This window comes from Solanum dulcamara, chromosome 4 (genome assembly GCF_947179165.1).
Source record: "Solanum dulcamara chromosome 4, daSolDulc1.2, whole genome shotgun sequence".
Lineage (NCBI taxonomy): Eukaryota > Viridiplantae > Streptophyta > Magnoliopsida > Solanales > Solanaceae > Solanum > Solanum dulcamara.
In genome coordinates this window covers 77,588,211-77,660,299 of record NC_077240.1, presented here as the reverse complement: position 1 = coordinate 77,660,299, position 72,089 = coordinate 77,588,211, and the positions used below count along the sequence as shown (strand labels likewise).

Here is a 72,089-nt window from a genome sequence, read left to right as displayed (position 1 = left end):
ATTGTACTGTGTCAATCTATCATAGGGATACCATGGCTGACTTAGTTGAGTTGGACATGGTTGATTTTGATGTGATTCTTGGTATGGACTGGCTTTATTCTTGTTATGCTTCGGTTGATTGTAGGACCCGAATTGTCAAGTTTCAATTTCCAAACGAGCCTATCTTAGAGTGGAAGGGGAATTCTGTAGTGCCAAGGGGTAAATTTATTTCCTACCTTAAGGCCAGAAAATTAATCTCTAAGGGATGTATATATCATATAGTTCGAGTCAAAAATATTAATGATCAGACTCCATCTCTTGAGTCAGTTCCCATTGTGAATGAGTTTCCTGAAGTCTTTCCTGAGGATCTACCTGGAATCCCTCCTGATAGAGAGATAAACTTTGGTATTGATGTCCTTCCTGATACACAACCTATCTCCATTCCTCCTTATAGGATGGCTCCTGCTGAGTTGAAAGAGTTGAAAGAACAACTGAAAGACCTCTTAGATAAGGGGTTTATTAGGCCAAGTGTCTCACCTTGGGGCGCTCCTGTCCTATTCGTGCGAAAGAAAGATGGGTCCCTTAGAATGTGCATTGATTACCGACAACTAAACAAGGTCACCATTAAAAACAAGTACCCTCTCCCCAGAATAGATGATTTATTTGACCAACTTCAGGGTGCCACATGTTTCTCTAAGATAGACCTCAGATCAGGCTATCACCAGTTGAAAGTGAGAGAATGTGACATCCCGAAGACGGCTTTTCGAACCCGCTATGGTCATTTTGAGTTTCTTGTTATGTCCTTTGGATTGACAAATGCTCCAGCAGCTTTTATGGACCTCATGAACCGAGTATTCAAGCCATACCTAGATACGTTTGTAATTGTCTTCATCGATGATATTTTGGTCTACTCTAGAAGTAAGAGTGAGCATGCTAATCACCTTAGGATTGTCCTTCAAACTCTTAAGGAGAAGGAGTTGTATGCTAAGTTTTCAAAGTGTGAGTTTTGGCTTGAGTCTGTAGCATTCCTAGGTCATATTATATCTGGGGATGGAATCCAAGTTGATACTCAAAAGATTGAGGCAGTTAAGAACTGGCCACGACCCACCTCTCCAACCGACATAAGGAGTTTCTTAGGTTTGGCTGGTTACTACAGGAGGTTTGTTGAGGGATTTTCATCCATATCCTCACCATTGACTAAGCTGACTCAGAAGAAGGCTAAGTTTCAATGGTCTGATGCTTGTGAGAAAAGTTTTCAAGAGTTGAAAGCTAGATTGACTACTGCTCCAGTACTATCCCTACCCGAAGGAATGGATGGTTTTGTAATCTATTGTGATGCTTCAAGAGTTGGGTTGGGATGTGTATTGATGCAGAAAGGTAAGGTCATTGCCTATGCCTCCAGGCAGCTTAAGACTCATGAGAGGAACTACCCCACTCATGACCTTGAGTTGGCAGCTGTGGTATTTGCTCTTAAGATTTGGCGTCATTATCTTTATGGTGTACATGTGGATGTGTTCACAGACCATAAGAGCTTGCAGTATGTATTCAGCCAGAAGGAGCTGAATTTGAGGCAAAGGAGATGGCTAGAGTTGCTCAACGATTATGACATGAGCATTCTCTACCACCCAGGTAAAGCAAATGTAGTTGCTGATGCTCTTAGCAGGTTATCTATGGGAAGTACAACTCATGTGGAAGAGGAAAAGAAGGAGTTGGCAAAGGAAGTGCATAGACTTGCGCGTTTGGGAGTTCAACTTATTGACTCTAGTGAGGGTGGTACAATAGTACGAAATGGAGCCGAATCATCTCTAGTTGCAGAGGTGAAAGAAAAGCAAGATCAGGACCCTATTCTTCTTCAACTGAAGGATGAGGTTCACAAGCAGAAGGTAATGGCTTTTACCAAAGGGGGAGATGGAGTGTTGAGATATCAAGAAAGATTATGTGTTCCAAGTGTTGATGGTATTAGGGAGAGAATCATGAAAGAAGCCCATAATTCTAAGTATTCCATCCATCCAGGTTCAACAAAGATGTATCATGACTTGAGAGAAGTATACTGGTGGAGTGGAATGAAGAGAGATATAGCAGAGTTTGTGTCCAAGTGCCCAAATTGCCAACAAGTTAAAGTTGAGCACCAAAGGCCTTGTGGAGTGGCTCAGAATATAGAGATACCGGAATGGAAGTGGGAAATGATCAATATGGACTTCATTACCGGTTTACCACGAACCCGCAAACAACATGACTCTATTTGGGTGATTGTGGATAGGATGACCAAATCGGCCCATTTCTTGTCGGTTAAGACTACGAACACTGCAGAGGATTATGCCAAACTGTATCTTAGAGAGATTGTTAGACTGCATGGAGTTCCTTTGTCTATCATCTCTGATAGGGGAGCTCAATTTACTGCTCAGTTTTGGAAGTCATTTCAGAAGGGCTTGGGTTCAAGAGTGAACCTTAGTACTGCTTTTCATCCGCAAACAGATGGCCAGGCAGAGCGTACGATACAGACTTTGGAGGATATGTTAAGAGCCTGTGTCATTGACTTCAAAGGTAATTGGGATGATCATTTACCTCTTATTGAGTTTGCATACAATAATAGTTTCCATTCGAGTATTCAAATGGCTCCTTATGAAGCTCTGTATGGGAGGAGATGTAGATCACCAATTGGTTGGTTTGAAGTTGGTGAAGCTGAGTTGATTGGACCAGACTTGGTTCACCAAGCTATGGAGAAGGTGAAAACCATACAAGAGAGGTTGAGGACTGCTCAAAGTCGCCAAAAATCCTACACTGATGTTAGAAGAAGAGATTTAGAGTTCGAAGTGTACGATTGGGTATACTTGAAAGTTTCACCCATGAAGGGTGTGATGAGATTTGGAAAGAAAGGGAAGCTTAGTCCCCGCTACATTGGTCCTTATCAGATTATGAGGAGGGTAGGTAACGTAGCCTATGAATTGGAGTTGCCTCCAGAATTAGCTGCTATTCATCCCGTGTTTCACATCTCTATGCTTAAGAAGTGTTTGGGAGATCCTTCACTTGTTGTCCCAGCTGAGAGCATTGGGGTGAAAGAGAGTTTGAGTTATGAAGAGATTCCAGTTCAAATTCTTGATCGTCAGGTTCGCAAATTAAGAACTAAGGAAGTGGCATCTGTCAAAGTCCTATGGCGAAATCAATTTATTGAAGAGGCTACATGGGAAGCTGAAGAAGATATGAAGGCTAACTATCCTCATCTATTTATGCCTTCTGATGACGATATTCAAGGTAATATTCCTTACTTCTACCTTTGAGTCGATGTTTATTCTTGAGTTTGAGTCATTAACCATTTGAGTATCGGAGTTGATGTATTGATGATATTCATTCTTTATGTCTCCTATTTTCATCTTCATTCGAGGACGAATGATCCCAAGGGGGAGATATTGTAACAACCCCTAAAATGTTGTATGTCGGTATTTCAATTCTCGACAAAAATAATACAGCCTCTGTATTTTGGGCATAACTTTTCATAGGTTGGTCCAAATTAGGTGATTCAAATTTCTGGGTAATCACAACATCCTTACCTACAACTTTCATGAAGAACATAACTTCAAATTCGGAGTATAAGTAGGTCAAATAAATTAATCTTTGCAAGATATAGTGCTGTGACGAAATTGAGTGTTGATAGAAGAAAATTCATATCTCACTGTAGGTTGCTCCAAATTGGTTGACTCTTGAACTATATGAAACTAGACTTCCATATCTACAATTCTTATGAAGAAACCAAATCCTAATAAGGAATTTATCTTATTCAAACGTAGCTTCGAAAATGAGTATTCTGTTAAAAAGAACTCATCTTACCTACCATGGAAACATCTAGATGCATTTGACATCATGCATGACATAAATTGTCCTCCATTTAACATCATCCATGACATCAATATATTCCATTAAATTTTCAGATTTTTCTTTATAATTATTTTATTTATTGTTAGGTCCCTCTTTCCCACCTATAAATACCCACCTTATTTCCTCATTTTATTCATCAAGCTTTCCTAAGCATTTCTTCTCTCTATATACTTCTTCTCAAATATAGTTTTAGTTTTAGTAGTATAAAAATACTACTCCGGTTATTCTTATACTCCGGGTAGTACACAAAACGCTCCGGCGAGAAGAAAAGGCTAGGGATCCAAGAGTATTCCAATTCGGAGTAAACCTTCGGATTTAAGGTATGTAAGGCTTTCATAGCATTGGATTGAGTTCGTCCATGCGTCCAATATTTAAATTTATTATAATTGAGTTATAGTTGAGTTTTATTCAAATCTTGAATTCTAGATGAATTAATTCTTCTTCTATTGAGTTTGATATATTTATGCATTAATATTATTATTATTGTTATCTCTCATATTATTGGAATTATTGTTCATGGCTACTTTCCCATGAATTCTAATTGATTTGATGTTCATGAATATTTTTACATATGTTTTGAGTAAAGATGTTGGCTTTTTATTATTTTTATTGATAAAAAGAGAGTTATATGAATTAATACTATATATGTATTTTATTGAGTTTTGAAAGAGTAAAAGAGTTGAATTTGAATGAATTTGAGAAAATGATATTTTGAGCAAGATGTTTTGATGAGATGTAAATGATATTTTTGGAAGTATAATGATTGATGAACATGAAATGAGATGAGTTTGATGATTTAAATTAAAGTCCAATGAGACTAGATGATGAGTTTAATATGAGCACATATTTTGGGAGTAGTATTGAGCACCGAGTTGGGTAAGAGTTTAATTGACTCAAACCCCAGAACTACGTAGCCAGCGTAGGATGGAGGCTATGCCTCTTAAGTCCCAAAAAGAGGACTTTGATGAATGGATCCAAGATGGTGATGTCCTTTACCCTGGCAAGGTATTGGATGGATGTGGCAACGACATCGCTTCGTTGTATCATCGCTAGCTCATAAGTGATGGTTGTCGGTTAGAGAAACTCCCAACTGAGTAAGCATTGCTTATTACTATTATTTTTATTATTATATTTTAAACTTGCATTACATATTCATGTTGAGATGATGTTGAGTTCTAAGCTGAGTTTTATTGAGAGGAGTATCTTGATATCTATCCTTACCTTCCTGCCATTTTACATACTCGTACATTCCACGTACTGACGTCATTCGACCTGCATCGTTTTATGATGCAGATACAGGTGTTAGAGATCCTCAACAGGCGCATCGTTGAAGATCATTTCTTTTCAGCTATTTGGTGAGTCCTTCTTGTATTCGAAGGAACTCCTTATCCTTTTATTATTGTTGAGTGTGATGTTTCTTTTAAGGTAGCCATGGACATGTCATTGGCACCATCTAAGAGTATTAGAGGCTTCATAGACAGAGTCTGATGATGTAATCGGAGTAGTTCTCCTTAGAAACTACTTCTTCTAATAATTATCTATTTTTCCTTTGATTATGACAAGCCCACATTAGTATTCTTAAGTCTTCCGCTCATGAATAAATAAGAAATGAGACCAAGTGGTTCTCTCAGAAGTCAGAAATGGTTTCTGAGTGCCGGCCACGCCTAGGGTACCCTCTCGGGGCGTGACAGGTAAGTTTATGATTTGCCTCCAGTGGTGTAAGGACTGATTTAGCACTACTAAGTCCTACTTTTGAAATTAGCTCCAAACTATACTTCATTTGGTTTAGAAGTATGCCATTCCTTGACCTCATGACTTCAATGCCAAGGAAGTATCTCAAATCTCCTAAGTTTCTGACTTTGAAGTGATGGTGCAGGGTCTGTTTTGCTTTTTCAATCAATTCAGTTGTACTACTTGTAATCAAGAGGTCATCCATATATACCAAAATAATGGATATATCACGTTCTTCTTCTTCTTCGTGAATAAAGAATGATCCTGCAGTAACAAGTGCATCAATGAGCTTGATATTCCACTGTTTGGAGGTTTATTTCAAGCTATAAAGAGACTTGGCCAATTTACAGACTTTCTTCTCTCCTTTCCCATAGAAACCTCGAGGCAAATGCATGTAGACATATTCATATAGATCCCCTGCAGGAAATCATTGCTTACATCCATTTGTAAGATAGACTAGTTCTTAGATGCAGCTATGCTTATCATAGTCCTTACAGAAACCATCTTATCTACAGGTGAAAAATTGTCATGAAAATCTAAACCTTCCTTTTGACAACACCCATTTGACACAAGTCTAGCTTTGAATCTTTTCACCTCACCATTGGACTTGTATTTAATCTTATATACCCATTTAGACCCTATGGCTTGCTTACCTGTTGGAAGATCAACTATGTCCCAAGTAGGGGTGGGCGTTCGGTATTCGGTTCGGTATTTTCAAAATTCGGGTTCGGTAATTCGGTAATCGGTAATTCAAAGTATATACCAAATACCGAACTTTCAAACTTCGGTTCGGTAATTCGGTAATCGGTAAATCAAACTTCGGTTCGGTACGGTATTCGGTAATACCATATTTTTTTAATAGTTAATATACAATAAAAATTTATCCGCATTTAATATTTACATTAACCTAAAGAATACATATCTTAACTTATATTTTTATTACTACACCATAATTAAGTAATATATGCATTTTAACTTGCCGAATATCGAAATCGAAATTGCTCGTAAGCCACATTCTACGGAGGAGAAATGATACATCGTAAACAAAGAGAAAATAATTTATGAATCGATACAGAATAAAAAAATATTACCATGTAATAAAAATAATAAAAAAGAGTGAAAACAAAAATCTCTAATATATCATACATAATTTTTATACATATGTTTTTCTTTGAATTATCCAAAAATTCTACATCACTGCACTAATTATTAATTAGTTCCTGCAAAGATATGAAAGAGTTGAAATCTTTCGTTTTCAATGTAACTACCAAACAATTTATGTAGATAACTAACGTGGGAATCATGCAAAGTGAAATTAGAATTCTTAATCAATTGCATAAATTTGAAATTAGAATTTATAATTTTTACATGTACATGAATTAAATTTTAGCAGTTATCCATAATGTACGTGTAAGTGTGCATATAATATACGGTAAATGTGGGAAAGTTGAAATGAAAATGGTAAGGGAAATGAAAAAATGAGATAGTTTCCTCTTACTATACTCTTATTTTTTTGGTAATTTTTTTTCCAGTTTTTTTGTAAAAAAAAAAAAATATATATTAAAAAGTTCGGTATTCGGGAAATCCCGAATACCGAAACCGAAATACCGAATACCGAATACCGAAACCGAAATACCGAAATATCAATTTCGATACCGATTCCCGAACCGAAATATCGAATTACCGAATACCGAAATACCGAAATAGCCGGTTCGGTTCGGTAATTCGGTTTTCGGTATTTTATGCCCAGCCCTAGTCCCAAGTATGGTTTTCTTCTAATGCCTGAATATCCTGTTCCATTGCCTCAATCCATCTCTGATCTTGAGATGCCTCTTTGAATGATTGAGGTTCAAGATGAGCTAAAAAAAGAGGTACGTATGTCTGATATATAAAAGATAAGGTAGAATAAGAGAGGTAATCAGAAATGGGAAACAATGAAGTTTGTCCAGCTGTCCTTTTGTTTAACACATAACCTTTCATCCATATAGGAGGTTTAGCTGCTCTACCACTGATTCTTTTTGTAACTAATTACTCAGACTCCACAGGTATAGGTATTGGTTCTTCCTCAGTAGTGTCATCTTGTACTACTTCTGCTGGTGGAAGTGTTACTTCATCTTCTGCTATAGTGTCTACTGCAGCCTCATCTGTTATTGTAGTGTCTACTTCTTCCACTGGTACCTCTAGTGGCAAGGTGGATCTATTGTGGCTGGACTAGGTGTGTCAATAGTGACCACATTTTTCTCAGCAACTGTAACTGGTAAGAGAGGTTCCTGCATACACTCTGAGGATAAATGATAGAAGATGTCATCAAGGTCTCCTTTTGCTCTTTTAAAAGGAAATATGTTTTCTCTAAAACTGACATCTTTACTCACTAGGAAGTTTCCAGCCTCTATATCAAACAATTTGTATCCCTTTTGTGTCTTCTCAAAGCTAAGAAATATTGTTTTTCTAACTCTAGATGCAGACTTATCTCCCTTATGTAACATATTAGCAAAACAAAGACATCCAAATACTCTGAGATGATCAAACACAACAGGTTTACCATGCATGATTTCAAAAAGAGACTTCCCATTTAATACAATAGAAGGAAATTTGTTAATAAGATAGACATATGTTCTTACACAATCACCCCAGAATTTATTTGGAAGATTACTTTGAAACTTCAAAGCTCTTGCCACTTCCAAGATATGTCTATGCTTCCTTTCCACAACTCCATTTTGTTGTGAGGTATAAGGACAACTACTTTGATGGATAATACCAAGAGACGAAAATAATTCATGACAACTTGAATTAAAAAACTCTTTCCCATTATCAGATCTCAGTATTTTAACAGCCATATCAAACTGAGTTTTTACTCTAAACAGGAAATCTTCAACACAACAATAACCTCACACTTAGATTGAATCAAACATACCTAAGTGTATCTGCTGTAATCATCTACAATTGTCACAAAGTACGTCAGACTTTTTATCATAGATAAGAACCTTGAAAGGTCCCAAAACATCAACATGAATTAATTAAAAACAACTAGTGGTGGAAGAAATACTAAGTGGAAACTTGAGTCTGTGTTGCATAGCCATAGGATATACTATACAGTGCTGTTGTGTTACTTTACACATTTTCACAATCAAGTCAATAATACTATCGAGTACTTATATAGAAGGATGACCAAGTCTATTGTGTCATAACACTGAATTTGGCTGATCTTTTATTGCTACTCCTGCTTTTATTGAATCATTTTCTTGTATTCATTATAATCCACCCCATCATCTTGCCATTGTAAAGTTCTTGAAATATGCAAAATTCTGGATAGAAATTGACTGAACAACAAAGTTCTTTGGTTATTTTTAGATACTGGCAATAAACTGAACTTGAAGTCAGGCACATATAATACATTCCTAAGTTTGTGATTCTGCAAAATAATGGTCTCTCCTGTATGAGTTATTTTGCACTTACCACCTGTAGGTACTTGAACACCACTGCTTTGTTGTTTATCAATATCTTTAAGATTATTCAACACTTTTCTAAGCGGTGTTATATAATGAGAGGCTCCTGAGTCTATAATTCAATCGCATTGTTCTACTTTGGAAAATAAAGAAGATATACCTGTAAAATTGCAGTGATAATCACCTGTAGAATCCTAAGCTTGTCCTTTGCCCTTTAAGCTCATATAGTATTGATATTGTTCTTCTGAAAGATAGTGTCCTACTGAACCTGAGCTAGATTCACCACCTTCCACAATAGCATGACATGCATGTGGGAACTTTTACTGTCCTGCTGCACTGTCCAAGCCTCCTTGTGCTAAATGCTTCTTACTCTTAAAATCAGGTGGTTATCCAACTAATCTATAACAATTCTTCTTTAGAGTCCCTTGCAACCACAATGATTATAGATTGTTCCAGGGATAGTTCCTATTGTTCCGCTAGTCATAGGCTTCTTAGGTGGTCTGAAACTGTTATCCCTCCCAACTAGCATTCATAAGGAGTATTGATTGACATCAACTACACCTAACCTCCTCTGACTTTCCTCTTGCACTACTACAGAGTTTTTCAAATGCATGACATATGCACCTGATTCTACACACTCACATGTAGGAAGATGAGGAGCCGATAGATCCAATTCATCCCAGTAATCCTTTAACTTTGAATAGTAAACTATAATTGAATCTGTACCTTGTGTTTGCATAGCAATTTCTCTCCACAATATAATTGATAAATTCTGGTAAGATTTGACTTGTGAAATCTCTCCTCAAACTCATCCCATACTTTCCTTGCAATCGAAGCCAAAACTATACTAGATACTAATTCTGGCGCAACTACTCTGCTGATCCATGACAAACAAGTGCATTGCACCTATCCCACTGCTTTGCCATTTCTCCTTTGTACATATTCCTTGTGTAACTTCCATCTACAAGACCTAACTTGTTATTTCCCAACAGAGCTAGTCCCATTGATCTGCTCCATAGTGTATAATTTACTGGTCCTGTTAACTTTAAACCAATCAACACAGTTCCTGGTGTGTCTGATGGTTGTAAGAATACTGGATGAGTGTAATCTAATTGTGAAATCTATGTAGTCTCTTCTCTTGATGTTTCTGCAATAACCATGGCTTCAATTCTTCTCGAGTTTCAGCAATGGTGATGTATTGTCTCTGCAATTTTACTCACAGCAATCGCTGCACTGATACCATGTCACCTTTTGACTTTCTAATCTACCATTGATGCATAAGAGAAGCAACTGAAAGAGGAGAAACTGAGAGAAGAAAAGATTGATTACTGTGTTGATTAGAATTTATCACACACTGCACATGCTCTTTATATAGGGAGCAATATCGTGTGATCCAAGGCAGCTCACTCATCCATGTGAGCCTATAAACAAAATCTGTTACAACTAACTGCCAACTAACTCTGTGAGCTAACTAACTAATTCTGTTAACTAACCATCTAGATTAACAATGATAACTCCAGATGTTGCATAGATGAAAAGGCAATGATCACACTGAGAATGATGAAAACCAAGAGACAAAAGATATGCTTTCAGTTTATCATACCAGGAGTGTAAAGCCTGCTTCAAGCCATAGATAGCCTTGTGTAATTGACAAATATGATTGAGAAACTTCTCATTAACAGATTCAGGTGGCTGAGACATATACACTTCTTATGAAAATGCCCATATAGAAATGCATTATTGACATCCAATTTCCTAAGCAGCTAATCTTTAGAGACCGCAAGAGAAAGAACAACTCTCACTGTAGTATGCTTAGCAACTGGTGAGTAGGTCTCAAAATAATCCACACCAGGCTGTTGAAGGTAACATTTAGCAACCAACCAATCTTTATAACGTCCAATGCTGCCATCTGAATTATATTTAACATGAAATACCCATTTGGAGCCCACCGATTTGGCATGAGGGACAGAATGCACAAGAGACCAAGTGCCTTGACTTTGCAATGCTGAAATCTCGTCATTCATAGAAGCACACCAATTTAGATCTTTTAAAGCTTGACGAACAGTCTGAGATGAAAAATGTAGTGAGTAATTTATTAAGATTTTTCTAAAACGTATGGACTATGAAAACATTAAAGATTTTAGAGTAAACATGATTGAAGATATGTATAAAACCTAGTTGTAATGTTGGATTACTCTTAAATTAAAATTAGATTGTCATGAATTCAAAGCTATAATCTAAGAAGACGAAAAAAAACATATTTCAGGATGTGGTCTGCAAGTGATGACATACCAATATTGATTTCATTCTATAATCAACCTAATTGGACTTTTGGAATTACTGACAAACCATATTGGATCGTCAGCATCATTTCAAAGTTAGAAATAAGAACTATGTGGCATGCAAGTCATGCTAAATAAAAATGAATTTATGTTATATTCAACTTAATTATCATGTTGGATTACTTATAATCATACTAAATTATCATGATTTCAAAGCTAAAACACCAAAAGGAGAAAAAAAAAGGTATTTCCCATCGCAATTATCAAAATTCCAGTGTAAAATTAGTAGATTTTATGCGTTCAAATTTTTGAGATTAAAAAATAAAATAAATTTACCCCTTATTTTTTTTGAATATAGTTGAAATTTATCCTAAAGCTATAACTCCGTTAGGGTGAAAACAAAATATATTTTCCTAAAGGCTATAGTTATATCAGACCCAAACTTTAATGGAAAGTAAAATTGCTTAATTTGACCATAAAAGATATGGTGTATTGGATGAGACTGCTCCTCTATCACTATTAAAAAATATTATTATTTCATTGAAATTTCTGAAAAATCATTCGATGGCTTTTCCATAAATATTTTGATTGAATCAATGAGAAAAGAAAAAAAACTATTCAGTAGCTATTCCCAATATTTCAATGAGAATCTGCTATCCACCATTCTTTTTCTCATTAAGATAGTTCGATGGCAATGGAGTTGAAAAATGATGTTTAATAACACAAACTTCACATTGATTTGAACAACGGAAAAATTGCTCAATTTGAGTTTTTTTTCTCGTATTGACTCCATCACAGACTCACAGTACAAGATTTGAACTTTCTACATACTTTTAATATTTTCTTCATATGGACAACTATTACATTGTTATATACATAATAAAATATTCCATGACGTTCTTCACAGGGTATGACTTGGTATTCTACTTCACAAAATTATATTGTTAATTAACACTTTCTTCCTTATCCCCTTCTTCCTGTCTACTCTCTCTCCGTGTTAAATTATGTGATGGTGTTTAACAGAATATACAATTTATTTTTTTTAAAATGTGGCCGAAATAAAGATGTAAAGGGGAACCGATTCAGATTTATGTTGAGACATTCAACAACAAAAACCATCCATCTTGTAAGGAGAATGTTGGAGCAATATAGAGACAAAAAGAGGGAGTACTTACACATGATGTTTATTAACCTAAAAAAGACATATGATAAATTCTCTCAGGAGATCCTTTGGAGATGTTTGGAGTCTAGAGGTGTATTTGTAGCTTACATTAGGCTATTAAAGACATGTACGATGGGGATAAAACTTGGGTTAGAAAAGTGGGTGGTGACTCAAAAAAATTCCCGATCGTGATGGGACTGAACCATGGATTAACCCTTAGCATATTCATTTGTGCCTAAGTGATGAATATATATATTGATATGATGTATTAAGGGGCGGTGATGCGATGTATGTTATTTATAGATGACATAGTATTGATTGTTGAATGGTATAGAGAAGTTAATGATAATTAAATAGGAAGTTTGGAGAGAGGCCACAGAATCTAAAGGTTTTAGGTTAAGCAAGGCTAAGACAGAGTACCTAGAGTGAAAATTTAGTGATGTGACACATGAGGTAGAGGGGTGGAATGACCCAAGAGAGAAATCTGCATCTTAAGTCTATAATTTTAAGGATACTGGGCAATTGACGATGATGTTGCACACTGTACGTATTGGAGCGATGTGAGTGAAATAGAAGCTCATCTCTAGGATATTAACGTGTGATAGAAATATGTCGCCAATGATTAAAAGATAAGTTTTACAGAGTGATTGTTAGACCAACATTATTGTATGAGGCTGAGTGCTGGCTAGTCAAGAATGCCCACGTTCAAAAAGATGGCGGTAGTGAATAAGAGGATTTTCAGATTGATGGGTGGACATATTAGGAGAGATATGATTAAGAACAGTTTGATACAAGCCATGACAAGATGAGAGTGAGCTCCGTGGTGGAGAAGATGATAGAAACGAGGTTGAGATGGCACAAATGAGGAGCTGTGAGATCTATAAAGGAGTTAGGAGAGGTAGAGGTAGGCAAAACAAGAGCTGAGGGAGGGGGAAGCGTGTGTGATTTGACATGATATGAGACAACATTAGCTGACTGAGGGCATGCTCCTTGATGGAAAGGCACGGAAGTCAATGATTAGGGTAGAGAGATAGTAGAGTGTTGTCGTACTTCTAGTAGTATGATTTAGGTATCGCATAATTGTTTTCTCTAATGTGCGTTAATATATGTTGCTACACTTGCTTTATATATTGTTATTTTGACGTCTTTTTTTTTTTTTACTTTCCTGCGCCGTTAGTTGCTTTTTCTTTTTGAGCTAGCCGAGAGCCTATCGAAAATAACTTCTCTATCTTTATAGCCTACCTTTCTCATACTCCACTTATGAAATTACACCAAATATGTTATTTTTCAATTTAAAGCTCAGTTAGGAACCAAAGGAAAAAAAAGACTTGTTCCTAACAGGAAGGCAACATTAAGTTACTCAAGTTCACATAGTTGGTCATTTTCCTTATAGTAGTTTTTGGATACGTGCATTACACATATGTCTCATTTAGTTTTTTCAGATTCGTAAAAATTATTAAAATTCTATGAAAACATGTATGTTATGAGAAAATTAATGCAATGATTACAAATAAATCTGGAAAAGTGTGTCAAGAAACACCTAATGAAGGGTGTATTATAATGTTTAAAAGTAATTCTTTTACGCTATCAACTGTAAACTTAAACTTTGGTTAATAGTAGTAAACTTCCAATAAAGTCACAAATGACTAATTTTAGCCTAAATAAAAATACAAACTTACGATAATAAAAAATTCATAGACTATAAAATTTAAAAAGTTAATAAAGAGAAATATATAATAATAAATAGGTAAAAACATGCAACATACACATCCTTCTTAAGACTTTAATCATAACAATATAAATGGAAAAAGAAATACATTCTTGTCTACAACTTCTCCCATAACCGGTCAAAACTTAAGAATTTTTTTCTTCGAGTCAAACTAAAACATAAATCAAATAGTACAATAATGATAAGAGCATTTCACTACTTTAACTATAGAATGAAATGGATAACCTTGTATAGGGGGTTCATGAAACTTAAAATATAATTATATAGATAAAAATGAAGAAATATCAAAAGATATCTTAATGTTTTAAATCAAATGTATAGAGGTTATGAATATCAATGGTAACAATTGAATAGGTAATTATATATGGATTATGAAGATGAGTATTTAAAGCAAATAAAGGAGAAAAATAATAAATACATGAAAAAGAGAAAAAGATTAGTGCATATAATATTTAAGTGAATCGTGTTAATAATGAATAAAAAATAAGTGTGTTGTCACTATAATAAACTTTGCATAAATAAATATGCTAAATAGTGGAAAAGTTTCCCATATCCAGCAAACATGTCTTGTGCTTTCTTTCTCTCACTCTATCTATTCCTCTTTAGAGAAAAGATCTACATAATATGTATGCCAAAATTGAGTTACAATTTTTATATATGGAGTGAAAACCTTGTGATGTCCGCTCTTCATTTGAAAATGAAGACTTACACCAAAAATAAAAAGGTTATGGAGAAACCAAATGATTGCTCTTTACCGTCCAAATCCAAGGCAGGTTTGAAGAACTTTAACAAACGTAGGAAGGTTAAATATTGTATTATATCTTCTTGCATATATACGATTGAATAGCCAAATTATAGATGAGAACTATTTGTATTATACAAAGCATAGGACTCCTATTTCTATATACAAGAGTCAAGAGACTACCATATGGACTCCTACAACTCCTACTCCTTGTGTAGAACTCATTTTCATGGTGCACTTGATATTTAAATGTTTGACTCACATTATTGCATTAGTGAATATATGAATCTTTTGCCATTAGAGACATATATAATTAATATTGAGGAATCGAAGGAGACCACCAGCCTTTTACTTCATTTAATACAGAAATGAATGAAAAGGCAGAAGTTAAGAAAATCGAAGGGGTTTGAAAACTGAAAGACTTCACTTTTTTAAATGCATTTTAATTGAGCAATAAATGTAGATACTTGCAGATTTTTTTATAGCAAAATTAGGAAAAATTAAAAAGAAAAAAAAGAAGAAAAAGATAAAAATTAATGCAAGAGTATTTTCGTAATCCAACTTTGAACTTGGGGGTCTTCCCACTTTTAATAATAAATAAATAAATAATGATAAGATTAAATGGAATCAGTCAAAAAAAAATTCATCACCTACTACTTGATTTGAACTTTCTTTTATCCCACTAGATACGTTTATATGACTTGGTTATTCTACTTGACTAAATTTTATTATCATTGAACTTCTTCACAGGGCAACTTGACTTGGCTTTTTTCCACACTGCATGCCTTTCTTGGTCTTCTCCTTCTTGCTATATAAGAAGCAATTTGATGTTTCCTTAACACACAATTTCACCTCTAGTATTTCTTACTCTTCTCACTTCCAATTTTGTTATGACTTTTCTAAGTTATTTTATAGCTTCCCTTTTACTTGTTGGGCTGTTGATCCAAATGACAGGTCTCTCTCTTTCTCTTTTCCCCACACACATACTTACGTACATGCAGATTTAAGAAAATTCTTCGGATTCAATCTTTAAAATTTTTAGTATTGAACTCGTTATATTTTTAAAATTATGTTTTGACACAGTGGCGGAAAGTTGTGAGATAAGTCCTTCTTTTTCTCTTACTATTTTGATAGAGGAGACTGCCCACACTGAACACCAACCCTATACCGAGGGGGTTCATCCGAACCCCCTTCGACAGAAAATTATATTATTTATATATGGTTAAAATAATTTTTTATGTATATAAAATAGATGTCGAACCCCCTTCGACTAGCTTGTGTGTCTACTTATTCAGATTTTGAACCCACTTATTCAAAATCCTGGCTCCGCCACTGTAATGACATACTATATTTCTTTCAATTTTAGTAACATTTTATACATATATTTATATTCCGTGTTAAAAGTACTAAGTTCACGTGAATTGGAGATGTTTTGTATCATGCATATTTACTTATAAAAGTCCATTAAAAAAACACTACATATTTTGTATCATGCAGTAGGCCCTATTGATATGGACATAAAAAAAAAGAAGAGGTTTAATCATCTCACGCATTTGTGACATTTACAAATAATTTATTTATGGATGTATTAACCAACCATATGACGATATGTCAGTAGAAAATATAGAGAACTTTTAGTGTTTTTTTATAATCAGTACCAACTTGTTTTCATGTTATTATTATTTTGACTTTGTTTTTTGTCATAATGTAGGAGCGCAGCCTATTGGAGTATGCTATGGAAAAATTGCCAATAATTTACCATCAGATCAAGATGCCATAAACCTATACAATGCTAATGGCATTAAAAAAATGAGAATTTACTATCCAGATGCAAATGTCTTCAAAGCTCTCAAAGGAAGTAACATTGAAATAATTCTTGATGTCCCAAATCAAGATCTTGAAGCCCTAACCAATCCTACAAATGCCAATGGTTGGGTTCAAGATAATATAAGAAGTAATTTTCCAGATGTTAAATTCAAATATATAGCCGTTGGAAATGAAGTTGATCCCGGTAGTCAAAATACCCGTCAATATACACAATTTGTTCGTCCAGCAATGGAAAATATTTACAACGCGTTATCATCAGCAGGATTGCAAGATCAAATCAAGGTCTCAACCGCGACATATTCAGGGCTCTTAGCAAACACCTATCCACCAAGTGATAGTATTTTTCCCGAAGATAAAAAAAACTTTATTAATCCCATAATCGGATTTCTAGCGCAACATAACCTTCCACTCTTAGCCAATATTTACCCTTATTTTAGCCATGTTTATGACAATATCCCGCTTCCTTATGCACTTTTCAACGAACAAGGGGCAAATTCAGTAGGATATCAAAATCTTTTTGATGCCCTTGTGGATTCAATGTATTATGCTACGGAGAAACTTGGAGGACAAAATATTGAGATTATTGTATCGGAAAGTGGATGGCCTTCGGAGGGAAACCCTTCAGCAACTTTGGAAAATGCACGAACTTATTATACAAATTTGATTAATCATGTAAAAGGAGGGGCTGGAACACCCAAGAAACCTGGAAGGACCATAGAAACTTATTTGTTTGCCATGTTTGATGAAAATAATAAAAATGGAGAAATAAGTGAGCAACATTTTGGCCTCTTTTATCCTGATCAAAGGCCAAAGTATCAACTCAATTTCAATTAATGATTGCATATCTATTAATACTATATAGTTTTTATATATGAATAATAAGGAGAAATTTGTGTGTGATTCTCCTCAATTAATGATAGCATATCTAATTTCTTTGTAGTAAGAAATTGTAACACCTCTTGTGTTTTAATTTCCTTGATATCAATATGTTATATATATTTAGAATTGTCATTTTTGCTTTATTTATTCGGCTAAGATGAACCAAATCGAGTTGAGTCCAACTAAACTTGTTATAGGCTACAACAACAACAAAGACCCAGTGAAATCCCACAACGTGGGGTCTGGGGAGGGTAAAGTGTACGCAGACCTGACTCTTACCAAGGTAGGACGGCTGTTTTCGAAAGACCCTCGGCTCAGTAAAATCAAAAAAGAGGTCAGATAAGAATAAGAAGTTCAAAGCGATATGGAAAAGCAAGTAACGAAAGCAACCCAAATAAGATAGAGCAATCAAAGTAGAGAAAGTAATGGAAGTAATGAAAGTACTAGATAATGGATAATAACAGACGTCAGACCACAGGTAATTATAGTGCGCTAATACGTCTACTAATAAGGAAGAATGACAAGACTATGAACTAGCCTTCTACCCTAATGTGGGTCCTCCACACCCTTCTATCTAAGGTCATGTCCTTGGTAAGTTGTAATTGTGCCATGTCCTGTCTAATCACCTCTCCCCAATATTTTATCGGCATACCCCTACCTCTTCTAAAACCATTCATGACCAACCTCTCACACCTCCGCACTGGGGTATCTGTGTCTCTCCTCTTCACATGCCCAAACCATCTCAGTCACATTTCTTGCATCTTATCTTCCATCGAGGTCACTCCTACCTTGTCCCAAATAGCCTCATTTCTAATCCTATCACTCCTGGTATGCCCACACATCCATCTCAACATTATCATTTCAGCAACATTCATTTTTGAACGTAAGATACCTTAATTGGCCAATACTCCTCCCCGTATAACATAGCCAGTCTAACCACCACTTTGTAGAACTTGCCCTTAAGTAGTGGAGGCACCTTCTTGTCACATAGCACACCGGAAGCGAGCTTCCATTTCATCCACCCTGCCCCAATATGATGTGTGACATCATCGTCAATCTCCCCGCTGCCTTGCATAATAGACCCAAGGTACTTGAAACTACTTTTCTTTTGGATGGCCTGGTCATCAAGCCTAACTTTCGTGCCAACCTCCCGAGGTGTCTCACTGAACTTGCACTCTAAGTACTCTATCTTGGTCCTACTCAGCTTAAACCCTTTAGACTCCAAAGTCTGTCTCCAATCCTCCAGCTTAGCGTTAACTCCGCTATGAGTTTCATCGATTAAGACTATGTTGTCCGTGAAAAGCATACACCATTCAAAAATTTATGGAAGTAGGATTGCCATCTCCGTTTAATGAGGGTCTCATCTACCAATAATTTTCCATGCTCGTCCTTGATGCACTTCACTTGATCCACATCGTGTGCCCTTCTCTCCCGCGCCCTGGCTAGCATGAACAATTTCCTATCCCTATCTTTCTCTTCTAGTTCAGCGTAAATACGTTCAAAAGCTGTCATTTTTGTCGTCAAAACCGTCGACTTCGCCTCCTTCCTTGTTATCTTATAAAGTTCCCCATTCGTCCACTTATCCACCTCATCCTTTCTTTCCAACAACTTCGCATACATCATCTTCTTTACTTCCACCTTCCCTTACACTTCTCCATTCCACTACCAGTCCCCTCGATGCCGACTACGACTGCCTGTCGATACTCCCAACACTTCCCTTGCTACAACCTTAATACAATTAGCCATCCTATCCCATACACTATTTTCATCTCCGCTACTATCACAGGCCCCCATATCATTCAATTTCTCTCCCATCTCTAAGGCACTAGTCGTGGTCAAACTCCCCCATCTGATCCTAGGTCGGTCATCCCCAGACCCTCCTCTTCTTCGTCATCTTGATCCCTAAATCCATCACCAAGAGCTTATGTCGGGTTATAAGGTTGTCAATCGGGATGACCTTACAGTCTTTGCACAGACCTTTATCATCCTTCCTAAGGATTAAATAATCTATCTGAGTCTTAGTCACCAAACTACGGAAGGTTATCAAGTGGTCCTCCTTCTTCGGGAAACTCGAATTAGCTATCACCAACCCAAAAGCTCTTGCGAAATCCAAAAGTGAAAATCTAATAGCAAAACCTTCCCATTTTAATTTTTAATGACTAGTATAGATTTTATCAATGTATTATAAATAAATTATTTAAATCTCTCTATTTCAATTTATTTGTCTAATTTGGATTCGAAGAAACAGAATTTAACAAAGTAAAAAAAAGAACTTTTGAATCTTGTAGTCTTAAATTAAAGGTATGTAGAATATACCACGTATTATCTAAGGGTGTCAAATGGGCTGGGTGGCTCAATTTTTGGCCCATTAAGACCTGCCCATTAGGGGCCCAACACGGTTGGGATCGGACCGGATATCGGTCCACCCCCAAAAAAATTGGGTCGATCCAGTCTAATTTTTTGCCTGGACTGGTTAGACCGGCCCAATACAGTTAAAATTATTTTTTTAATTTTCTGAAGCCGTTGGGCCACATTTCAGAAAATGGCCGTTGGGCCCAAAGACTATATAGCCGTTGGCCTCTGAATATTGGCCAAAATGGCTTTTTTTAAAAAAAATAAAAAAAATTCTATAAATACCTACAATATTTAATCATTTTTTCCACCAACAATCATCTAATTCTGTCTCAATTTCTCAATTCTTTCTTAAAGTGATATCAATCTCTTATTATTTTTGCAATTAACAACATTAAGTGGAAGTTTTCAACTTTCAAGTGTTCAATATTTCATCAATTTTACGATTCTTTGTTTGATTCCGGCAATTTAATATAATCGTTCCTTCTTTTACTTTTATTTAGTAAATTAATTCTAGTATATTTAAATATTTAATTTTTGTGTTTATAATTTTTATTAGTTTGATTTACATAATGGATAGATTAAAATATATAGGTAAAAGTGTTAAAAATTTGTGTCCCGATGGAGGTAGTGGCAGTAAGAAAAAAGTGCTTCCGGTAGAGGTAGTACAAGTAGAAATTATTCTCGTATGCCTGAAGTACCAACCAGTGAATTTGGAGAAATAGGTGTAGGTGCAAATGATATGAATGAAAATGAATATCAAGAAACTTACGGTATAGAAGAACCAAATGAATTTGAAGTAGAAATAGAACAAGATAATAATGATGATGTGGATGTTACACCAACTAGTCCTGATATAGATATATGTAATGTTCAATCTAGAACTGTTAATCTTCCTCCACGACCTGTAAAAAAAGAAAAAAAGTATTTTAGTATGACATTATTTTGAATGCATAGCCAGAACAACTAGAGTTCAATTTAAAGTATGTCAAAAAAAATTTGAGCATAAGATCGGGGGTAATAGAGGTGAAACGGTTCAATTGACTAGACATCTAGACAATAAGCATCCTGATTGGAAAGAACGAATAGGGGGTGCTATTGGGCCAGTTTAAGGTAGAATAAACCCACAAACCGAAAAATTAATGGGGACGTATAATAAATGTTATGTCAAAATAAGACGATTTAAAATTAATTTTAACTTTATAGAGAAAAAAATTAATTTTAGAAAAAGAAGAGTCGACACTTAAATTTTAAAAAAAAGTTAAGAAAACTTAATTTAAAAGACTAACAGATTTAAGTCTTAAAAATTCATAGAAAAAGGTACGAGGTTCTTATTTCCACTTTGAGAAGGTGTTAAGCATTCAAAGTGGCCGCTAACGCACGATTATCCTACGATTTGAAAAATTATTTGACTAACTTTTAAAAATGTTAATTTAAAAAGAAATAAAGAATTTAATATTATTTTTAAAAAATGATCAAACTTAAACATTGAAAATAATACACATGTATATAAAAAGAAAGTAAAAGTTTTTCAAGTGACTAAGTAAAGGTAGAAAATCATTTAAAGAGTAAATTAACATGAATTGGTTTATCTTTAGAAGGATCTAATTAAGTTAAAACAAATTAAAATTAATATATAAGCAAGCATAAATAACATAAGTAAATAGATTATTACTATCCGAATCAATATAAATAAATAATAAATAACACATGAAATATAATCTAACACTTAGTTTTTGTACGCTTGGACTAAGTTGTTGGGCCATCAGCATTTTGGGCCTTAAGCACAATTCCACTGTATATTGCAGTTGTATATACACTATATATCAGATTGTATATACAGTGTATACAATATTATTTCTGTATATCAAACTGTATACACACTGTATACTACCTATTTGTTTCCTGTATCTGTTGTATATCAATATATATAAGACAGTATATACGTTGTATATCAGTGTACACAATATTATTTTCTTACATATTTGACTGTATATATACTATATATCAGTGTATACAACACTATATTTCACCTCTATTCCGTGTATACAACCCAATATCAATATTCAAATTATGTATATTAGCTTTTTTTCCATGTATCAACTTTTCAGCAATTCGAGCAAGATGATGAGAGACTCAAAACTCAATAATATGCAAGGATAAAGTCCAAAGATGGACTCGAATTGATATCACATGCACCAAAATAAAATTATATAAGCATTTACTCATTTTAAGCTAAACCAAAGAATATATCATGATATTTTAAGTTGTCAAATTGATGGGCATCTTAGAAGTGATTCACAACATGCATATATGTAGACAAATGAAAAGAAAGAACAAATATATTCAATTAACTAAAGAGCACGGATTTAATATATACGCTATACTAGCTCAAATTTTAAAGAAAGAATTAAATTAATTAGGCCATGAAAGTTATAATTAAATAACAACTTTAAACATATTTTTGTTATCTAAATCATGTTAAAATAAGAAATTGAAAACATGAAAATCTATATTGTCAAAGAAAACTATTTGAAAAAATAATGAACAAAACTAAGAGCTTTCATGAAATAATGCTAACACATGATAGTTAATTAATCCTAACACATGCTAACTATAAGAAATTTCTATCATTAATTTAATTATTGTTAATACATGCTAACTAAAAAAGCAAGACAACCAATCACCTAAATATAAAACATGAAATAATTAAATAAAATAAAGCTGAAAATAGATTTTACCTCTTTCCAGGCAGCGAGACTGAAGATGACGAGCGGAAGACAGTTTCACCACCACCCAAGAGCTTGAAGGAACTCCAATCCACAAAAAGAAAAATTGAAAATTTAGACTCGAACATTCGTGGGTTCGATGTTATAAGAACACTGTTCTTAGCCTAAATTTTAACTTAAATCTCCTATTTTCCTTGAAAAAAAATATAGATTGAAAGCCTGAAATTTTCACAATTTTAGGCTGGGGAAAAGAGTCCAAAATCCTAGCCATAAGAAAATTTCTAACTTTGGGGTGGCTAAAAAACCTCAAATTCTTCCCCCTTCTTAATGAGAATACGAGACTTTATATAGGCTTCAAAAACTCCAAATTTTCATACATTTTCGATGTGGGAAAAGGGTTTTTTTCTATTATTATAAATTTTTTTTAGAAAAAACTAAAAATTTCAAAAATACAAACTATAATTAAACTAACCTAACTAACATTGTATTTAGTAAAAAATAAAATCTTTTGAGATGATTTTCGAATAACCACATAACTAGTAATCAAAGATATAATTATATAAAAATATGTATATTATACTAAAATTTATAAAACGATAAAAATAGTTAAGAACAACATGATTTTTTTTTATAAAAGCTAATTATTTCAAAAATGTTCTAAATTTAAAGAAACTTGATAGCTAACTTGCATTGTGGAGGGTCAAAATTGGGTGTCAACAATAAAATGAGGGTCCGTGAAGAGATAACAAAAATGATAGCTGTGGATTATCTACCTTTTTCATTTGCTTATTTTGAGCTTTTATTCATTATATACAATCGATTTATAATCCATGTTTAACGGTATTCCTAGAAGCACTTGTAGATCAGATATTTTTAAACTTCATGGATAATATGCATATTATTTACGTTGGTTATTAACAAATCTTCCATATAGAGTTTCACTTACTTCTGATCTTGGTTGTGCTATAAATAAAAGTGATTATTTAACTGTTACTTGTCATTGGATAAATAGTGATTTTATTATGCAAAAAACGTATTTTAGCATTTAAATATGATGATAACCGAAACATAATGCACAATTTATTTCTGATTCTATATCAATGGTTGCCAAATATTATGGTCTTCAACACAAAGTTTTATGTATTTCTTTTGATAATGCATCTAACTACATTGATGATATTAATTCTTTGAAGACTGAGTTTTACCCCCTTTAGAAGATACTTTTCATTAGATGTGCTTGTCATATATATATAGTTTAATTGTAAAAGATGAACTTTATTTTTTTTAGCCAATAATTAAAATATTAGGCATGCAGGTGGTTTTATTCAAGGAAATAATAGAAAAGCTAGACTTAAAAGAAAATGCGAGGAAAATAATCTTAGACCAAGATTAATGCCCGAAGAAATTGAGACTAAGTGAAATTTGACTTATGATTTTTTAAAGACTTGTAATATTTATAAAGACCCTATAACTACAACTTTTAATCAATATGCATATAAATTTTCCGAAGTCATATTGGAAGAATCTGATTGGACTAAAATTAATGATGTTGTTATGTTTTTAGAAAAAAAGTTATTTGGCTACTCTTGATTTTTTTTATGCTTATTATCCTTCTATTTTTAATATTTTAGCTTATTTAATCAAAATTTTTGTATTGCTTATGAAATAGAAAAAGAAAGATGATTACAAAGAAGCTGTCGCTGAAATGATAGAAAAAAATTTAAAATATTTTTTTCTTATTCCTTCTATTTATTTAATTGGTGTTATGTTAAATCCGTATATGAAATTTAATACTATGTCTCAATGAGTTCGCCTTATATATACTTCTATGAAAATTGAAAATGATAAAGATTCTAGTATGTTTAAGGCGATGAGTGCTACAAATGATCATATTCAAACATTATATAATCATTATATCGATTTACTTGATAATGCTATCCTTAGTCATACTATTCCTTTATCTCGTTTTTTTGATGAGTCATCATCTTTTAAAAGACAGGCACATGGTATACTTGCCATGGTTTTTCTAATTTATCTATTTGAAATAGAATACAACCTACATCACAACGGAGCATAAATCGAAACAAGCTTAATTATTATTTGAGATAGGCTTCAGAGACCTATGATGAAAATAGTGTCACTATACTGGAATGATGGAAAAACAATCAAAAATAATATCTAGTATTATCAACTATGAATATGGATGTGCTAAATGTGCCAATGTCAACTGTTGCATCGAAGAGCGCCATTTAGTGAAGAAAGGCAACAGATCGGAGATAATCGACACTCTTTGGGGAACCATGAATGTTTTAGTTTGCCTCAGAGATTGAATTAGGTCAGAGCGTAGGAATAAAGAAAGAGTAGAAGATACGGAAGAAGACAAAAAACTTGAAGAAATAATGTCAATTGAAGATCCTTCAGCACAAGCTAGTCCAAATTACGGATTAGTTGATTTTGAAAATTATGAGTCAATTCTTGTTAATGTTTATACAGATGAATAGGAGAAAATAATTTGAAATATATAGAAGTTACAATTTATTATATACAACTAATTGTAAGTTTGTAACTTGTATGTTTTGAATTTTATCAATTTATTAATAAAGTCAAAGACTCATTGAATCTTTGCATTTCTTAATTTTTTTCCCTATAAATTTTGTATGATTCAATTAAATAATTTTTTTTTACTTTACATAATCATATAAGAAAAATTAAATTTGTAGTTACTATAAGATTTTAATACTTGAAAAAATATTATTATAATAGATAGTATATTATGAGTATATTTACTATACATTGTAACTATATATAATATATAATGTAAGTAATAGATAGTATATTGTGAGTTTATTAGATATACATTGTAAGTATATATAACATATAATGTAAGCATATTATTATAATAGATAGTATATTGTGAGTATATTAGATATACATTGTAGGTATATATAATATATAATGTAAGTAATAGATAGTATATTGTGAGTATATTAGATATACATTGTAGGTATATATAATATATAATGTAAGTATATTATTATAATAGATAGTATATTGTGAGTATATTAGATATACATTGTAAGTATATATAATATATAATGTAAGTAATAAATAGTATATTCTGAGTATATTAGATGTATATTGTAAGTATATATAATATAGGGGACAACATCATTCTAGCTAATGAGTTGATTAAAGGCTACTCAAGGAAGTTTATATCTCCTAGATGTCTAATCAAGATTGATATACAGAAGGCCTATGATTCATTGGAGTGGCAATACCTGGAGCAAGTTTTGTCTGAGTTGGGTTTTCCAACAACATTCACTGGTTGGATCATGGAATGTGTTACTTCAGTGACTTATAGTGTGATACTAAATGGGGAACCACTTCCTCCTTTTGCAGCTGCTAGAGGACTGAGACAAGGTGATCCAATCTTCCCATATCTATTTGCAATAGCTATGGAATATCTTAGTAGGCAGCTTAATATGCTGAAAAATGTGAAGGACTTTCAACCACCCAAGAAGTTCTAAGATGAATATAAGTCATCTATGCTTTGCAGATGACTTATTGTTATTCTCTACAGGTAAGCTGAAAGCAATTAAGTGTATGCATCAAGCTTTGACAAATTTTCAAAAGCTTCAGGGCTACAAGCTAATCTCGAAAAGAGTTCAGTATATTTTGGAGGAGTGTCTCAAGCAATGCAGAACAAGATTATTACTCACTTGGGATACTCTTTGGGAGATTTCCCTTTCAAGTATTGAAGAGTTCATCTATCTACTCAAAAAATAGCCTTTACTCAATGGAAACCTCTCATAGATTAAATCACACACAAGATCACTTCATGGACATCAAAAAATCTATCTTATACACGAAGGGCGCAACTCATACAAATTGTTATCTTTGGAATTCAAGCATATTGGGCACAACTATTCATGCTACCTTTAAAATTAGTAAAGCTAATTGAAGCACATTGTAGAAGTTTTCTCTAGTCTGGCAGTAACACCATTACAAGGAAAGCATTAGTTGCTTGAGAGAAAGTCTGTACTCCAAAATATATGGGAGGGCTTAATATTACCAACATTAACCTATGGAACAAAGTTGCAATATTAAAGAAATATTGGGACTTGGAACATAAGGCAGACAAAATGTGGATTAGATGGGTGCACACTTATTACATAAAAGATCAACAAGTAAGCAATGTGCAGGTGCCAAAGCAAGCCCGCTGGATGATTAGGAGGATCATAGAAGCAAGAGCTTATGCTACACAAGTATAAGAAGCTGGACAAGTTAAAGATACTATAAGGGAGGTATACTGTAACCTACGTGGAGATCAACCGAAGGTAGTATGGAAAGATTTAATGTATTCGAGCCAAGCAAGACCACAATCAAAATTTATTACATGGTTACAACCACAAGGAAAGCTATTAACTGTTGACAGACTACTGAAATGGGGGTTGGCGATAGATGAGAAGTGCAGCCTATGTCAAATACATAATGAGACCAGAGAACATTTATTTGTTCAGTGTTCTTTCTCTAAAGCTGTGTGAGATAAAGTACTGAAATGGATGCAAAGGCAGGACATCTCAAGCTCAATTGTTCAAAATGGTATATCCTGAAGTTATACATGCTATGTGGAAGGAAAGAAATAGTAGAATATTTGAGAAGAAAAGTCACACAAAGAAGCAATAGGAAAGGAGATTGTATATGTAGTATGTGTTAGAGCTCCAATCTAACTACAAACTGTCATCCATAACTATGTATTTTACAACAACAATAGTCTTAGGTAGCTCGTAATTGTATTTTTCTTATTTTGAGATATAGCTTGATGAGTTGTAACAAGCTATTGTTATGTAAATTCATACTTTGGTGATTAATGCACGATACTTAATTACCAAAAAATAATAATATAATATAAGTATATTATTATAATAGATAGTATATTGTGAGTATATTTTTTATACATTGTAAGTATATATAATATATAATATAAGTATATTATTATAATAGATAGTATATTGTGAGTATATTAGATATAGATTGTAAGTATATATATATATATATATATGTATATATAATATAATTAAGTATATCACTATAATAGATAGTATATTGTGAGTATATTTGGTATTACTTTGTAAGTATATATATAATATACAATTAATTATACCACTATAATATGTAGTATAATGTTAGTATATTTGATATACATAGTACGTATATATAGTATAATGTAAGCATATAATTATAATAGATAATAGATTGTGAGTATATAATGAGTATATCACTATAATAGATATCATATTGTGAGTAAATTAGATATACATTATAAGTATATATAATATAATATAAGTGTATTACTATAATAGATGGTATAATGTCAATATATTATTATAATAGATAGCATATTGTGAGTAAATTAGATATACATTATAAGTATATATAATATAATATAAGTGCATTACTATAATAGATGGTATAATGTCAATATATTATTATAATAGATAGCATATTGTGAGTATATTAGATATAAATATAAGTATATATAATATGATATAAATATATTATTATAATAAATAGTATATTGTGAGTATATCACTATAATAGATAGTATATTGTGAGTATATTAGATATATATTGTAAGTATATATATTATAATAGAAGTATATACATACTAATAAATAGTATATTGTGAGTACATTAGATATAGATTGTAAGTATATATATAATATATAATTAAGTATATCACTATACTAGATAGTATATTATGAGTATATAAATTGTTATAATTACTTCTAAATTAAATAGATAATGATACACTATATTGATGATTGACTCAAATTTTTGAATACATAAATCCCGCAAAAAAAAATTCAAGCCCAATGGGCCCAACCTAGCCTGACCCATTAGGCTCAAACACTATACCCTTAATGAGTCATGGGCTGAGCTGTTTAAGATTTTTCACTGTTGGGCTTGGCCCGGCCCAATAAGGGTATAGTCCGGCCCGGCTCAGCCCGGTATCCGGTGGGCCAAAAAAATAGTGGGCCGGCCCGGCTCACTTAATAAGTTTAGTATTAACATGCTATTTGAAAAGTTGAAATTAAAGATTTGTCAAAAAAGAAAAGAAACATTCTATTTTAAACGGATTAAAAAGAAAAGTTAGACAATTAAATAAATTGGAAATAAGGAAGTATATAATAGTAGTTAATTATTTGGGATTGAGGAAGACATAATCATTAAGTTTTTTAAGAGTCATGCATCGAACTTTATCGCTAGTAATTGGCGTGCTCCCGTTGAGTTCAATAATTCTCGGGTCTGCCTCTGAACCTAGTTATCATGCATGTTAGATCACTCACAAATCATATTGAACCTTCACAATAAATTTGTGTAGTCGTGAAAGGTACCAACTTTATATTGTAAAGGCATATATGTAAATGAAAAGCAATTTCTTGAGGGACTCCCTGAGCAAGTTCTACAACTTTAGTTCATACATACCTTTGTTGTTGGTAAATTATTTGTTTTTGCCATTATAATTAACGAAACTCCAACGTAAAATGGAATCAGCCATTTATTCTCGTATCGTAGAATTTATTGACTCCCTCACATTACTGGATTTAAATTTTTTCTTCATATAAGACGAAGATTACATTGTATATGCTTATACTCTATGCCGTGCTGAGCGATTCGGGTGAACACCTTGATAATTCCTTAGATTCGCTCCTATTACAAGCAACTTATTTTGCTTCTAGAATATTGTCACTTTCTCCTGAGATAGATTCAAAATTTGCAATTTATTTGCTTTTACGACAATTGCAAAATTAATATACAATAATTATTGAATTCACAACAAAATAATTATAGATACTTAGTAATTTTCTTAATATATCTGCAAGGTTTATATAAAAATTTGAGATAAGTATCAAAAATACTCTAAATTATCCTCTTTTTTGAGTTTCATACCTAAATTATTGGAAGTGTGAGTTTCATACCTAAACTATCACTTATAAAATTTAAAATATTTTTCTCACCCACTCCACCACCTCCCCACCTACCCCACCCCCTGACAATCCCCGTCCTTTTATTTTTTAAAATTTCTTATATAAAAATATTTTAAAAAATTTATACTTCACCCCTCCACCACTCCTTCCTAAAAAAATGATTTTATTTTTATTATTTTCAAAAATAACTTTATACACACCCCATCTAACCCTCTGTTCTTAATTATTATTATTATAATAATAATAATAATAATAATAATAATAATAATAATTATAATTATTATTATTATTATTGTTGTTTTACATTTTTCTCGTTTTGAGCTAGATATGTACATATATTTTTAGGAAAATATTTTTTCTACTTGGGAACCAAATATAACAGAAATAAAAATTGCATTTTAAGAAAAGTCTTGGGGGAAGTAAAAAACTTTCCATATTTATATAACAAAACTAGAAATTGTATTTTAAGAAAAGTCTTGAGGGAAGTAAAAAACTTTCCCAAAATCATTAATTTATGTATATTATATAACACAAAATGAGAAATATTTTGAAAGCGGAGGGCTAGGTGGGGCAGGGTAGATTTTTTTAAAAAAAATTAAAACAATATCTAAATTATTATTTGAAGGGAGGGGGGGGGGGGGGTAAAGTAAGAGTTTTTTTAAAAAAACTTAAAAGAAATTTAAAAATAAAATTAAAACTAAAAAAGTTGGGGGATAGGGAGGTATGGTGAGAGAAAGAGGTGGAGTGGGATAATAAAAATATTTTATAATTATTTTTTTGGAGGGGGGTTGTAATACTTTAATCTTTGATTTTAACTAATTTAATAATTTATTTAATATTTATTGAAGAAGGCACTGTATGATCTTAAACAGGCACCAAGAGCCTAGTTTGACAGGTTTAACATGCATCTATTACATCTTGGGTTCCTTTGTAGTAAGACAGATCATTCCTTGTTTACTTTACAAACTCACAAGGGTACCATTTTCCTCTTGTTATATGTAGATGACATTATTGTAACATGAAGTAATCTATCAAATGTCTCAGAGTTGGTTCTACAACTTGGAAAGGAATTTGCTATGAAAGATCTTGGTCCTTTGCACTTCTTTTTTGGAGTAGAGGTCAAGTATTTTGCAGGAGAAATTCACTTGAGTCAGAGTAATTATGCTACTAAGTTACTAGATAAGACTGATACTCCTGTTGTTACTCTTTTGGCTCAAAAGCATAGTTTACATGAAGCTGTGGGAAGTCTTATAGATGCATCTCTATACAGAATATTTAACACTCACACGACCTGATATCACTCATGTAGTGAATCTAGCAAGTCAGTTTATGCAAAGTCCCATGTGACACCCCGATTTTTTTTTCGCAAAGTCTCGAACATTTCTTCACGTGTGGGTAGACTCGGATCGGAGGACTTGTAATTCTACACATGAGTTAGGATTAATTACTAAGTATTTGAAGTGTGTTAGATGTGTTTAGGGGTCATAAGGGATCTCTAACACCAAATGAGGCTTGATTGAGTTGATTTGAGGATGGAATTGACGAGTGGACAAGGTCCTAAATGAGACTTGCCATTATGACTTAATTGAGTTGAAATGAGAACAGAGTTGATGAGGTGGTAATGTTCCACATGAAACTAGCCGTGAGGGCTTGTTTGAGATGATTGGATGGAGTTTTATGATCATGGAGTCATGGGAGGAGTATCGAGCACCGAGGCGGGTGAGCGTACAATCCATACTCGAACCCCAGAAACTATGCCGCCAACGTAGGTAGGGATGGAATCGTTAAAGTCGGATGCTTCCCATGGGATCAAACCGTTAAAGTCTGATGTTTCCCATTTTATTGTCCTGAAATGATAGGACTTGACTAATCGATGGTATCCATGATTAGGGAGGCGTTCATGCTCTGGCAAGGTATGGACGGACGTGGCAACAACGTCTTATTATTGTACTATCACCGGCTCATAGGTGATGGTTGTCGGATAAGAGAAACTCCCATTTAGGTCTTGATAGTACTCTGAGTCAGTTGAGTTGAGTGGTTTATGAGTTAGTCCCGTCTAAACTATTCTTGTTAGACTTAGGGCATTTGAGTGAGTTGCTATATGCTTATGAGTTAGTCATGTCTAAACTATTTCTTGTTAGACTTAGGACACTTGAGTGAGTTGTTACTTATTTATTGAATTGAGTCCTTTGAGTTAATTGTTGAGTTGAGGGTATATGATCGGGTTGGGTTAGATGAGTTGTGATTGGATTGTGCATGATTGGATGGATATATGATTCAATTGGATTAGATGATATGTGATTGACTTTGAGCTAACAGTATATGATCGAATTTGATTGAATAATTTGATTGAACTGTATTGCGTATGATTGGATTGGACTGTATGGTATATGATTGGTCTTTTTCTAAAAATGTATTATTACTTTAGACTTATGACGCCTTGTTGAGTCTCTCTTATCTTTCTGATTTGAGATATTTGGACCGCTGCTATTCTTCCTTGAGGTATATTTCATTCTGCCATATTACAAACTCGTACATTCCACGTACTGACGTCCATTTGGACCTGCATCATTTCATGATGCAGAGACAGGTTTAATAGATCGTCAATAGGAGCATCATTGGGGATATATTCGCACTCAGCGTATTGGTGAGTCCTCCCCTACATTCGAAGGACACCGTTTGTGTATTCTTGCATCGAGTTAGCCCTTTTTATTTTGATTTGAGGTAGCCATCAACATGTCATTGGCACTAATTAGATAGTAGTGATAGAGACTTCATAGACTAGATAGTGATGGGTCGATTGAGTACTTCTATCTTTGAGTTATTCTTGTCAAACTATTTTTAATGACAAATATTTTAGTTGATCTGTTGGCCCATGGCCTTTATTCTTCGAGCTGGATGGGTGATTTGAGTTGCCCGCTAAATTATTCTTTATTTTTAAACTTTCCGCTGAATGAATGAATGAACGAATGTGTGATCAGGCTATGTGGTTCTCTTGGGAGCCAGAAATGGTTTTTGAGTGCCGGTTACGTCTAGGGTACCCTCCCGGGGAATGACATCCCAATACTCAACATCTTCAAGGAGTCAAAAAGATTCTAAGGTACATTAAAGGCACTTTATACTTTGGACTCAGAATTATTTCACAATTACATTGTAGGTTGTATGGATATTCAGATGTTGATTGAGGAGGCATCACTACTAGGAGATCAACTACATGCTATAACATCTACCTAGGTGCAAATTGTATTTCTTGGAATTCCAAGAAACATATCACAGTGGCAAGATCAAGTGCTGAAGCTGAGTATAGAGCACTAGCCTCCATTGCAACAAAGATGACAGGAATGACATATTTACTTCATGATCTTGGGGTGTATCTCAAGTCAGTTCCTACATTGTATTGTGATAACTTGAGTGCCTTCAACATGATAGTCAATCCAGTTATGCATGCTAGAACCAAACATGTTAAGATGGATTATCACTTTGTACGAGAAAAGGTGGCCAGAGGTCAGCTTCTTACTTAGTTTGTGAGGCCTAAGGATCAAATAGCTTACATTCATACAAAAACATTGACAAAACAAGTTTTTCCTAGTTTTTGAAGCAAGTTAGGAATAACTGTTCCATCACTTACTAGCTTGAGGGGAAGTGTTGAAGATGCATCTAAGGAACATGTTAAACGACATGATTTAACTGATAGTAGTCTTGACGACTATCAAAGACCTACTAAAAGAGTTAAGTTATAGTAGGACTCACTGTTGGATGAGTTAGAGTCAGATTATGACTAAGTTGTTGCTATGAACGTGTAGTAGTTAATTTGTAATTAATCTCATTGTATTTGTGCTGTAGTATAACTCTAAGTTTAGTTATCCTAGGACTCTACACCTCACTCCTATATAAAGGAGACTTGTACTCATTTATTATCATCAATACAACCTTGATATCTCCCATTCTTTTGTTGAGAATTCTACACCCAAGTTCAACCAAACTCTCTCAATATTTAATACTTGGATATGCAAGCATCCTATAGAATTTTTTTTTCTATGTTAGAAGAACCCCTATTTATAGAGATTTCTTTCCAGTCCAAAAAAGAAAAGAAAAATATGCAGTGTTTTTCTAAAACAAGAAAACACATGTTGCTTTCTCCTTTCCCCTAGAAAATAGAATTCTGAGTTCTAGTTAAATATGAGCACTGTAGGAACCACATAATTAATTGTCGAGGCTTCCTATTATGGAAATAATTCCAAATAATTAATTTGAATTATTTTTACCATTATAAATTACAAATCATTCCACTAGAAATTCGTAATTGTACTCCTCTATTTATATTTAAAAATTTCCCATTAATTATTTATGTAGTTTTCCATGTTAAGATACAGATACTAATCAATAAATTAAATTACTGGCGAATATAATTTAATGATTAATTTTCTTTAGAGCACTGCTTAACTTATTTCATATATCGGATTCATAAATCCATTTGCAAAGTTTGACACAATACAAACTTATAAACTTCTCAAAAAGGCATATCATCAATCTCTATATCGAGACATGGATTCCATCAACTAACTTATTATTTCACCAATATATATTATTATCATTCAATCTACCAGGCATATTGACCCATCTCAAAATATCATCTTTTAATAAATCAAAATGATAATTAATATATACAGATCATAATAGTTATATCAGAATTGAGAATATAAGCACATTAATAGTTTAGAGAATATGTTTTTGTTAGTCAGTCTAAAATAACTATGTCTACTCGATCCCATTCAATACATACAAAATAACTAGCACAAGAAGTTGGAAATACACCGTTCCCATAATCAAGATAAATTATATATAATCTTGTGCTACAATCATATCGATAGCTTGTCCAATTACCATCTTAGATTGTGAAAAATAATACTTTATACTTATAAGAACCGATGAATTAATCCTCTGTGTATAAGCTAAAACTCTATACACTAAATCATATACTATATAAGTAAATAGACACATAAATGAATATATGATCTATTAAAACTTTCATTAAAATTGAATAAACAATTGTTCTAAAATAAATACTATATCTAAACTCATGCTAAATAGTCTATATCCCAACAATCTCTCTCTTAGACTTTTAACCATCACAATTGTTATAATATACTAATATATTTAAATGCATGGTTAATAGTATATACCCTAACAATCTCCCACTTAGATGTTTAATCTTGAAAATTGTTAGAATAGTATGTCTAAATCCTTGATTAATAATATATACCCTAACAAACTCTCACTTAGACTTTTAACTATGCATTTACAACTTTCAGAGGCATTCCTTTTATATGACTTATCAAAAGGATCTTACCAAGTTATTTTCTTATGCAACTCTGTCTAGTAGTGCTTTGTCGTAACTAATCGATTTTGAACTAGATCTTCAGAGACTCTATCATGAAACTTTGTAAGCGTGTACTTCTTTTCAGGAGTTCTATCATTAAAGTTCTTTCAAGAATACAAAACAAATCAATTTTCGCTACGACTCTCCAACTACGACTAAGTACTACTACTATAGTTACACTTCCATGTTCTTAAATTTTAATATTGAGATTATTGTATCGGAAAGTGGATGGCCTTCGGAGGGACACCCTTCAGCAACTATGGAAAATGCGCGAATTTATTATACAAATTTGATTAATCATGTAAAAGGAGGGGCTGGAACACCGAAGAAACCTGGAAGGACCATAGAAACTTATTTGTTCGCCATGTTTGATGAAAATAATAAAAACGGCAGGGAACACCCTGACAATCCTGTGGCCCTATTCACAGGGCAACTTATTTTGCTTTTAGATTGTTACTTTCTTTCGAGAAAGATTCAAGATATAGCTATCGCAAAGTTGACATACAATAATTATTGTGTTCACTACAAAATAATCGTGGATACTTAGTAAATTTGTTAATATATCTTCTTATAATATATCTGCAAGGTTTGTATAAAACCTATTAAAAAAAAAGGACAGTCCGATATACTAAAGCTTTTGCTATGCGTAGGGTTCGGAAAAGGGTCCGACTACAAGGGTCTATTGTACGCAGCCTTACCTTGCATTTCTGCCAGAGGCTGTTTCCAAGGCTTGAACTCGTGATCTCCTGGTCACATGACAACAACTTTACCAGTTACTCTAAGGCTCTTATTAAATTCTCATAAACTCACATTATATTTGCTAGATCGCCCCTACTTTTTGAGTCACTTTTGACTTATTCTTCTTGCTACGTGTCATTTCTTGTTCATTTGCCCAAGTCTTAAGTCCGATTTTTACCCCGTACAATTTTTTTTCTTTTTCCTTTTATTTCCAAAACAAAAAAGTTTCATATTATTACCTCTTGTTGATATTATTCTACAATTCAATGAGTAGACTTCACGTATCCATCTTCTTCTAGAGGAAATGTACAAATTTACCCCCTAACTATTGAGTATAGTTTAAAATTATCCTCAATTAAGTCGGACTTCCGCTAGAAATCAAGGAGATAAATGAGCCTTTTTCTAACGATGAGAATAATATCAGACCATAAATCTAATGGAAGGCAAAGTTATTCAATTTCGCATAATTTCCTTATATAATAGATCATTTTTTCTCCATCACCTACTCTAGATTTGAACTTTCTTTATCCCACTAGATACGTTTATATGACTTGGTTATTCTGCTTGACTAAATTTCACTATTCATTGAAGTTCTTCACATGGGCAACTTTACTTGCCTTTTTTCCACACTTCTTTTCTTCTTTTTTTGTCTATATAAGAAGTAGTTTGATTCATAAGTATGGAGTCTTTGTAGGGCTCTTGGATGGAACAGGTCCTTAGAAGCACTAACATATCTACACAAGAACCATAGGAGAAACAGACAAGGAAGCTAGGAATTTCTCATCTCTTCCAACTGAGTGTTCTCTTTATTTAATACTCACTCCGTTTCAAAAAAGAATAACCTAATTTGACTTGACATGGAGTTTAAAATAATAAAGAAGATTTTTTAATTTTGTAGTGCTAAATTAAAGTTATTTCAAATGTATTAAAATATCGTGTAATTTTATGACATTAAATGTGCCTGTTGCCAAAAAAAAAGTCATTCTTTTTGAAGCAAACTAATAAAAAAAAGTAGGTCATTCTTTTTGAAATAGAAGGACTAGTAGAACTTGATCCTTGAAATACTCATTCATGCCTTTTGGGTTCTCTTTCTATTCTCCCAAGTTTTCAACCTCCAGTTTGTGAGTATCATACGTATTCATCAATCCTCTGTGTCGGGTCAAACTACATTGTATGAATTAAAACGAATGAAGTATTGTCACGACCTTGATCTGTCGTGATTGGCATCCACTCTAATCCTCCGGTGGGAGAATCGATACTACACCCAAAAACTTAACAGATTGAAAGAAACAAAAACATGTAAAGATGCGGAAGCAGATTTAAATAAAGAAATAACGATTAAGTTCCCATAAACTCATAAAGTTTAACCAATTAACCAAAACCTGCGGAAATTAACCTCTACAATCTGAAAGTCATTATACCAAAACTCTTATAAAAATCATAAATCTAAGAAAGGAGATGCAACCCCGAAAAGTCATCAACAAAAAGTGTCTAAAAATATGAGTCTAGCCCGGAAGAAATGGCTCACTCTTGAATTCTATAGCTCAACGATCGTTTACTCGAGCCAAAACTCACATTTAGAGAACTTTTCATATAACTTCTGCTCTCTCAACTTTTGAAGCACCGATCTCAAATGACAAGCATGATCCTCATCTATCTTGGAATATACCAAGATGTCATCAATAAACACAATAAAAAAGGAGTCTAGATATGGCCGAAATACCCCGTTCATCAAGTTAGAGAGCGATTAACTAACCTTCAGCACAAAAATTGGTGGAAAAATGAAGGAAATCGCCCTAGGTAGCTTCTGGTCTCTCAAGAACGAAGTGGGAGAAATAAAAATGGTTTTGGGACTTTTCCACGTTTTAATTCGCGACTAGCTCGCCGTGCGCCACAATGGCCCCACCCTGGTGGGAATAATCCCTCTTTGGCGGGATGCACAGAGATAGAAAGTCGGGATTTGAGTCCCAAGCTCCCATTTTGTAACACACCCTCAACCCACGACGCTCTAAAATCAATACTTCACGCCAAGTACAATTACGGGAGTTTTACTCGCTCAAATACGATTCCGTAAAGTCGTATATGCTCCGTATCGTCCTAGCTATCAACTCAAATGATCAAACTAAGAGTTCATTCCCCCATTCATTATCGGATTACCTTAGACCTCACCTGACTCAGATTTCATTCAAATCTAACTTAGGCTCAACATTTCCAAGTCACTATCCAAAAGTTTTCTGGCCCAATTTTTTTCTCTATTGGCTTATCTATAACAACGGAAACAAATCATTACAAGCATATATATATATATATATATATATATATATATATATATATATATATATATATATATATATTTTGAAAGAACATGATGGAATATAACCCTTTTCCAATATTTAAATGAAGGGAGCACACATTCGTTGAATAATTATTGAAAATTTGTCTCATCAGAACTCGGTGGGGCAGCTATATATATTGCCCTTAAATAAAATAAAATCTCTTACCTCATTATTGTCCTTTAAAAAATTGAAGAAAAGAAAGTAGTTGTAAAATGCCTCTTATTATATTAATTGTGTAGACATGTGCAACACCAATAATTTTACACTACACAGACCCTAGCAAGCCAAAAAATGCAGCTCTTCAACTTATTTTCCCTTTTCCTTTTTGTGTCTTTCCTCTTTTTGTTAATGAAATATTGGAAGAATTCCAACAACCAAATTAGAGAAAAATTGCCTCCAGGTCCATGGAAATTACCTTTACTTGGAAGCATGTTTCATTTGTTAGGTGGACTTCCACATCGTGTCCTTAGAGATTTAGCTAAAAATTATGGTCCAATTATGCACCTTCAACTAGGTGAAGTTTCTCTAGTTGTTGTTACTTCTCCTGACATGGCCAAACAAGTGCTAAAAACTCATGACCTTGCTTTTGCATCTAGGCCCATGCTTTTAGCCGCCGAGATTGTTTGTTATAATGGGAGCGATATTGCTTTTTCCCCATATGGTGATTACAGGAGACAAATGCGTAAAATTTGCATCTTAGAATTGCTTAGTGCAAAAAATGTCAAGTCATGCAGATCTATTAGACAAGATGAAGTTTTTAGTATGATTAAATTTTTTCAATATCTTCTGGCGAGACAGTTAATGCCACAAAAAGGATTTTTCAATTCACGAGCTCTGTGACTTGTAGATCAGCATTTGGAAAAGTATTAAAGGAGAAAGATGAATTTATACAAGTGGTCAAAAAAGTGTCACATGTATTGGAAGGATTTGATGTGGCTGATCTTTTCCCATCATTGAAATTTCTTCATGAGTTATGTGGAAAGAAGGGTAAAATTATGGGTGCTCACCATGAGTTAGATGCCATTCTTGAAAACATCATCAATGAGCACAAGAACAATGGTGAATTAGGAGGTGAAGGTTTAGTTGCCGCGCTGCTAAGAGTAATGAAAGAGGGAGGCCTTCAATTTCCGATCACCAACGACAACATCAAAGCTATTATTTTTGTAAGTATTATATTCTGCATAATTATTCCCTTCTATTTCTTTCTTCTCCTCCTCCTTCTCCTTATTATGAGTGTTATTAAAATTTATGTGTGCCCTTGTATTCTCAAATTGAATAATAACATTATTTTTAGTTACCTAGAGTAAATTAATTAAATATAACTAGTAATCAAACTTTTATGACAAATTTAGGACATATTTGGTGCGGGAACAGAAACTTCATCAACAACAATGGATTGGGCCATGGTGGAAATGATGAGGAATCCAAGTGTACTCTTCAAAGTTCAAGCAGAGGTAAGAAACGCCTTTAGAGGAAAAGAAACTTTTGATGAAAATGACGTTGAAGAATTGAAATACTTAAAATTGGTCATTAAAGAAACTTTCAGACTCCATCCTCCAATTCCCCTTTTGCTCCCAAGAGAATGTAGGGGAGAAGCAAACATAAACGACTACACTATTCCTTTGAAAACAAAAGTTATGGTTAATGTATGGGCTATGGGAAGAGATCCAAAATATTGGATTGACGCAGAAAGCTTTAAACCTGAAAGATTTGAGCATAGCTCAATTGATTTTGTTGGTAATAATTTTGAATATCTTCCCTTCGGTAGTGGAAGAAGGATTTGCCCTGGAATATCATTTGGTTTAGCTAATGTTTATTTTCCACTGGCTCAATTGCTTTATCACTTTGATTGGAAACTTCCAAGTGGAATCAATCCAAATGACTTGGACTTGACTGAGTTATCTGGAGTAACTTGTGCTAGAAAAAATAACCTATACTTGATCGCAACTCCTTATCAACCTTGTCAAGAGTGATGTTTTGGAGTAAGTTGTTGTTTTCTTTTTAAATGAAGGACTTTGCTTTTGAATTTCTTTGACAACCCCACCATTGTATTTTGTTTTAGGGTTTTTTCATGTAATAAACGTGTCATATCATATAGGGTTATGGTGTTATTATGTTTTATTTGTGTACTCTTCCGTAGCTTATCACATGTTTCTGTACGTGGAACAAGTGGCAAAATTAAATTTATATTTCTTAAGTTTGGAACCCCAAGGACTCTAGCCAATGGAAGAACCTTTTGGATGTTTTTAACTAGTGAAGTTAGTTAAGCAAGTTATCATGGTTAGTTAAGCTAACTAAGTTTATTAGAAGTTAGTTATGATTAGTTAGAGAATAGCTTCCACCTCTAATCTATAAATACACATGCTACTCACATGTATTGTATGATCCAAGATGATCTAACTCAATTACTACTTTCTCTCACTAGTTTCTCTTCTCTTCTCTCTTATCCTTCTCCGCTCATTTCCCACTTTACAAAGCTCCATTAATGGAGTTTATCAGATGTCAATATCATATGGAATATTAAAGGTGGTGATGCTTTTTTTTATGTTGGACAACGGGACTAATTAATTTTGTTCTTAGATAAAAAAAAAACTTGAAAATACCAAGGTGAATCATTTTGTTGTCTACATGATGTACACTATGTAGTTGCATATTGTCTAAGACGATATGCACCAATGTAATAGCCATACTGGGCATATCTCTCCATGGATAGTACATCTGAACTTACCTCAATTCGAAGGTGCTTTCATAATAGTTTTTTAGTTCTCTTGGAGGTTTCGAGGGTTTTCAATCTATCAAAAACGTACTCTATGTGAGTACATGACTCCATTGATACCCATATTGATATATAAATTCTCCAATCAAAACATCAATGAAAAGTTAAACCCCAATAACCCTATAATAAAATTGAAAATTTCATCAATTCGGCTACGAATCGACCTTCAAATAGCAAATTGTATAATCTCAATCTAAGAAATTTAAATCCCTAATTTTCAACCCAAAATATGGATTAAACGATGAAAATCTGCTAGATTTGATGATAAAACAATGAAAGCAAGGCTAGATTCTTAACCCCGCATCGAATCTTGAAAAACGCCTAAAAATCTCCCCAAAATGAAGTCAATAAGATATAAAATGTCCAATTTCCAAATCTAGAATATTTTATTACCACCCCCTTCTTAGCGATCGTGATCTACCTCCGTGATCACATGCTTTTAGCCCCTTACCTTAGCTCGAACATGGTGATTTTGATCCCCTAAACCTTTGAGCCAACCTCCAATCTTAATTATATTTAAGAGATTCCAAATCTATATTTATACATAAAAAAATTACCTTATATGTACATTGTAATATTTTAACCGAAGGGGTTCGGATGTGATCCATCGTTGCTCCAGACACAAACCAAATATGCAAATCGATCATAAAACACGCTACGAACCTGTTGAAATGCTCAATGTATTTATCCAAGATTGTCTGGATCAAATGTTGATCGTGGTTAACTCTAACCCCATAATTAAACTAAAAACAACTCAATGGTCTGAATCGCTTTCAAGTTAGGGCCCATATAAACCATCCACTCAAGTAAAAGAATCACCTTTCAGACCTAATGTTATTATTAAAATAACATTTATCATAAAAGTCGAAGCCTCGAGATTCCGTAACATCGCGGCACCAAGCTCAAGGGGGAAGACTGGAGGATCATCGGTTCAATATATCAAAATAGGTATTAAAAAGAGAAAATAACATACTCCCGAAAAAAATAAAAAACGAATGCGTACCCCTTAACAAAATCCTTTGTAATTAAGAAGTGTTATCTGTTTTCTCCGGGTTTTGAAATAATGGTAAGATTGAAACTTGTGATGTGCATATTGAGTACAAATTAAGTTAAGAATTTTTAGTTTATAAATTTTGATTTAAATTTAAATTTAAATTTACTTACTAAGTCCTAAATAAATTATTTATTCATATTTAATATAATTAAACTACAAACATAAAATTTAAATAAAAATAATTAAATTTTGTCAAGTTTGTACACTAAATAATAAATAAATATTTAATATTTAAGTAAGGAAGGGTTCAAAGCAATCCCCTTTTCGTTGAATACAATCATTGAAAATGTTGTAATAATAAATAATAAATAAATAGTTTATTAAAATCAAAACTCTAGCCGCCACCGTTGTCCACAAATAATTCTCTCTTTTGAAGTCAAAACAAAAGAATAGTAATTATTTTTATCTATACTTTTATATTAAAGAATTATTTTTTCTTAATAATGTCTAATTTTCAAGAAATGTTTAATGAATAGGAGTAAACTTAGTAAACTATGCCTTCTATTATTTGTTTTAATGAGCGTGAAATTTAGAATAAATAATAATAATAATAATTGTTTCTAAGTTCTAACTATATATTTGTATTAAAGAATTAATTTTTCTTAATAATGTTTAAATTTCAAGAAATATTTAATAAATAGAGATAATTTAGTAAATTATAATTTATATTTATTATATCTAAATAGACATAAAATGAGCTAAAATGACACTTATTTTAAAGGAGAATTTTCAGATATGACAAATATTTTAAGCATAATTACTCCATATGGGTTTATTTTCCCTAATTACTTATAATGGCAAACATAAATTTGACATTATACAAACGTTGTAGCGAATTATATAAAAGTTGTAGCAAATTATACAAATACTATACCCACGAATTATTTGTATACCAAAATATACAAACACTATTATACATATGTATTTATATATCTGGCAAGCAAGATTGAGAGAGAGGAGGAGAGAAGCGAGCAAGATCAAGAAGGAGAGGAGAGAGGCAGCGAGAGGCGAATTGTATATATATATATATATATATATATTTGTATATCTGGCAAGCGAGATCGATAGAGAGAGGAGGAGAGAGGCGAGCGAGATCGAGAGAAGGAGGAGAGAGACAAATTGTACATGTATATCTGTCAAATTGTATATTTATATTTGTCAGAAAAATTGTATAATGATAACTGATATACATATATATTTGTATATCTGACAAGCGAGATTTGTCATACCGCGTAAATAGATAGCTACGTTTATTGAAAGCCGTAATTATTTTAAACTATACCCTAAACGCATAATATAGTAATAAAGTTTGTCATAACATATAATTTTCCCTATTTTGAAAACAAAGGAGTACATTTTTTTTTTCATATCTAACCTTATTATTGTTCTTTTAGTCAACTGAACAACTTTTGACCAAATGTTTGATAAACAAAAGTTGCTAAAAAGTCCGCGACCAATTAAATTATATCAAGTAAATTAAGGTATATATATATATATATGAGATCAAATATTGTGGGAGGAAGCACCATAACTAAAGTTTGATATAATAATAAATAATGAAAATAAATTAGACACAAAAACTTTAAGTGGAAACCCCTCAAACAGATAGGGAGGAAAAACCACGGGGTAGAAAGATTTTACTATAATAATATGAGAGTACACTGCTCTTGTAGAAAACAACAATTAACACTTCTCTCTTGTATAAGGAACAACTCACTAAAGAGGATACTCAAGACTACAATATTTATCTTGGTGTATAATTCTTTTTGTCTTCTTATTTTTTTAAATTGTATTTTTTATGGGATAATCTAAATAAAGATAGAAGAACCCTTTATTTATAAGAAACAAAATGAGTAAAAGAAACAATTTTTTTTTTTATTTCTGTCATCTTTTCTTTAAAAAAGGGACGGTGCAGCCTCCTTTTTGATTTTCTTGTTTCTTGCATTCTTTTCTTTAAAAAGAATGGTACCTCCTTTTTGATTTTCTTTCAAATATAACTCTTTTTCGATATTTTAAATGAGGGGGGCCTGTTCTTAAATAAAATACAATATCTTACCTCATTATTGTCCTTTTAAAAATTGAAGAGATAACAGTTGTTGAAAAATGCCTCTGTCATATTAATTGTCTAGACTCTAGACAATTCCCATCTCCTAGACATATGCAACATCAATAATTTTATAGAACCTATCAAGCCAAAATATGCAGTTCTTCAACCTTTTTTCCCTTTTCTTTTTTGTGTCTTTCATCTTTTTGTTAATGACATATTGGAAGAATTCCAATAACCAAATTAGAAAAAAATTGCCTCCAGGTCCATGGAAATTACCTTTACTTGGAAGCATGTTTCATTTGTTAGGTGGACTTCCACATCGTGTCCTTAGGGATTTAGCTAAAAAATATGGTCCAATTATGCACCTTCAACTAGGTGAAGTTTCTCTAGTTGTTGTTACCTCTCCTGACATGGCCAAACAAGTGTTAAAAACACATGACCTCGCTTTTGCATCTAGGCCCATGCTTCAAGCCGCCGAAATTGTTTGTTATAATGGGAGCGATATTGTTTTTTCTCCCTATGGTGATTATTGGAGACAAATACGTAAAATTTGCATGTTGGAATTGCTAAGTGCAAAAAATGTCAAGTCATTCAGCTCTATCAGACGGGATGAAGTCTTTCATATGATTGAATATTTTCGATCATCTTCTGGTGAGACAGTTAATGCCACAAGAAGAATTTTTCAATTCGCAAGCTCTATGACTTGTAGATCAGCATTTGGGAAAGTATTCAAAGAGCAAGACGAACTTATACTATTGGTCAAAAAAGTGTCACACTTAACTGAAGGATTTGATGTGGCCGATATATTTCCATCATGGAAATTTCTTCATGTGTTATGTGGAATGAAGGGTAGAATTATGGATGTCCACCATGAATTAGATGTGATTCTTGAAAATATTATCAATGAGCACAAGAACAACGATGAATTAGGAGGTGAAGGTTTAGTTGCCGCGCTGCTAAGATTAATGAAAGAGGGAGGCCTTCAATTTCCGATCACCAATGACAACATCAAAGCTATTATTTTTGTAAGTATATACGTGACATAATCTATCCTCTTCCTCCTTTTTATTGTCGTTATTAGGAAAAATACGTAAGTTAACTCTAAAATTGTCCTGACAATTCAGTTACTCGTGTTTTTACCCCTCCCTATTGTAATTCGAAATGAAATTAATATCCCTTTAGAGGTGATGCTGCAAAAGAGTTGATCTACCCTATTACACGTGTGAGACCTTTTCTTTTCAGCTATACATGTGTCTATCTTTTTAATTAGACATTACTGAATTCTCTTTCTTTTCACCAAAAAATTAAATCGTCGTTAATACCAGCTTAATTTCTCACCTACTTCACTCACCTTATTGGAAAACTTTTAACTGTGTGCATTAATGTTTTTCAATTTCTTATAATTTAAAGACATTTTTATTCTTTTTCATAAAAAGAAACTTGGCCATCAAAAAAAATGTTCCTTCAACGTAGAACAAAAGTAGTAGCATCTACTATAAGTAAATTATTTTGGTTATTTGAGTTGAAATTGGTCAAAATTTTGTACAAATATAAATAGTATGGGAGAGATAATTTAATATTTTAACTTGTTCATAAATGAAGGACATGTTTGCTGCGGGAACAGAAACTTCATCAGCAACAATTGATTGGACCATGGTGGAAATGATGAGGAATCCAAATGTACTCTCCAAAGCTCAAGAGGAGGTAAGAAATGCCTTCGGAAGTAAAGAAACTTTTGATGAAAATGACGTCGAAGAATTGAAATACTTAAAGTTGGTTATTAAAGAAAGTTTCAGACTCCATCCTCCATTTCCCCTTTTGCTCCCAAGAGAATGTAGGGAAGAAGTAGACATAAATGGCTACACTATTCCTTTGAAAACAAAAGTTATGGTTAATGCATGGGCTATTGGAAGAGATTCTAAATATTGGAATGACGCAGAGAGCTTTAAGCCTGAAAGATTTGAGCACAACTCTATAGATTTTGTTGGTAATAATTTTGAATATCTTCCGTTTGGCAGTGGAAGGAGGAATTGTCCTGGGATATCATTTGGCTTAGCTAATGTTTATTTTCCACTGGCTCAATTGTTGTATCACTTTGATTGGAAACTCCCTAGTGGAATCAATCCAAGTGAATTGGACTTAATTGAGTCTGCTGGAGCAACTTGTGCTAGAAAGAGTAACCTACACTTGATCGCCACTCCCTATAAACCCTGCTAAGTATTATTTATGTATTAAAGCTTGCATATTATATGGTTATTAAAATGGAGAAAAATAATCTCCACATAGAATCTAGAATAAGTTATACAATGTATGATGGGTTTTTTCACTTTCCAAATAAAGAATATCATTTCTAATACTTAATGTTTGCTTCATATATTTTTTTTTCCGCATAACTAATATATGTATGAGTTATGAGAGAATATATGTATAATTTTAAATAGAATGTGTAGAATATAAATACGTGAACAACTAAACTTTGAATTACTATACATGCATAATTAATCTCTACATTACTAACACATATATTACTAATTTCAACATTACTAATACTTGCAGAATTATAACCAACAACCAAAAGACCATTTAAGCATATAGTTTGGGGCACCTGTAATGACCTGAAGGAACAATACGTATAGGCTCGGCATGATTCATGCCATTTATTTAGCATTTAGGGGTTATTGAACAGGAATATGACGAGTTTCTCAATTTTTCATGCGTGTTAACTCATGAATTTTTTGGTGAACTGATTTTTGGTCACTTTGTTTTCAAAAACTTTACAAGACCCTCCGCAATAACTTGGGAAACAGTACATATAGTCTCGGCATGATCCACTTCATTAAAATAGCATTTAAGTGTCATTCAAAAGGAATGAGATGATTTTCTCATTTTTTTCATGTGTGTTAGTCCATTAAATTTTTGGTAAACTGATTTTCGGTCACTTTTTAATCAAAAGCTTTACAAACCCTCCGTAATGACTTGGATGAACAGTACGTATAGCCTTTGCATGATTCACGCCATTTATTTAGCATTTAGAGGTCACTCAATTAGTATTAGACAATTTTCTCAATTTTTCGTGTAACGTCCATAAATTTTTTGGTTAATTGATTTTTGATCCCTTTTTTTCAAACGTTTTACAGGATCCTCCGTAATGATCTGAGGGAACAATACGTATTGCCTCTGCATGATCCACTCCATATGTCTAGCATTTAGGGGTCACTCAATAGGTATAAGATGATTTTCTCAATTTTTTGTATCTGTTAGCCCATAATTTTTTTTGTGAACAACTTTTCGATCATTTTTTTTCAAAAACTTTACAAAACCCTCCATAATGGTATGGAGGAACAGTATATATAGTCTTGGCATGATTGACACCATTTATTTAGCATTTAGGGGTTACTCAACATGAATTTGATGATTTTTTATATTTTTCGTGTATGTTAGCCCATTAATAATTTGTGGAACTGGTTTTCGGTCACTTTTTTTTCAAAAGCTTTATAGGACCATCTGTAATGACCTGAGTAAATAGTACGTATAGCCTCGACATGATCTACGTTATTTATTTAGCATTTAGGTCAACTCAACAGGAATTAAGCAATTTTCTTAGTTTTTCGTATTTATTAGCACATGAATTTTTCGATAAATTAGTTTTTGATCACTTTTTTTTCAAAAACTTACAGGACCCTCCGTAATTGATCTGGGGGAACAGTACATATAGACTTAGTATGATCAATGTCATTTATTAAGTTTTTAGGGGCCACTTAATAAGAATTAAGCGATTTTCTCAATTTTTCGTGTGATAGCCCATGAATTTTTTGATGAATTGGTTTTTGATTAATTTTTTTACAAAAACTTTACATACATATATCTTTGGCATGATCCACACAATTTATTTAGCATTTAGGGGCCACTCAACAGGAATTAGGAGATTTTCTTAGTTTTTCATGTGTGTTATCCCATGAATTTTTTGATAAACTAATTTTCAGTCAATTATGCTCCAAAAACTTTATTGGACCCTCTGTAATTACATGTGGGAACAGTATGTATAGCCTCGTCATGATTCACCCATTTATTTAGCATTTAGAGGCCAGTCAACAAGAATTAAGTGATTTTCTTAGTTTATCGTATATGCTAGCCCATTTATTTATTGGTGAACTAGTTTTCAGTCACCTTTTTTTTCCAAAACTTTACAGGAACCTCCATAATGACCTGGGGAACAATACATATAACTACCTAAAGAGCAGTACGTGAAATTAGGCACACAAGTGAAATTAGGCACACAAGTGAAATTAGGCGATTTTCTCATTTTTCGTGTATGTTAGCCCATGAATATTTTGGTGATATAGTTTTCGCTCAATTATTTTTCGAAATATTTATGGGACCCTCCGTAAGTACCGGAAAGAGCAGTGCGTGTAGCTTCAACATGATCCACAATATATTCATAGCATTTAGGAACCACACAAGCGGATTTAGGCAAATATTTTTCATATTTCGTGTGTAACACCCATTAATATTTTAGTGATCTGACCTTCGGTCAATTTTTTTCAAAATCTTTATGGAATCCAACGTAAGTATTCGGGGGAGAATTATGTGTAGCCTCGTTGTGATCCATGACATATTCATATCATTTAGAAATCGCATAAGAGGAATTAGGCTATTTTCTCATTTTTCATGTTTGTTAGCCCATTAATATTTTGGTAATATGACTTTCAGTCAATTTTTTTTTAAAACCTTTTTGGGACCCTCTATAAGTACTCCAGAGAGCAGTACATATAGCTTCGGCAGGATCCACAACATATTCATAGCATTTAGGGGCCGTACAAGTGAAATTAGATAATTTTTTCTTTTTTCGTGTGTGTTAGATCATGATTTTTTCGGTGATATGACTCCAGTTAATTTTTTTCCAAAATATTTATTGGACCCTCCACAAATATCTTGGGGACCAGTATGTGTAGATCAGTATGATCCACAATATATTCATATTATTTAGGGTCACACAGGTGGAATTAATCAATTTTCTTATTTTTTTCTTGTGTGTTAGCCCATGAATATTTTGATAATATGTATTTCGGTCAATTTTTTCTGAACCCTTTATGAGATTCTCCGTAAGGACTCGAGGGAGGAGTATGTGTATTCTCGACACAATCAACAATATTTAGGGACTGCACAAATAAAATTAGACAATTTTTTTATTTTTCGGGTGTGTGCGTCCATGAATAATTTGGTGATGTAGCTTTAGGTGAATATTTATTCTGAAAAGTTTTGGGGACCCTCCGTAAGTACCTAGGGGAATAGCATGTGTAGCCTTAGTATGATACACGGCGTATTCATAGTATTTAGAAGCCACATAAGCAAAATTAAGTGATTTTTCATATTTTTCTTGTGTGTTAGCCTATAGATATTTTGGTGATATGACTTTTGATTAATTTTTTTTCAAAACTTTATTGAGACCCTCTGTAAGTACACGGAGAGCAGTACGTGTAGGCTCGGCACGATACACAACATATTCCTAGCACTTAGGGGCCGCAAAATAAGAATTAAGAGATTTTCTCATTTTTCTTGTGTGTTAGCTGTTATGCCCTATTTTTAACCGAGGTTAGATATAAAGCACAACATATGGACTCTGAAAAAAATTAATTATTGTATGAAGTCACCACCTAATTTATTTAGGAAAATAAGGAAAACCTATTTGATGCATGGCCTGTATGACTCACGTTTCAATCTGTGAAAAACCACTTTAGATTCTAGGTAAGGGTTTACATTATTCCAAAGGGAAGGTGTTAGGCATCCTTCGAAATCCACAAAATATGGTACCTAGCTAAACTCAGCTTTTAAATTGACGAGATGAAAATATTGCGCAAATATGTAATGAAATATACATAAAGAATAAATTAAAACAATAATATAAGGAACGGCCTAATGTTTGCCTAACGTCAATAATATACACAATAATAAATTAAATATATTATTCGAACTTAATTCGAATAGCTTTCTGAGGAATCAATTCTGAGTACCTGTAAAAGACTTAATAGAAGTGTTAGTAAGAAATAAATATGATGATGATGATGATGATAATAATAATAATAATAATAATAATAATAATAATAATAATAATAATAATAATAATAATAACTAAAAATAAAATCCGTCTTATAAACATGGAAGGCCTTGGAAATCGATGGTAATTTCTTCATCGACCTATTACAATTTTAACTATATATAAATTTGAAGTAATATTTCATATTATCACTTAAGGCTATACAACAACAACAACAACAACAACAACAACAACAACAACAACAACAACAACAACAACAAACAACAACACTTAAAGCTATCAAAACATTAAATCCGACCAAAAATATTCCTTATGTTGTACCTAAAATTTGAAACTTCAAACGGCAAAACTGGACTTTGTGTCCTTCATGAAAGTTGTAGATATATGTCTTAAGCTTGCAAAAAGAAAAGAATCAGCACAAAATACATTTTGTACAAAAAGATATGATCAAAATACTAGCGGTTGTATATGCTGAAATTTTAAATAAACATCTGGACAAAAATTTGTCTTATGTTGCGTCCTATTTTTCGACCCAATAACAGCAGATCTAGGCTCCAACATAAACATAAAAGTTGTAGGTACGTGTTTCATCTTTCCAAAACATATTTATTTACTAAATACAAAGATCTATACAATGAGATACGCCAAAATTACTAACAACTATGCAGTTTCAAAAATCGATTTTGATTTACTTACCAACAAGGGAGGTGTTGCTTTGTTCTAACTGAAAGGACAAGCTTCATTGGAGACTTTTTGAGGGAGAAAAAGAGAAGAGAATGGAGAGATAGTTTGTTTATGAGGGAGAAAAAAGAAAAGATAATAGAGAGAGTGGTGTTGAAAGGGAGAAAAAGAGAAGAGAATGGAGAGAATAGTTTGTTTATGAGGGAGAAAAAGAAAAGATAATGGAGAGAGTGGTGTTGAAAGAATTTTGTTTTAAAATTTTAATTTTAGCTTGGATGAAATCTTCTATCTTAGACTCCCTAAACAAGTTGTTTGAACAATTAATCAACCAAAAATCAAAAATTTCTTTGACTTCTTGTATTGATAAAAAAAAAGTTCTTTGGCTTCTTATGTTAATTAAAAGAAAAGTTAATTGGTTTCTTGTGTTAATAAAAAGTTATTTGGTTTCTTGTGTTGATTAAATTGTTGAACATGAGTGAGAAATCATTCTCAAAATGACTTAATGAGTCATTAATATATATATATATATATATATATATGTATGTATCGATATGTAACACAAAAAAAATAAAAAAATGTAATCGATATTTTTTAAGATATATTGTGTTGTAGAGAATAAATTACAGTGTTATGTTGTGTACGTTTAAAGATGATTGTAAAAAATAATATGACTATTAAAATTTTCAAATGACAATAAATTCATAAGAATCTTATTATTTACGAAATTAAGAATGTTTATCCATAAATTATTAAAAGGGAAAAATAAAATTAAAAATCATAAAAATGCTAAAATAAGGATAATTATTATAAAAAAATAATTAAAACTAAAAATATATTAAAAAATTATATTTTGTGTTTTTTAATGATCAAGTAGTCTAAAGACGTTAATTTTGAGTACAGAGAGCCAAAATTGGGTGTCAACATTAGCCCATTAATATTTTAGTGACATGATTTTCACACAGTTTTTTTCGAAATCTTTATGGGACCTTCCGTAAGTACGCGACATAGCATCACATATTCATGTGAGACTCGGCATGATCCACGACATATTCATAGCATTTAGGGGATGCACAAGTGAAATTAGATAATTTTTTAATTTTTCGTATGTTTTAGCCCTTGAATATTTTTGTAATATTGTTTTTGATTAATTTTTTTCCAAAACCTCTATTGGACCTTCCATAAATACCTGGGAAGAAGTACATGTAGCCTCCGTATGATCCACATGTCATGACCCAAAATTCGGATGTGATGGTACTTATTCGTTCCCACCGGACAAGTCAGCCTAACCCACTAAATATGAAAATAAAAGCAAAAATTGTTTAAAATAAGCAATTTAAAAGTCCAAAAATAAAAAATTCCCCCCACGGACTGGTTGTCACATGTACAATATAAGAACTGAAATAAATACAAGTGTCAACCTTTGTATCTCAAACAGCCCAAATTAAAAGATAAAGAGGAATAGGAAAGCTACCTCTCGAATCTCTACAATAAGCCGCGGATGGAAAATGAGAGCATAGAATCACTGTCCAGGCTCAGAAACCTACACAAGTGTAGATAGTAAGGGTGAGTACCACCGACACGGTACCCAGCAAGCGAACAACTAAGAATAAACTAAGCTAATAAGACACACATACTTCTGTCACACCATTTAACCCAGAGTACAACTTGCACGGAAATTAATCCAGTTGAATAGTTCTAGAAGCACAGTACAACTATACATATAAGTCTCCATAACAATACAAGTATACATATAAGTCTCCATAACAAAATAGTCCAAAATGACAAAGATGGATAATGTAATGATATGCAATGCAATGTCTCATATAGTGATGCATGTTTGTCCTAAATGATACATATCCGCTGACTAACAGGTCAGAACTCATGGGGGCCACACATAAACCATGTATCTATCGGAACCATTTTCCTTCGGCATAAGTTATCTCTCGCCTGAACCATTTTCTTTTGGCATTGCGGGAACAATTTTGATTCGGCATAAATCATTTCTTGCCAGAACTATTTTCCTTCGGCATAATTATCGAATCAAATTCCATCTCAAAGTATTAAAATCAATGTAAATAGGCAATGTCCATGTAAAATACAATGATGGAATGATAATATCAACAATTCACAAGTCATATCTCAACAACAAGTTCGAATATCCACAATAAGTCAAATATCAAGTCATATCACAACAACATATTCAAATATTCACAATAGCTCAAGTATCAACTCCTATTGAACACAACATGTATAAATCCTCTCATTTTGATACCTATTACCCCTTTAATTCAATATAAATCTGCTTAAACATCAATTATCCTCATCGAATCCACAAAACCACTTGGCATCAGTGACAAACACGTACAAACATGAATACATGATCCTACAAGCTTAGACATATGTTTAGAAATTCACTTGGCTCGATTTCAACCTCGAACTACGTCGAAATCTGAACTTTACCCTTACGCCGAAGTTCCGAATCAAGATAATCTATTCAAATAAGCAATTCCAATAAGAATACGAGTCTAACGATATCCAATTCGATGTTTATAACATCGGTCCCAAAACTGACCTGAACAACCCGAAATACCCAATTTTGAAAAACAAATAGAAATCCAAATTTTTTTACATGAAAATAATCCTTGAGGTATTTAGAAACTACTAATGAAAACGAAATTGAATTTGAACGTAAAACTGATCTAAAATCATGAAAACATTAAAACATTAAAACTTGGTTTCTTGAAAAACCCCTAAGGTTTGAGTTCAATAATCCATGATTTAGAGGCTAAAAACAACATATAATAAATGGGTAATGACCAAAATGATTAGAAATTACTTACCCACTCGATATCCCTCAAAACTCTCTCAAAATTCGTCCTTTCTGAGCTCCCCAAGGTCCAACAATGGAGGAAATGAGGTCTAATTTGCGATTTAGGGATTAAACATTATTCAGGCACATTTTACCCTTCACGATCGCGATGAACAATACCTCATGATCACGAGGGTCAATGGGTCAACTCATTTAATCGACCCTCGTGATCACAGCAGTGCCCACGCGAACGCAATGATTTATCAAGCCTAGGCTTCGCGATCGCGAAGAACAATGCTTTAGGCACCAGATGACAACAAACAACAGCAAAATTTCCATGTACAAATTCTCGGAATCAACTCTCGGGATTTTTTTGGAATCCCGAGCACACAAACCTTATTGCAATTACACTAACTTAGGCATTCAAAATACAAAAATGGACTCGAAACCTCTAACAATTCAACTAACGCTTTTTCTATACCAAAAATCATCTCTCGAATCCAAGAAATCATCGAAATTCCATTCCGAGCATCGAAACTATGAAAATTGACCAAAGTTAATGTAATGACCTTGAGGGTGATTTTCGTAAATTTGTACAAAACACGGGTGAACAGTAACACGCGTGAACAGTAACTTTTTGGGCAGAAAATGCCCCTTTCTTCTCATTTCAATATTTTTCAACATTTGTTTGAGTTCTTGAACTCCTCCAGGTGATTTGAGAAGAGATTTTTGAGGCAAAGTGTTGGGTAAGTGATTTTTGACCTAAAACCTTCCTTTTTCGTTAAGCTTTTGACGATTTTAACTCTTAAATTTTAGTTTCAAACCCCAAAAATCCTTGTTTCTTCCCTAATCCGAATTTAAGGAAAATTATGATTTCCAACTCGTTTTGAGCTCTATTTTTATGGGTTTTTCAATCATGAGTTCCTTATTACCAATAGAATGGGATTGTTCAATAAATTTACAAATTTGACCCTTTTCGAAAATAGTTAATTTTTTGACCATTTTACCCCCGGTTCCGAAACCTATCAATATGGGTGTCATTGGACTCCTTGTGACGTGTATGTTTCATTGTTGATAGTGGGTTGTCATTCCGAGCGCTGAATTCGAGAGTTGCTTGTCCGGTGGAGGTATTCGAGTGCGGTTTCGGCAATTGAGGTAGGTTTGGCTATATTTCTTTGAGATTGAGGTGGGGTAATTAGTCATTCATATGTTATAGACTTTGGGATGGGGTTGTAGTATGAGTTGAGAATGTTATATATATTGTGATGTCCGTGTGGAGGCTTATTTATTAATGTGTTGCCGTGACGGGGTTTATTTGTATTACATAGCCCGTGTGGGGGCCTTATTTGTTATCTTATTTGCTTTGAGAGCATGTGAATTATGATTTGCCTAAGAGAGAAGCTTGAATATATTATTTGACTTGTGATGCCGCCTGAGAGATTGAGTTGGGGGTTTTGAGCATACTTGAGTATTGAAATATTGTTGAGAAAGGGGTGAATATTTAAATGAAAGTGTGTTCTTCCCGTTACTATTTATTGAGGGTGAATATCATGTGTAGGTTAAGTTTTGAGAACTTTGAACCTTATACCACATGTGAGTTGATTATTACTTCCATGCATATGTGTTTTGATGCATTCATCCTCATTCATCATATCATGAAACATGGGAAGTTGAGAAATATGAAAATTCTTTTTGAGAAAGAAAATGAAATACCTTTAAACCTTTGTATCTTGAGTCCCTGACCGAGGTAGTTTTCCGGCAGGGTAGTGGATGCATTATGATCCCAACTTTTGTATCTTGAGTCCCTGACCGAGGCAGTTTTCCGGCAGGGTAGTGGATGCATTGTGATCCTAACCTTTGTATTTTGAGTCCCTGATCAAGGCAGTTTTCCGGCAGGGTAGTGAATGCATTGTGATCCCTTGACCACGAGGAGGTGGCAAGGATAATGAGATATTGTGATTGAGGTATATGGTCTGCGAGACCCCCATGGGTCCTGCTTGGTAGCACAGCTCGGCAGGTGTATACGACAGGCTGTGCGACAGTCTTGATTCCACCGTACCACCACATCATTGCATCATCATATTGCATTGTATTGCATTGACATTTGTGCTTCTTGAATTATTTGATTAATTGTGATTATGAGTTGTTATTATACTTTATTCGTGCCACTATATATATAAACTGGCGGCACCGATGCCGAAGTGAGACTTTTCTATATGCAGGTGGAAGCGTTCCTTAGTTTATTTCATAGGTTTGATTAATTCCTTATACTCAGTCAGCTAAAACCTACTGAGTACATGTGAATTGTACTCACCCCTACTTCTGTGTCCCTTTTTGATGCAGATACTAGTCGGGGTACCCCATGTGGCAGTTAATATTCTAGCGGATTGTGTAATTCTCAGATTAGTGGTGAGGTCCCAGAATTCGGATCGTCACTAGTCTATCTTTATTTTTCAGTCTTTTGTATCATTCAGAGACTTATGTTGTATCTTCAGATTCGAACCTTGTATTAGATGCTCTTTATACTTATGACACCAGGTTTTGGGATAATTTCTTCATTGTTTTTTTTCTTTTTATTTAAATCGTGGAATCACTTTCCCCTTTGGGAGTCTTGTATGAATTTTATTTTTAGGGTTACACATCAAATTGGGTTTTGAGATGTGTGCCATCATGACCTCAGTTTTTGGGTCGTGACAAATTGGTATCAGAGCACTAGGTTCATCGGTCTTATAAGTTAAAGAGCAGGGTGTCTAGTAGAGTCTTGCGGATCGGTACGTAGACGTCCGTACTTATCTTCGAGAGGCTACAAGATACTTAATAGAAGAAACTCTTTCCTTTGATTCCTTTCGTGCGAATTATTCATATTAAGTGTTGTATATTTCTAATCTATTCCTTCCGCATTAAAAGTAACTGTCGGGTTCGAAATAGTGGCTCTTGCTTAAGGATGATTTAGTGATGCCCATTCGAGCCTGATTATGAGTATGAAGATGTGGAGCAACAAAAAAAAAGTATGGAAAATGGTCGGTTAGACTTTGACGGTTAGATTTCAAATTTTAGATATCTAATTAGCCCACTTTGGATTCCTTTGAGATCTGTGGTTCCACCTATGTCTTCTAGCATTGCTATGTTTACTTAGGAGCAAAAGAGATTTGGAGAGATTCGTCAGGGTATTGTCTCCCATGTTTGAGGTTATCACTGTTGAGAAGGCTTATATCTTTTTGACCAAGTGTCAGGACAGGTTGTTCAAAATTGGGTATCTTGAAGGCACAGTGAATGTCTTATTTCTCTTTATAATTGCGGGAATGGCTAAGAAGTGATAGAGGTCTGTTCTTGCTCATAGACCTATCGGTCCTCCTATGATGAGTTGGGAGTAGTTTACTTGGGTTATTTTGTTATAGTGAGTTTGAATAAGGGGAAAATATGTGATTCTTCTTCTATTCAGCTAGGATCACAAGTTGTCTGCAATACACCAGTTTTAGTTGTTTGAGGTGCTTCATGGAGTACTCGAGGTGGTGGTTGTAGTGGTTCACAGGCTAAGGGTGACCATTAATTATGCTATGCTATACCAGGTAAATTTGAGGCAGAGGCCTCTGATGTGGTTATTACATGTATTGTTCTGGTTTGCCATCATTTTACGTTAGTATTATTTGAACTAGGGTCTACTTACTATTATGTGTTGACTTATTTTGATGTGGGTATTGATTATATGAGTGATCTTCTTGCTGTGCCCATTACTAATTTTACCCCGATAGGTGAACTTTTAGTGGTGGATAGAGTATATAGGGAGTGTGCAGTGATATGTTTGGGTAGAGAGACCCGAGTTGACTTGATCTTATTAGACATGCTTGATTTTGATGTGATACTGGGTATGGACTGGTTATCTCCTTATCATGCTATATTAGATTGTTATGCAAAGACCGTGACCTTAGCTTATCCCGGTTTACCTAGCGTGGTATGGAAAGGTAATCCGAGTTCATATCCTAAGGGGGTGATATCTTATATTCGTGCTCGTCGCTTGATGGATAAGGGTTGTTTGTCTTATTTGGCTCATGTACGTGATCTCACCACGGAGTCATCTCATATAGAGACTACGAGGGTGGTGAGAGAGTTTATGGATGTATTTCCTACAGACTTGCCGGGAGTTCCTCCTGATCGTGATATCGATTTTGTGATTGATTTGGAGCATGACACTAAACCCATCTCTATTTCTCCTTATCGGATGGCTCCGGCAGAATTGAAAGAGTTGAAAGAACAATTGGAAGATTTATTGAAGAAAGGGTTTATTAGACCTAGTGTATCACCGTGGGGTGCACCGGTTTTATTTGTGAAGAAGAAAGATGGTACTATGAGGATGTGTATTGACTATCGACAGTTGAACAAAGTCACTATCAAGAACAAGTATCCTCTCCCTCGCATTGATGATTTATTTGACCAGCTTCAAGGTGCATCGGTGTTCTCAAAGATTGATTTGAGGTCGGGTTACCATCAGTTGAGAGTTCGAGAATCTGATATCCCAAAAACTGCATTCAGGACTCGTTATGGGCATTATGAGTTTGTGGTTATGTCCTTCGGGTTGACTAATGCCCCAGCTGCTTTTATGGAGTTGATGAACCGGGTATTTCGACCTTATTTGGACTCGTTTGTGATTGTGTTTATTGATGACATCTTGGTTTATTCCAAGAATGAGGCGGATCATGTTAGGCACCTGAGGACAGTCCTTCAGAGATTGAGAGAGGAGAAGTTGTATGCAAAATTCACCAAATGTGAGTTTTGGCTTGAGTCCGTGACATTCTTGGGTCATATAGTGACCAAGGATGGTATTATGGTTGATCCAGCCAAAGTTGCAGCGGTTCGTGATTGGGTTAGGCCTACTTCGGTTACCGAGATTCGGAGTTTTATTGGGTTGGCAGGCTACTATTGTTGGTTTGTTCAAGGATTCTCTTCTATTGCAGCTCCATTGACTAGGCTAACTCAAAAGACCGTGGCATTTCAGTGGACTGATGAGTGTGAGGCGAGCTTTCAAAAGCTCAAGGAATTATTGTCTTCAGCACCTATTCTAGCCTTACCCGAGGAGGGCGTGGCATTTATTGTGTTTTGTGATGCTTCAGGAGTCGGCTTGGGTGGTGTATTAATGCAAAAAGGTAGAGTTATAGTTTATGCTTCTCGATAGTTGAAGGTACATGAGAAGAACTATCCTACCCACGACTTAGAGTTAGCAGCAGTGGTGTTTGTTCTGAAGTTGTGGAGGCATTATCTCTATGGAGTGCATTGCGAGGTCTATACTGACCACCGTAGCCTTAAGTATATCTTTTCTCAGCCGAATCTGAACATGCGGCAGCGTAGGTGGTTAGAGTTATTGAAAGACTATGACATTACCATACTTTATCATCCGGGCAAAGCTAATGTGGTAGCGGATGCCCTGAGTCGCAAAGCATCTAGCATGGGTAGTTTGGCCTTTCTTAAGGCTGTGGAGAGGCCTTTGGCGTTGGAGGTTCAGTCATTGGCTAGACAGTTGGTCCGACTGGATATTTCTACACATCATGGTATTTTGGAATTTGTGGAGGCTACATCTTCTTTGATGGACCAGATTCGTACACACCAGTTTGAAGATGAAAAGTTGAGGGCCATTCGAGACAAAGTGTTGAGTGGTGAAGCAAAATCAGCCTCTCTTGATCAGGAAGGAGTTTTGAGGATTAATGGTCGCATTTGTGTGCCCAAAGTTAGTGAATGGGTACGTATGATATTAGAGGAGGCTTATTGTTCCAAGTATTCGATTCACCCGGGAGTGGCAAAGATGTTTCATGACTTGAAACAACATTATTGGTGGTGTGGCATGAAGAGAGACATTATTGATTTTGTGGCTAAGTGTCTAAATTGCCAACAAGTGAAGTATGAGCATCAGAAACCGGGTGGTCCTATGCAAAGGATGCCCATTCCTGAGTGGAAATGGGAGCGTATCACTATGGACTTCGTGTCTGGATTACCCATGGCATTGGGTAAGTATGACTCTGTCTGGGTGATTGTGGATCGATTGACCAAATCAGCCCATTTCCTTCCGGTGAAGACTAGCTACAATGCGGATCAGTTAGCTAGGATCTATCTTCGTGAGATTGTTAGGCTGCATGGGGTTCCTATCTCTATTGTATCGGATCGGGGTTCAGTGTTTACCTCTCACTTTTGGAAGGCATTACAGCGTGGTTTGGGTACGCGACTAGAGATGAGTTCAGCATTTCATTCCCAAACCGATGGTCAGTCTGAACGGACTATTCAGGTGTTGGAGGATATGCTTAGGGCCTGTGTGATTGATTTTGGTGCCCGATGGGACCAACACTTGCCCTTAGCAGAGTTTGCCTATAATAACAGTTATCACTCCAGCATTCAAATGGCACCATTTGAGGCATTGTATGGTCGTAGGTGTCGATCACCCATTGGATGGTTTGATTCTGTTGCGGTTGATGCATTGGATACTAACTTACTTAGGGATGCTGTGGAGCGGGTACGTTTGATTCAGGGTCGACTATTGACAGCTCAGAGTCGTCAGAAGAGTTATGCTGATAGGAGGGTTCGTCCCTTAGAGTTCATGGTGGGTGATTGCGTGCGGCTTAAAATATCGCCCATGAAGGGTGTGATGAGGTTCGGAAAGAAGGGCAAGCTTAGCCCAAGGTTTGTTGGCCCGTTTGAAATCCTGAGGAGAGTAGGTGGAGTGGCGTATAAGTTGGCCTTACCCCCTAAATTGTCAGCTGTCCATCCGGTGTTTCATGTTTCCATGCTTCGCAAGTACATACTGGATGAGTCTCATGTGATTTCTTATGATGCGGTAGAGTTGAGTCCGGATTTGACTTATGAGGAGGAGCCGACAGTTATTCTAGATAGGCGGCTTTGTAGACTCAGGACCAAGGAGGTCGCTTCGGTCAAGGTGCAGTGGCAGCATCGGCCTGCTGAGGAGGCGACTTGGGAGTTAGAGTCTGATATGCAGGCTCGATACCCTCAGCTTTTTGAGACCCCAGGTACTTTATTTTATCTTATGTTCGAGGACGAACATCCTTTTTAGTGGTGGATATTGTAATGACCTTGAGGGTGATTTTCGTAAATTTGTACAAAACACGGGTGAACAGTAACACGCGTGAACAGTAACTTTTTGGGCAGAAAATGCCCCTTTCTTCTCATTTCAATATTTTTCAACATTTGTTTGAGTTCTTGAACTCCTTGAGGTGATTTGAGAAGAGATTTTCGAGGCAAAGTGTTGGGTAAGTGATTTTTGACCTAAAACCTTCCTTTTTCGTTAAGTTTTTGACAATTTTAACTCTTAAATTTTAGTTTCAAACCCCAAAAATCCTTGTTTCTTCCCTAATCCGAATTTAAGGAAAATTGTGATTTCCAACTCGTTTTGAGCTCTATTTTTATGGGTTTTTCAATCATGAGTTCCTTATTACCAATAGAATGGGATTGTTCAATAAATTTACAGATTTGACCCTTTTCGAAAATAGTTAATTTTTGGACCATTTTACCCCCGGTTCCGAAACCTATCAATATGGGTGTCATTGGACTCCTTGTGACGTGTATGTTTCATTGTTGATAGTGGGTTGTCATTCCGAGCGCTGAATTCGAGAGTTGCTTGTCCGGTGGAGGTATTCGAGTGCAGTTTCGGCAATTGAGGTAGGTTTGACTATCTTTCTTTGAGATTGAGGTGGGGTAATTAGTCATTCATATGTTATAGACTTTGGGATGGGGTTGTAGTATGAGTTGAGAATGTCATATATATTGTGATGTCCGTGTGGAGGCTTATTTATTAATGTGTTGCCGTGACGGGGTTTATTTGTATTACATAGCCCGTGTGGGGGCCTTATTTGTTATCTTATTTGCTTTGAGAGCATGTGAATTATGATTTGCCTAAGAGAGAAGCTTGAATATATTATTTGACTTGTGATGCCGCCTGAGAGATTGAGTTGGGGGTTTTGAGCATACTTGAGTATTAAAATATTGTTGAAAAAGGGGTGAATATTTAAATGAAAGTGTGTTCTTCCCGTTACTATTTATTGAGGGTGAATATCATGTGTAGGTTAAGTTTTGAGAACTTTGAATCTTATACCACATGTGAGTTGATTATTACTTCCATGCATATGTGTTTTGATGCATTCATCCTCATTCATCATATCATGAAACATGGGAAGTTGAGAAATATGAAAATTCTTTTTGAGAAAGAAAATGAAACACCTTTAAACCTTTGTATCTTGAGTCCCTGACTGAGGTAGTTTTCCGGCAGGGTAGTGGATGCATTATGATCCCAACCTTTGTATCTTGAGTCCCTGACCGAGGCAGTTTTCCGGCAGGGTAGTGGATGCATTGTGATCCTAACCTTTGTATCTTGAGTCCCTGATCGAGGCAGTTTTCCGGCAGGGTAGTGGATGCATTGTGATCCCTTGACCATGAGGAGGTGGCAAGGATAATGAGATATTGTGATTGAGGTATATGGTCTGCGAGACCCCCATGGGTCCTGCTTGGTAGCACAGCTCGGCAGGTGTATACGACAGGCTGTGCGACAGTCTTGATTCCACCGTACCACCACATCATTGCATCATCATATTGCATTGCATTGCATTGACATTTGTGCTTCTTAAATTATTTGATTAATTGTGATTATGAGTTGTTATTATACTTTATTCGTGCCACTATATATATAAACTGGCGGCACCGATGCCGAAGTGAGACTTTTCTATATGCAGGTGGAAGCGTTCCTTAGTTTATTTCATAGGTTTGATTAATTCCTTATACTCAGTCAGCTAAAACCTACTGAGTACATGTGAATTGTACTCACCCCTACTTCTGTGTCCCTTTTTGATGCAGATACTAGTCGGGGTACCCCACGTGGCAGTTAATATTCTAGCGGATTGTGTAATTCTCAGATTAGTGGTGAGGTCCCAGAATTCGGATCGTCACTAGTCTATCTTTATTTTTCAGTCTTTTGTATCATTCAGAGACTTATGTTGTATCTTCAGATTCGAACCTTGTATTAGATGCTCTTTATACTTATGACACCAGGTTTTGGGATAATTTCTTCATTGTTTTTTTTTCTTTTTATTTAAATCGTGGAATCACTTTCCCCTTTGGGAGTCTTGTATGAATTTTATTTTTAGGGTTACACATCAGATTGGGTTTTGAGATGTGTGCCATCATGACCTCAGTTTTTGGGTCGTGACAGTTAAACCTTAGCCTAAAGTTTATCAAATTGTTAACTCAAGACCTCAATTATTTGTTACAACTCCAATTAGGATTTTGTAAACTCTCCTAGACCAATTTTCCCATTTCGAAGCTACTGGAATTGAAGGAATTTCATTCGCGACTCGTAGCTCTGATTGACCTAAAATACCACTTTTAAGCACTTAAAGCTTATGAAAACTATAAATTTCCTAACCCAACCTTTTCATAGAATTTTTTCAAAACCGACTCTCAATACAAATCAGATAAGACTCTAGGAAACTAGGGGGAGGGGTAAAATGGTCATTTCACAAAAATTCCAAAAATAACCTTCAGAGTTAGTACATCAGCCACCACTAAAAACAATGTTCGTCCTCGACCATAAAGTAAAAAAAGTACCTAGAGTTTCAAGAAGCTGCAGGTATCAAGCACGTATATCAGACTCCATCCCCCAAGTAGCCTCTCCAACTGTACGGTGCTTCAACAGGACCTTCACTTAAGCTATCTCCTTGGTTCTAAGCTTATGGAGCTATCTGTCAAGAATGGCTATGGGCTCCTCCTCAAATGTCAAATCTGGTCTCAACTCCAGAGAATCAAGAGAAATCACATGAGACTCATCCGGAACATACTTCTAGAGCATGGAAACATGAAATACCGAATGCAAAACTGACAAGCTAGGTAGAAAGGACAGTCTGTAAGACACCTCTCCTACTCTCCCCAAAATCTCATATGGGCCAATGAATCAAGGGCTAGGCTTGCCCTTCTTTTTGAACCGCATCACGCCCTTCATGGGTGACATTCAGAGCCAAACATGGTCACCCTCCATGAACTTCAAAGGTCGAACTCTCATATCTTCATAGCTATTCTACCTACTCTGGGCAGTCAAGAGCCTACCTTGAATTATACGAACCTGCTCCATAGCATCCCTAACCAAATCCATGTCTAGATAACCCATCTCCGCTGAGTCAAACCATCCAATAGAAGATTGGCACCGCCTACTATACAATGCCTCAAATGGAGCCATATGAATGTTGGAGTGATAACTATTATTGTAGGCAAACTCCGCTAAGGGAAAATACTGGTCCTACCTAGCATCGAAATCGATAACATAGGCCCGAAGCATATACTCCAATACCTGAACCATCCGCTCAAACTGTCTGTCAGTCTGTGGGTGAAAAGTTGTACTCATATCAAGCCTAGAGCCTAGGCCCTCTTGTAAAGCCTGCCAAAAGTATGAAGTAAATACTGAACCTTGATCCAAAACAATAGATACTAGGACTGCATGAAGCCAAATGATCTGACTGATATACAACTAAGTTAGCCTATCAGCCGTGTACTTCACCTTAACTGGAATGAAATGGGCAGACTTGGTCAGTCTGTCAACAACCACTCATATAGAGTCATAACCATCTATGTTGAGAGGTAAACCCACAACAAAGTCCATGGTGATCATTTCCCACTTCCAAATGGGAATAAACATCCTCTAACTTACACCCACAGGTCGCTGGTGCTCATACTTAACAATCTGACAAGTCAAACACTTGAACACAAATTCTATAATGTCCCTCTTCATCTCACACCATAAATATTTCTAGCTAAGATCACGATACATCTTCGCCGCACCTGGATGAATAGAATATCTGGAATAATGAGCCTCCTCTAGAATTAATCTAATCAAATCATCCACCTTGGGCACACAAATCCTACATTCAATACTTCCTTTTTTGAAACTAAACCCCTCCGGCCCATGAAAATCCGACTCGCTCCCGGCTACGGTTTGGACCTTTTGCCTGCTTAGAAGTAGATTCGAACCACTGACACAAGGATTTTCAGTCCTTTGCTCTAACCTCAAAACCCCCTCCACATCGAGTTTGGCCCCTTTAGCCTCTTCCTTTATCACCTTATCTGGAATGAGACACAACTTCTCATCGTCCCACTATTGATCTCGAATCTACTCAATTAGTGAAAATCGAGCCTTAATGAAAGCATAAAGCCTCAACCCTCATCAGACACCCGTAATAGGACAAAACTGTTGGATAACCTCTGTACATCCCTAGCCAAGGGCCTTCTGTCAACACTAATCGCTGCAAGACTCCCCATACTATGAGCCTTCCTACTCAAAGTATCGTCTACCATATTGTCCTTTCTCGAATGGTACAAGATAGTCATGTCATAGTGTTTCAGTAGCTCAAGCCATCTTCACTATCTCAGGTTAAGATTCCTCTGACTAACAATGTAGTGAAGACTCTGGTGATAGGTGAACACCTCACAATGCACCCCATGCAGGTAATGACGCCAAAACTTCAATACAAACACAATTGCTGCCAACTCTAAGTCATGTGTAGGGTAGTTCTTCTCATGAGTCTTCAATTGTCTAGATGCATAAGAAACTACCTTTCCCTTCTATATCAGGACCCCACCTAATCCAACACTAGAAGCATCATAATACATGGTAAAGCCCACACCCTCATCGGGTAGGGTCAATACAGAAGTTGAAGTCAATAAGGTCTTGAGCTTTTGAAAGCTCGCCTCACACTCATCGGACCAACGGAAATACACAACCTTCTGAATTAGTTTAGTAAAAGGATTCGCGATGGTGGAGAAACCATACACAAAATATTGATACTAACTAGCTAATCCCACAAAACTCTGGATCTTGGTAGGAGAAATATGTCTAGTCCAGCCTTTAACTACCTCAATCTTGGCCGGATCCATCCTAATACCCTTCTTGGACACCACGTGCCCCAAAAATACCACCGAATTGAGCCAAAACTCCCATTTAGAGAACTTTGCATATAACTTACGCTCTCTCAACTTATGAAACACCAATCTCAAATGACAAGCATGATCCTCATCTATCTTGGAATATACCAAGATGTCATTAATGAACACAATCACAAAGGAGTCTTGATATGGCCAAAACACCTCGTTCATCAACTCCATAAATGTTACCGGGGTGTTAGTCAGCCCAAATGACATAACCAAAAACTCATAATGGCTATAACGGGTATGAAAATCTGTCTTAGGATTATCCGATGGACTAATCCTCAACTGATGATACCCCTATCTCAAGTCAATCTTGGAGAACACGACCGCTCCCTAAAGCTGATCAAATAAATCATCTATGCGAGGAAAAGGATATGTTTTCTTAACAGTCACATTATTCAACTGTCTATAATCAATGCACATTCTCATAAACCCACCTTTTTTCTTCACAAACAGAACCGGTGTCCCCCAATGTGACACACTAAGGCAAATAAACCCCTTACTCAATTGATCTTTCAACTCCTACAACTCTGCTAGAGCCATGCGATAATGTGGAATAGAAATAGTCTTAGTGACCATCTCTATTTCAATAGCAAAATCAATATCTCTATTCGGAGAGAATCTCGAAAGATCGGTAGGGAACACATTGTCAAACTCCTTAACCATGAAAATAGACTTCATGGGAGGTAATTTAACGCTAGTATCTCGAATAAAGGTCTGATATGACATACACCCTCGATTAATCAATCTCTGAGCATGAAGATAAGAGATGACCTTGTTAGGATAGGAACCACTAGTACCCTTCCACTTAACTCTCGGGGCACTAGCTATTGCTAAAGTTACTGTCTTAGCATAGTAATCAAGAATAGCATGATAAGGAGAAAGCCAATCCATACCCAATATCACATCAAAATCTACCATTTCTAAGATGATCATGTCTACCCAAGTATCATACCCGGCTAAGGAAATAAGACAGGATTGATACACTCGATCCACCACTAAGGGCTCAATTATAGGTGTGGAAACATGAATGGGCATGGGCATGCAATCACAAGTCAAATCAAAATCAGATGCAAAATAGGTAGAAACATAGGAGAAAGTAGATCCAGGATCAAATAACATAGATGCAGGTCAGTGACAAACTGGGACGATACCTGTAATGACTGCAGCTGAAGCCTTGGCCTCGTATCCCCGAAAAGGCATAGCACTGAGATCCCCTACCTCTACCAATATTCACGGTGCCTCTACCTCCATCCTATGGTACTATAGCTCTACCAGCATCCTTACCAAAAGTACGACCTCCTCTATCTGCCTGAGCCTTGCCTCAATCTCGGGTCGGAGGCAATGGTGCTCTCAGTAGGGTAGAATAAGTACATTGTGGACCAGTGTGAACCTGTAGTGGCAAATAACAAATCAGATGGCCAGGATCCCCGTAACCATAGAAAGATCACGGTATCGAATACTGCGGTGCTAAATACCGGATGAACTCATCTGACTACCCCGGCCCATCGACCTCTGCTGTGATCCTTGCTGACTCTAACCCGCACTATATGATCCATGCGGTATCTGACCACCCTCAAAAGCTGGTATAGAAGCATGAATCGGTCCTCTATGCTGAAAAGAACCACCCCTTCTATAAGAACATCTAACTCCAAATGAGGTGCAAAAAAAATAATCAGACGCACGGGCCCTCTTGGGGTCCCCGAACTCTTTTCTCTTCATCAACTCCGCCTCCTTAGTGGTACCTACGATGGACTGGAGGGAAGCCCCCTCTCGAGCAGCTTGAAAAAATGAAGTATGAATAGAATAAGTCAGCCCTCGCATAAATTTGTGAACTCGCTCCATCTCATCAAGAAGGACGGCCATAGCATGTCTCGACAACTGATAGAAATGGGTCTCATACTCAAGAACTACGAGGCTATCCTGCCTCAAATTCTTAAAACATAACCAACTCTCCTTCCTCACACTCTAAGGGACGAAGCAGCCATAGAAATCAGTAGCGAACTCAGCCCAAGTAACCTGTTATGACCCCACTGGTCTAGCACTCAAATATACCCTCCACCACTCTCGAGCTGGCCAACACAATTGAAGTGTAGTATAGCAGACCCCATGTGTCTCAGCCAACCCCACTGTCTCTAATAACTCCCTATATGTAGTCAGAAACTCGTGTGCATCCTTTGAAACTGTGGTCCATATTTTGGAACTCTCATATCGACGCTACTCATCGTCGGTCATACAGTTGTGGGTGCATCTGGAGCTCTCTCTTACTGTGTTTCACCCTCATCAACTATAGGTCCCATGGGTGGCCGACCCATCAGACGTGATGCCCCCCCCCATACTTACGAAAGGTCTCATAAAGGTTTTGAAAAAAAATGACAGAAAGTCCTATCACCCAAATATTAATGGCTAACACACATGAAAAACAAATGAGAAAATTATTTAATTCCGCTTGTTCGGCCTCTAAAAGTTATGAATATGACGTGTATCGTGTCGAGGCTACACGTACGATTTTTAGGTACATATAGAGGATCCCATTAAAGTTTCGATAAAAATTGACCGAAAGTCATATCGCTAAAATATTCATAGGTTAACACAAAAGGAAAATGAGAAAATTGCCTAATTGCGCTTGTGCGGCTCTTAAATGCAATAAATATGTTGTGGTGTAATGACCCTGAAGGTCATTTTTAGAATTTTTATGAAATGACCATTTTACCCCTCCCCCTAGTTGCCTTGAGTCTTATCTGGTTTGTATCGAGAGTCGGTTTTGGGAAAATTCTATGAAAAGGTTGGGTTTGGAAATTTGGAGTTTTCATAAGCTTTAAGTATTTAAAAGTGGTATTGTAGGTCAACTTGAGCTACGAGTCTCGAAACTGAAATTCTGTCGATTCCAACAACTCCGAAATAGGGAAATTAGTCTAGGAGATTTTACGGAATCAGAATTGGGGATGTAATGAAGAATTGAGGTCTTGAGTTGAGAATTTGATGAACTTTAGGTCAAGGTTTGACTTATCTCAACTTTTGGAGTTCCGACGCTCGAAATGGAATTCCAACAATTCTGTTGGATTTTCTTGCAAGCATGTATACAGGGAGGCAAACTTTACTGCGGATGCTCTCTCCAAGCACAGTCACACTCTTACCACTCCAGGCCACTACACCACCGTCCAGCAGCTACCTCGGGGTACACGAGGATACTACATGCTAGATAGAGCCGGCCTACCTAGCTTTAGACGGAGGAAGACCAAAAGGATTAAGAAGCCTTCATGATCTACTACTAGTGTTGCAGCATTGGATTGAGCGCTCAATTGCAGTGTTTGTCTCCATGCTATATTTTTAGCCATGTTATTTGATGATCCTCGTTGACGCTAAAATTTTGTTGTATATAGCTTTTATGAGGATTCATCCCCAATTTTATTTAGATTTTTACTTTATTTTATGTAAAGGGCGAGTCTCCCTTATTTATGTTTTCCTAGTTTCTGTGTATCGAGAGGAGTCCTCTTCTTTAGGTGCATAGTTTCTAGGTTTCCTTTTCGTGTGTTTGTATCGGGGATGAGTTGGTTGACCTTAGTAGGATGACCGACTTATGAACCACCATAGGATTTGAGGTTAGGTTTATGTCCCCCTCCGTATATTTTTCTGTTTTATGTATAATAAGGCTTGGGGGTGTGCGGCTCAACCCCTGGCTGTGCACAAGAGGTGGGAGCCTCGTGTAGGGTCTGTTCCCGTAAAAAAAAAAAAAACAATTCTGTTGGATTCAAGAGATGATTTTTGGTCTAGAAGAAGCATTGGTTGAATTTTTAGAGGTTTCGAGCCCATTTTGGTATTTTGAAGACCTAAGTTAGTTTAATTGTAATTTTTTGAGTTTCGGGTCAAGGAGGCCATTAATTGAAATTCTGATGGTTCTATCGAGTACGGAACATCGAAATTAGTATAGTAGCATATAAGGTTTGTGTGCTCGAGATTTCAAATGAATCCCGAGGGTTGATTTCGAGAATTTAGACTTGGAGATTTTGCTGTTGTTTGTTGTCATCTAGTGCTTGAAGCATTATTCTTTGTGATCGCGTAGGCTTAGTCGCGATCGCGAAGCTTAAGCTCGATCAGTCATCATGATCGCATAGGGACTGTCTCGATCATGAGGGTTGATTAAATAAGTTGACCCATTGACCCTCCATGACACGAGGTACTGTTCATCATGATCGCGAAGGTAAAATGTGCCTAAACAATGTTTAATTCCTAAATCGTGAAGTAGACCTCATTTCCTTCATTGTTGGACCTTGGGGAGCTAGGGAGGGACGATTCTTGAGAGATTCTCAAGGGATATCGAGTGGGTAAGTAATTTCTAATCAATTTGGTCATTACCCATCTATTATATGTTGTTTTTAGCCTCTAAATCATGGATTATTGAACTCAAACCTTGGGGGTTTTTCAAGAAACCAAGTTTTAATGTTTTGATAATTTTAGATCGGTTTTACATTCAAATTCAATTCTGTTTTCACTAATAGTTTCTAAATAGCTCAAGAATCATTTTCATGTAAACATTTTCAGATTTCTATTCGTTTGTCGAAATTAGATATTTTGGGCTGTTCGAGTCAGTTTTGGGCCAGTCTTAAAAATATCAAATTTGGTATCATTAGACTCGTATTCTTATTGAGATTGCTTATTTGAATAGATTATCTTGATTCAGAACGTCAATGCAATGGTAAATCTTAGATTCTAGTGTAGTTCGAGATTGAAATCGAGGTAAGTGAATTCCAGCGTATTCGTGTTTGTACATGTTTGTAAGTGATGGCAAGTGGTTTTGGAGATTATATAAGGATACTTGATGTTTAAGAAGATTTATATTGAATTAAAGGGGTAATAGGTGTCGAAATGAGAGGATTTATACATATTGTGTTCAATAGGAGTTGATACTTGAGCTATTGTGAATATTTGAATATACTGTTGTGATATGAATTGATATTTGACTTATTGTGGATATTCGAACTTGTTGTTGAGATATGACTTGTGAATTATTGATATTATCATTCTATCATTGTATTTTACATGGACATTGCCTATTTGCATTGGTTCTAATATTTTGAAATGGAATTTAATTCGATGATTATGCCGAAGGAAAATGGTTCCGACGAGAAATGATTTATACCGAGGGAAAATGGTTCTGGCGGGAGATGAGTTATGCCGAAGGAAAATGGTTCCGGCAGATACATGGTCCATGTGTGGCCCCTATGGGTTCCGGCCTGCTAGTCAGCGGATATGTATCATTTAGGACAGACATGCATCAGTATATGTGACATTGCATTGCATATCATTACATCAGTCATCTTTGTCATTTTGGACTGTTTTACCCTTGTTATCCCCTTGATCTGTACTATTGATTATTTAGATCGAATTTGATACTTGGGTTGTACTATTATGGAAACTTATATATATATATTTATATTGTGCTGCTAGAACTGTTCGACTGGGCTGATTTCCGTGCAGGTTATAGTCTGGGGTTGGATGGTATGACAAGAGTACGTGTGTCTTATTAGCTTAGTTTAGTCTTAGTTGTTCTCTTGCTTGGTACCGTGTCGGTGGTACTCACCCTGTCTATCTATACTTGTGTAGATTCTGAGCCTAAACAGTGATCCTATTCTTTCATTTTCCATTTGCGGCTTACTGGGGAGATTCAAGAAGTAGCTGTTGTTGTCGGCCGTCTTTCCTATTCCTTTTTATCTTTCACTTTGATCTATTTGAGATACAAAGGTTGAGACTTGTATTCATTTTATCATGTAAGTTAGCCCTTGAATATTTTAGTGATATGACTTTCGGTAAAAAAAAATTGAAACCTTTAGAGGGTTCTCCGTAAGTACCTCAGGGAGAATTAAGTGTAGTCTCTGTATGAACCACGTCGTACTAATAGCATTTAGGGGTCACACAAGTAGAATTAGATGATTTTTTAATTTTTTGTGTGTGCTAGCCGATACATATTTTGGTGATATGACTTTCGATCATTCTTTTCCAAAACCTTTATTTGGGAGAATAGAGCATGTAGCCTTGGAAAAATCAACAACATATTCATAGCATTAGGGGCCACACAAGCGGAATTAGATAATTTTCTCATTTTTCGTATGTGTTAATCCATGAATATTTTTGTGATATGACTTTCGGTCTTTTTTTAAAAACGATTATAGGATCTTCCATAAGTATCTGGGTAGCAGTATGTGTAGCCTCGGCATGATTCACGATGTATTCATATCGTTTAGGAGTCGGACAAATGAAATTAGGTAATTTTTTCATTTTTCGTATGTGTTAGCCTCTGAATATTGTGATAATATAGCTTTCGGTCAATATTTTTCAAAACATTTATGTGACCCTCTGTAAGTACACAAGTAAGAAGTACGTGTATTCTCGGCAGGATCTACGATATATTCATAGAATTTAGGAGGTACACAAGCGAAATTAGGTAATTTTCTCACTTTTCATGTGGGTTAGCCCATTAATATTTTGGTAATATGGCTTTCGGTCAAAAAAATTCAAAACCCTTAAGGGA

General features: G+C 34.8%; 2 protein-coding genes and 1 pseudogene across 2 annotated transcripts; all 3 read left to right on the top strand.

Moving 5' to 3' along the window:
* Positions 1 to 15,776: 15,776 nt before the first annotated feature.
* On the top strand, positions 15,777 to 17,782 carry LOC129887685 (glucan endo-1,3-beta-glucosidase A-like). Its single transcript, XM_055962865.1, has 2 exons — positions 15,777 to 15,898; positions 16,656 to 17,782. Exons 1-2 carry the CDS (start codon positions 15,835 to 15,837, stop codon positions 17,603 to 17,605), a joined length of 1,014 nt encoding a protein of 337 aa, XP_055818840.1. The 5' UTR covers positions 15,777 to 15,834; the 3' UTR covers positions 17,606 to 17,782.
* Positions 17,783 to 38,397: 20,615 nt separating this feature from the next.
* On the top strand, positions 38,398 to 40,382 carry LOC129887684 (premnaspirodiene oxygenase-like; annotated as a pseudogene).
* Positions 40,383 to 44,048: 3,666 nt separating this feature from the next.
* Positions 44,049 to 46,410, top strand: LOC129887683 (premnaspirodiene oxygenase-like). Its single transcript, XM_055962864.1, has 2 exons — positions 44,049 to 45,079; positions 45,657 to 46,410. The coding sequence occupies exons 1-2, from the start codon at positions 44,207 to 44,209 to the stop codon at positions 46,269 to 46,271; spliced, it is 1,488 nt and encodes a 495-aa protein (XP_055818839.1). The 5' UTR covers positions 44,049 to 44,206; the 3' UTR covers positions 46,272 to 46,410.
* The last annotated feature ends 25,679 nt before the right edge of the window (positions 46,411 to 72,089 follow it).

Excerpts from the sequence above, each read along its gene's own strand:
- LOC129887685 (XM_055962865.1), top strand. The coding sequence starts at position 15,835 with ATGACTTTTCTAAGTTATTTTATAGCTTCCCTTTTACTTGTTGGGCTG. Across the intron at positions 15,899-16,655 it reads GCTGTTGATCCAAATGACAG|GAGCGCAGCCTATTGGAGTA; the intron begins GTCTCTCTCTTT and ends GTCATAATGTAG.
- LOC129887683 (XM_055962864.1), top strand. The coding sequence starts at position 44,207 with ATGCAGTTCTTCAACCTTTTTTCCCTTTTCTTTTTTGTGTCTTTCATC. Across the intron at positions 45,080-45,656 it reads ACATCAAAGCTATTATTTTT|GACATGTTTGCTGCGGGAAC; the intron begins GTAAGTATATAC and ends TCATAAATGAAG.